Source organism: Argopecten irradians, chromosome 11 (genome assembly GCF_041381155.1).
Source record: "Argopecten irradians isolate NY chromosome 11, Ai_NY, whole genome shotgun sequence".
Classification (NCBI taxonomy): domain Eukaryota; kingdom Metazoa; phylum Mollusca; class Bivalvia; order Pectinida; family Pectinidae; genus Argopecten; species Argopecten irradians.
In genome coordinates, this window is record NC_091144.1 from 32,447,519 (window position 1) to 32,504,192 (window position 56,674).

General features: G+C 35.5%; 2 protein-coding genes and 1 long non-coding RNA gene across 4 annotated transcripts; 2 read left to right on the forward strand and 1 right to left on the reverse strand.

The window, feature by feature from the left end:
• Window positions 1–635: 635 nt before the first annotated feature.
• LOC138335337 (WD repeat-containing protein 11-like) lies at window positions 636–35,177 on the reverse strand. 2 transcript variants are annotated; one of them, XM_069284377.1, is made up of 29 exons: window positions 35,001–35,177; window positions 32,792–32,861; window positions 30,843–30,884; window positions 30,189–30,342; window positions 29,269–29,442; window positions 28,543–28,644; window positions 28,099–28,210; window positions 27,474–27,648; window positions 26,030–26,153; window positions 25,330–25,517; window positions 23,947–24,272; window positions 23,279–23,359; window positions 22,688–22,794; window positions 22,322–22,394; window positions 21,519–21,788; window positions 19,920–20,049; window positions 19,105–19,211; window positions 18,153–18,273; window positions 17,085–17,253; window positions 16,321–16,489; window positions 15,061–15,126; window positions 14,612–14,696; window positions 13,681–13,857; window positions 9,559–9,725; window positions 9,146–9,240; window positions 7,654–7,751; window positions 7,137–7,217; window positions 3,972–4,116; window positions 636–3,607 (listed from the first exon to the last, which is right to left on the reverse strand). In XM_069284377.1, exons 1-29 carry the CDS (start codon window positions 35,063–35,065, stop codon window positions 3,465–3,467), a joined length of 3,816 nt encoding a protein of 1,271 aa, XP_069140478.1. In that variant the 5' UTR covers window positions 35,066–35,177; the 3' UTR covers window positions 636–3,464. The 2 variants fall into 2 exon arrangements, with proteins under 2 accessions (XP_069140478.1, XP_069140477.1); XM_069284376.1 differs by having other exon boundaries at window positions 19,920–20,052.
• A 209-nt stretch (window positions 35,178–35,386) lies between these two features.
• LOC138335338 (phospholipid phosphatase 5-like) lies at window positions 35,387–45,583 on the forward strand. The gene is made up of 8 exons (XM_069284378.1): window positions 35,387–35,439; window positions 37,444–37,650; window positions 38,136–38,241; window positions 39,653–39,740; window positions 40,252–40,315; window positions 42,359–42,483; window positions 42,843–43,013; window positions 43,766–45,583. The coding sequence occupies exons 2-8, from the start codon at window positions 37,529–37,531 to the stop codon at window positions 43,945–43,947; spliced, it is 858 nt and encodes a 285-aa protein (XP_069140479.1). The 5' UTR covers window positions 35,387–35,439; window positions 37,444–37,528; the 3' UTR covers window positions 43,948–45,583.
• Window positions 45,584–48,044: 2,461 nt separating this feature from the next.
• Window positions 48,045–52,076, forward strand: LOC138335340 (uncharacterized). Its single transcript, XR_011210262.1, has 2 exons — window positions 48,045–50,035; window positions 50,630–52,076. It is a non-coding gene; the product is annotated as an uncharacterized lncRNA (long non-coding RNA).
• Window positions 52,077–56,674: the final 4,598 nt, after the last annotated feature.

A 56,674-nucleotide genomic window follows, 5' to 3' on the forward strand; every position in this document is an offset into this window, starting at 1 on the left:
ACTTAAGCACCCAGGGTAATTGAAAAAATTCTGGAGGTGCTCATACGACCAAATTCAAAATTTTCAAAATTGCACAAATAAAATGTGAACATGTATAGATTTTGACATCATGTGTTTGCAAGAGTAACACAATCCTTTCCAAAGAAAACAATATAAATTTTGCTCATAAAATAATAATCATAACCTCATAATGGAGCTCACCACAAGGGAGCTAACTCTGTAATATGTAGAGACGTAATATGAATGGGGTAATACAATACACAGTGTATGAACAAATTTTTTTGTGAAGATATAAGTAATGTCATTCCACCACACTATGAAGTATCACATCATGTTTATTCAAGAAAACATCACAATTACATCAGTATTACATAACTGTCTAAACTGGACCTCAAAACTTTTCAAATGAAATGACAAAAATGACTTCTATATATTTTCATCAATTTTGATTGTACATACATGTATCCTTAAGATGCCCCACTGCCAACAGATCATAAATAATACTCATTAATTGAACAATAATTGGTAATTAAATGTGTTTAATAGGTCTAATTAACATAAAAAATATTATGAAATAATTTATTTTGATTTTTTCCATATAGGAATCAGTTGTAGTTCCACAGATTTTTTCATGGTGGGATGCAATTAATTATTTTCAATAATTTTATCTTGAAGTTAAAATAAAAAGCTCAAACTCTCAATGGTGGTAATAGTGTTAAGTAAGTAACTTTTGAAACTGAAGAAAACTACTAATTCCTGTGTTCCTGTTTTTGATAGTGAAAAAATGCCATTTGTCAGTGGTGGAGCATCTTTAAATAATCTAAATTATTATTTTTCTTTCACATTCAGGCAATTGATCAACATTGATTCCAAAAGCTAAACAGAATTTGTGGGTTGTACAAGCACTGTAAAATACTGGAATGTGAACAGAAATACTAACAAAACGATACATACAAGTACAAATCTTGTGACAAATACAGTCATCCACTATATTACAAGGGTTACTATCATTGCTGTACTTTCCACCTCAGGGTATTGTGTTGCAACGGCAAATGAATCGGGTGGTTTGGTCCTTTGATATTAAACAAAATAATCAATTTAATGGAACACTGTTGATAACTTTGTTTGTTGTGTGTCCTGTAATGACATCAGTGTTGCTATGACACCAGGGGTGGATATTACGATAGTAATGGCAACCCTCAGAATATCAAGGATGAAATGCATTACAAAATTAAAGGAAGAACTTTTCCTTAACCTAGAATCCATCATTCGTGTTTATTAAACAAAAAATAACTACCAACAGCTCCCTCACTGGTACCTGTAATCACATTACAGGTAGACGCAACCACATCAAACATCTTATCACATTCTAACATTGATAGTGTGGATATCTTTGAATGACAGCACAGTGTTAACCAAGTAAGCACTTTTCCCTTTGGTTCAGCTAGTAAGTTTTACATCCAGTTAACAACATATATAATTTGTTTTGTTTAGGCAAGATTTAAATTCCAAAATATTTTAAAGAATTTAAACAAAACAAAACAAATCAAGAGAAGAATTGATTTAAGCTTTCAGAATGTGTATAGTTTATCCCAAATAACAAATCTGAAATATTCAATTCCTCTATGATTGTTTTGTTTTATGTCATATTAATAGTAGGGATCGTGTCTATAGTATTGCCTTGTGTAGCAATGAAAATTTATATAAGATAAGATGACAGAAATGTCAAGATAATAATCATTTAACATACATACTGTTAAAAACAACATTGATTTTTAAAATTTTCCTGTTGCATGCATGAATGAGAATATAATGAATTCAACAGGTTATTGAGAGTAATTCTGTAGTTGCACATTAAAGAGTTATCTGCCCTTGCAGGTAGGTATTGATTGTGATGTCAAGTGTTTGTGAAGGTTACGTCATACTTTTCGGAGAAAACAACATGAAATGCGCCCATAAAAATAATGATATCATAATGAATATCTACCAGCAAGGGAGCTAACTCTGTAATATGCAAATACGGAATTTATTGATCAAAACATAATATTTTAAGGAAAACAGAAATCTATTGCACAAGAACCTTACATAAGCCCTCAATGGTTGAACTCATTCACCCCTGAGATTTCATAATGGACTGGTCTAGTCTTTAAATAAGAAGATTCTAAATGTGTCTTCAGGGGTAAATGGGTTAACTTAAATAATTATGTACATACATGTATATAATAATGTAATGAAACCAAATCTATGTTATAAATATTACAATAAACCCATTAATTGGACTGCCTAGTCACATCGATAAGGCTGAAGCTTTGAGACTGCAACCTTTGTTTTAACAGAAGATATACAATATTCTCCGTAATTAGCATTCCTACCCCTGTAAGTACCCCTTCCCCTCTTCTGGAGGTACTGAAGTTAAATAAATGTCTCCTCCCATCCCATTGATTTAACAATGTTTTACAATGCTTATAACATCATTTTTACTGCAACAGATTAATGTCTCATGAGTACGGAAAGAGTCAAATATGACTGATTTTTTGGAGGTTTTGGATCCACCTTACTTACTAATAAGCATCCTCTTTGTTGTTTTTAAGTACCATGGATGCTAATTACGACAAATATGGTATATATAATATATAACATATTAGACTTATAGTCAAGATTATAAACAAACAACTACTACAGTGAGGATGATCACCAGGTATGTACATAGTACATTTAGACATGGAGAAGTAACAAACAACAATATAATATACTAATATCATGTCTGTAAACCAAATTATTTCTGACATTTTCAATGTCTTATGTCAACATAATTAAAATTGTACAAGGGCAATAACTCTGTAAACAACTACTAAATATGTAACATATCTTCATTCTATGGGAACTGAGAAACTTATTGTATTCTTAGTTGTTAAAGCTCTACTCTTATAAAGCAAATATGCAAAAATAAATGCAATCGAAAACAATTTGGTACAGAACACGGTCAGGAATATAACAAAGAAAATACCAAGGAAATTGGGTCCCTCCAACAACACCAAGATACTATATCCATCACATAGACAAACAAATTGTATTCATGTCTACCTTTCAAAATAATTCTAGCGAGCACTTAAATGCTTTGACATGTAAGTTGTGTCTCATACTTGCAATGAAATTATTGAGTCTTATATCACATAAGATGTAACTTTTGCAATAACTGAACTTAATGAGTGATGCTCCTTATATAATAAGATTTCTGACTAGCTTTACTCTAAAGGAACATTCACAATAAAGATTTCTTTCATCTTAAATATGTCTTCATTCAAGAGTTATCCCCCTTTGACTTCATTCAAGAATTATCTCCCTTTCTGACAGAAGTGTCATTTTAAAGGATGCAACTCTCATTTCTGACCACATGTCTATTTCAGCTTTAACTGTATCACAATGTCAGAAAAATATTATTGGAATTCTGCCCCCAATTTTTGTCAGGAGAAAAGAATGTCCACTTCCTTCATGAGTTGCTTCCCCTTATCACCAGCGCGGTTGCAGTAGTGTTCTGAAGCTTTCCTGTGACCCAGATTAATCAGCTGTCTAGCATACTCGAGGAAAATGGCTTCCACTAAGGACTCTGTAAATTGAAATTAATTTAATTAATTAAGTTTGAAATCTTATTAATTCAAACCTTGAAATTCAAACTGAACCATTCCTGTATTGAAACACAAATTCAAAATTCAGTCTTAGAAATATTTGTTCAATTACTTCTTAAAGGGTTACTATGTAAAGATGACAACATTTATTTAATCTAACAACAACTGTAATTTAAATCTATAAAATAATATCAATTATCACTGTGTGTCGTATATAAACTGCATTGTAATAAATTGCTTTTGATTATCAAACTAAATAATGTAATGGCTATCAAAACTGAGTACAAAAGAAATAAGAAATAAAAAAGAAGAGTGAAGGATCCGTTTTATAAAGCCATAACTTACTGTTGTCAGGTGTCATATCTAACAGACTGAACTCCATACAGGCCTCGGCAAAACACGACGCCCTGTTGAACTGTCGCATACCGTACAACATCTCAAGGACCTTGGGGAACTGACCGAGAGACAACATGACCAGCAGGGCCTTACTCTGTGGGGTAATTAATTAAAATTATCTAATTATAGTAATTAATAAGTATGAAATTAAATCAAATATAATGAGAATTTTGTAGCATATACATGTACCATAAAAACTTGTATAAAGTTTGCACCAGTGTAATTTTCACAGGTACTTTTTGGAGCTGATAATGCTGAAAAAATTACTTCTAACAGTGTAGATTTAAGCATAAAAAATTTGGGAAAAATTACAATGTTCAAGAAGTCCCAAAAGTGATTTATTTGCAAATAACACATGGATTCCTATAAGATTGTTTTTCAAAAGAAACAAAAATTTCCCTTCTTTTAAAATGCACCATGTTTTCATTTATCGGCAATATCTCGCGGTCGTGAAACGTATGTCATAAAAAGGCGAACTAAAACAAGCACAATTATTTATAAATAGATGTTGGCAACATAAAATGTTTACTATTGCAATAGATTTAGTATTACCCATAATTCTTGAGCAGTAATAAAAAAGTAAACACTTTCAATTCGACAAACAACAACCATAAACTTAATCAAAGATAATAATTTAAAGTTTTACATGAAAATAAAATGAATACCCGACAGCAAGGATATCCTACCAGGGGCAAACCTTTTCACAATTTAAAGTAAAGTAGAATCTACCTAACATGTGTAAGTCCTGAGACCCTGAGCCCCGAGCCCTGAGCCCCGAGCCAAAAGGCCCGTGAGCAGGGCTTATGGTGAATGTACTTGTACACCCGTACCGTCCCAAGACAAGTGGATTATGGCCGGTTTCGGACAAGGGTGTGCTGACATCACACTTGACCGTCGAATGAGTAAAAAATTCAGTTATCGAACATGACCTACACCAAAAAAAAAGAAAATAAAATTAGCGAAGAAGAGTGAAGGATCCCTTTCATGTAGCCATAACTTACTGTTGTCAGGTGTCATATCTAACAGACTGAACTCCATACAGGCCTCGGCAAAACACGACGCCCTGTTGAACTGTCGCATACCATACAACATCTCAAGGACCTTCGAGAACTGACCGAGGGACAACATGACCAGGAGGGCCTTACTCTGTGGGGGTTATTAATTAAAATATCTAATTATAGTAATTAATAAGTATGAAATAAATCAAGATATCATGGAGATATTGTAGCATATACATGTACCATAAAAACTTGTATTAAAGTTTTCACCAGTGTAATTTTCACAGGTACTTTTTGGAGCTAATAATGCTGAAAAAATACTTCTAACAGTGTTATTTAAGCATAAAAAATTTGGGGAAAATACCATGTTCAAGAAGTCCCAAAAGTGATTTATTTGCAAATAACACATGGATTCTATAAGATTGTTTTCAAAAAGAAACAAAAATTTCCTTTCTTTTAAAATGCACCATGTTTTCATTTATCGGCAATATCACGGTCTGAAACGTATGCGTAACAAGATAAAAAACAAGCACATTTTTTTAAATAATTTGGCAACTAAAAGTTACTATTGCATAATTTTGTTCCTATAATTCTGCATGATAAAAAAGTAAACACTTTCAATTCCAAACGACACCATAAACTACAATTATAATTTAAAGTTTACATGAAAATAAAATGAATACCATACAGCAAGATATCTACCAGGGCAAACTTTTCACAATTTAAAGTAAAGTGATCTACCTAAATGTGAAGTCTGAGACCTGAGCCCCGAGCCCTGAGCCCCGAGCCAAAAGCCCTGAGCAGGGCTTTGGAAATGTACTTGTACGCCAGTCCAGACAAGTGGATTTGGCCATCGGACAAGGGAATGCTGACATCACACTTGACCGTCGAATGAGTAAAAAATTCTGATATCGAACATGACCTACACCTTAAATATATCATTTCTCGCTAAATTTATATAGGGCCTGACTTTTTTAACAGTTTCTTAAAAAACGACGAAGCAATCATAAGCTTTCGCTTTCTGCATCATTCTTCGAAGTCCTCGACTTTCGTTTTCAATACGCATGCGCATGTACAGCATTGTACTATGAATAAATCCTGTCTCTTGATGTCATAATGAAAGGCTAAAGTTGTATCAAATAACAAGATGTCACAGCGAAATCTGTTTCAGTTTTTTGGTGACGTTCGCCTCACAATAAAGCTTACAAGAAGAAAATGGAGTTAAAAATAAAATACCTACTACATTGCAAAGTAAGTTAAAATATCGACCTTTTAGAAGATGTCTTTTTAGAACACTGCAATACAGAATTATTTTGGAATAAAATGTTTCAGTCAGTCTTCCTGTAAAACCATCTGTCATATTATCCCGGATCTGCATCAATACATTTCTGTCAATCATCCGGATACATCTAAAACAGCTATATGCTAATATATACAGTCACATATACTTATTTATCTGACAAATATTGCGGGCAAGTGAAAATGTCATTCGGACGAGTAGATTTTGATGAAGCACTTGTACGACGGACGAGTACATTTCAAAGTTTTTCTGTGGCCCTGTTGAGCCCTGAGCCCCAGCCCTGGGCCTTGAGCCCCTACACCTACATACCCCACAGATGATAAGACTGACCTAATTGTGTACACCCAGAGCCCCGAGCCCCAAGCCCCGAGCCCCAACCCCTACATCAGGTTAACTTGTGTACAGTCCGCGCCCTGAGCCCCAGCCTCATACACCTACATACCCCACTGAAGATAAGACTGACCTAATTGTGTACACCCTGAGCCCCAAACCCTCCATCGGGTAAATTGTTTACAGTCCAAGCCCTGAGCCCCAGCCCTGAGCCCATACACCTACATACCCCACAGATGATAAGACTGACCTAATTGTGTACACCCTGAGCCCCAACCCCTACATCAGGTTAACTTGTGTACAGTCCGAGCCCTGAGCCCCAGCCCACACCCCATACACCTACATACCCCACAGATGATAAGACTGACCTAATTGTGTACACCCTGAGCCCCAACCCCTACATCGGGTTAACTTGTGCACAGTCCATGCCCTGAGCCCCAGCCCCAACCCCATACACCTACATACCCCACAGATGATAAGACCTACCTTCTGGTTGACTTGTGTACTACACAGATGGTCCACCCATCTCTTCAATACCTCACAGCAGTCCGTGTAACCAAGGGTCGCCTACAACAAACGATCAATTCACTAAATGAAAATGCCTCTCCCGATATGAACAATAGCACTGAGTTAGATGTTCACTATAATGTACTGTTGCTTTTGGTACTTAGTTAAACATAATTGATATTTTTATGACAACATTTTTTTTATCATAATTCAATAACCCTGGTGAATACATGTTGCAATTGATCTCATTTAGAGAGATATTTTTAACTCAATCATTTGACCATGAGACTAGATGTGCTTGTTTTAATTTTACGGACCATCATCAGCTAATTAAGGTCCTTTAGAGCAGGCTTAAGATTAGGAAGCGAAAGGTTCCAAGTCCTCTTCATAGAGGTGGCAGAGATTTAAACTTAAACTTATCAAGCATTCTGTTGCAATAACACAAATTGTTTTTGTGATATATTTTTTTTACATTTTAAGTTATATAATATTTTACCTTGGCGAGCCACACGGCTTGGTCCCATGCTCCGTAGGTTTGTAAGTAGCGACAGGCGTCCATACCCTTGTCAATTAAACAGAGAAGCTGAACTCCCTCTGTGGAAAGAGAATATCTCAAATTATACTTGTATATTTACACTTGCTAGACCTGTTCACTACAAGCAAATACTAGCCGAGTTTGTTTACCAGCTGCATGGTAACATTGAACTTTGAACTTGCATATGAAAATGTTCTATGTAACGTATAGGGGCTACTTTTTTTTAGAAACACACAGCTTTGTTTACAATTTAACGCACATTACATGTATAGTGTTGTTTTTCACAGAATTTTGGAAAAATGTAAATAATACTGGGACACTAACAGAAGTTGTGAAGGAACAGTAGTTGTGAATTAGGAACATTTGATTGTTTGCATCCCACGAAACACATTATTTCCACATAAACAAAACAATATCGTCATAAATTACTCGTCAACAGCTCCAGACATTCAAGAATCAGGACGCACAGTAGCATACAGAATCACGACTACTGTTCCGTTATGACAACTGGTTGGGTCCCAGTATATATATATAAATGGGTCCCAGTATATATATATAAATGGGTCCCAGTATATATATAAATGGGTCCCAGTATATATATAAATGCAGACATTTTTTATATCAATAATTGTATTAAAGAAACGAGAAAAATATCCCAACGAGCTAAATTTGCTCCATATATCAATTAATCTACCATAGCACATGGCTCCCAAGGATGTAATATTGTCAAGTCAGACGACAATCTCAAACACAAGTCAGACGACAATCTCAAACACAAGTCAGACGACAATCTCAAACACATTGAGCTAGTTTGACAACTTCGGCAATTTCCATTGTGTCAGCTTCATCTCGCTGCACAATAACAGTCACTGAGTTCACACAATAAGCCAAGTACAAATACTTAATGTAATTAAGCTTTATATATACTTTTACTAACAAAAATACATATTTAAATATCTGATCTGACTAAATAAAATTATCACTGAAAGTTATTTTGTTTGTCATGTTTATTTTACACTAAAATATTTTTTGTCGTCGCGGATGAATAATGCTACCTTATGTGAAGAGTCATTGGCTGTTCAATTGAGTAAGCTCCTCCCACTTATGACCGACTTTTATTGAATGATTACATCACTTTCAAATGACGGTATTATTGCATAGTAATTCCTCTAAGAATTTATTCAGTATGGGGCGCTAACGCGCCCAATAGAATATATTCTTAGAAAAATTGCTCCATACAAGCATGGTTAACATAAATTTGAAATCCAATCCCTATATGAAAACTACTGCTTTTAACTCATTCACCCCTCAAATTTCATTATGGACTGGTCTAATCTTTGATTTAGAAGGGCCTAAATATGTCTTCAAGGGTGATCTCTAACTCAGTCACCACTGAAACTTCATAATGGACTGGTCTAAATGATTTGGAGTCAGTATGACTGGGTAAACCTACCTGTAAGTTTGCCGTTAGCTATGAGGTTGGTAGCCACTAGTTTGATCGTACTCTGTGATGCGCCAGAAGACCTGATACTAGCAACAAGACAGGCCCTGTAGGTAAAATGAAATCAAGAATAAATTGTACAGAAATCTGATATACTGTAAAATTTTGGATTGCTACATTTCAGGATTTCTTTAGGGGAGTGTCAATGAGAAATAGAAAGCAGTGATAAAAGAAAAGAAACATTTGTGTGAAGTGGTAACATGGAATTTATGACTAAATTATGGTACTTGAATACTGAGATGATTTAATGTTTTAATATAGTGCAACTAACTTTGAAGATTTAAATTTACATGATAATACTTTTATGTATTCAAATATCACTTATTATGAATATGTTTTGTTGATGAACTAGTTATGATCTTTACCTCAGACAGTCTGTATAGTACTGGTCACTCTCAGGCTCCGTCTCTAACAGTAACTGGACAGCCCGGTCAGTCTGACCCAGCATCACATAATTCTCAGCACACTTCTTTGTGTGGTCGTAAGTCGCTCTCTTACTATCATGTAAGGCCACACGATCTAACTGGTACTTCTGTTAAGGAAATATTGTTTAAAAGGTTTCACTTTGTAAAATCATAACTACCATATTTGACCCAATAAGTGCCCCCTATCTCTAAAAACTTTCCCTTTGTAAAATTGCAATAATCCACTAAATTATCTTCAAATTAAAAGCTTTTTTTTCTCTTCCCCATCCCCTTTTTTTGTTGCATTTTTTCATTTACATTTTTTTGCGGGTTTTATCATTTTACAATGATTATTATAGCTACGAAAATATAAAAATATAAACTTGATTTATTTTACATCGATTACAAAGCAAGTTATGAACTAATTAATGCAAATCACTCTCGATGGCCCGGATGTAAGCGCGCGAGGGATCTTAGTGTGGGAGGAAACAGGAGTGCCCAGGGAAAACCCACATGATCGGGCAGGTGACCCCTAACCTTTTCACGTCCGTTCCGGGGATCAAACCCCGGACGGCTAGGTGAAAGGCGAGTGGCTTAACCAATACACCACCCAACAAGAGGCCCAGAGGGCCTGTATCGCTCACCTGGTTTGTAATGCCAAGTAATATTCTGGATACAGGTTCATTGTTTATTTTCTGAAGAAATTTGAATATTTACCTCTAATTCCCCTATTGGGCCCCACCATTCCTGTCCCCTGGGGGTCAGAGCCAAAATTTATACAAGCTCTGTTCCCCTTCCCCAAGGATGTTTGTGGCCAAATTTGGTTATAATCCATGCAGAACTCTATGACTAGTAGCGATTTATAGGATTTACCTTTATTTCCCCTATTGGGCCCCGCCCCTCCTGCCCCCAAGGGGTCAGAGCCAAAATTTATACAAGTTCTGTTCCCCTTCTCCCAAGGATGTTTGTGGCCAAATTTGGTCACAATCCATGCAGAACTCTAGGACAAGTAGCGATTTATAGGATATACCTTTATTTCCCCTATTGGGCCCCGCCCCTTCTGCCCCTGGGAAGTCAGAGCCAAAATTTATACAAGTTCTGTTCCCCTTCCCCAAAGAATGTTTGTGGCTAAATTTGGTTACAATCCATGCAGAATTCTATGACTAGTAGCGATTTATAGGATTTACCTTTATTTCCCCTATTGGGCCCCGCCCCTCCTGCCCCCGGGGGGTCAGAGCCAAAATTTATACAAGTTCCGTTCCCCTTCTCCAAAAGATGTTTGTGGCCAAATTTGGTCACAATCCATGCAGAACTCTAGGACAAGTAGCGATTCATAGGATTTACCTTTATTTCCCATATTGAGCCCCGCCCCTCCTGCCCCCGGGGGGTCAGAGTCAAAATTTATACAGATTCTGTTCCCCTTCCCCAAAGAATGTTTGTGGTCAAATTTGGTTACAATCCATGCAGAACTCTATGACTAGTAGTGATTTATAGGATTTACCTTTATTTCCCCTATTGAGCTCCGCCCCTCCTGCCCCCAGGGGCTCAGAGCTAAAATTTATACAAGTTCTGTTCACCTTCTCCTAAGGATGTTTGTGGCCAAATTTGGTCACAATCCATGCAGAACTCTAGGACAAGTAGTGATTTATAGGATTTACCTTTATTTCCCCTATTGGGCCCCGCCCCTCCTGCCCCCGGGGGCTCAGAGCCAAAATTTATACAAGTTCTGTTTCCCTTCCCCAAGGATGCTTGTGGCCAAATTTGGTTACAATCCATGCAGAACTCTATGACTAGTAGCGATTTATAGGATTTACCTTTATTTCCCCTATTGGGCCCCGCCCCTCCTGCCCCCGGGGGGTCAGAGCCAAATTTTATACAAGTTCTGTTCCCCTTCCCCAAAGAATGTTTGTGGCCAAATTTGGTTACAATCCATGAAGAACTCTATGACTAGTAGCGATTTATAGGATTTACCTTTATTTCCTATATTGGGCCCCGCCCCTCCTGCCCCCAGGGGGTCAGAGCCAAAATTTATACAAGTTCTGTTCCCCTTCTCCTAAGGATGTTTGTGGCCAAATTTGGTCACAATCCATGCAGAACTCTAGGACAAGTAGCGATTTATAGGATTTACCTTTATTTCCCCTATTGGGCCCCGCCCCTCCTGCCCCCGGGGGCTCAGAGCCAAAATTTATACAAGTTCTGTTCCCCTTCCCCCAAGGATGCTTGTGGCCAAATTTGGTTACAATCCATGCAGAACTCTATGACTAGTAGCGATTTATAGGATTTACCTTTATTTCCCCTATTGGGCCCCGCCCCTCCTGCCCCCAGGGGCTCAGAGCCAAAATTTATACAAGTTCTGTTCCCCTTCCCCCAAGGATGTTTGTGGCCAAATTTGGTCACAATCCATGCAGAACTCTATGACTAGTAGCGATTTAAAGGAAATGTTGACGGACAGACAGACGGACGGACGGACGGACGGACGACGGACGACGGACGCCGCGCCATGGCATAAGCTCACCGGCCCTTCGGGCCAGGTGAGCTAAAAAAATAGAAAAAATTAAAAAAAAATAGTTTCAGTCACTGATACAACAAAATTTCTACATGGACACTTGTCCTAAATGTCCTGATGTACGATGATGATATATGAAATAAAATTGCTGAAAATAGTCATTCTTATATATTTTGTATTTGCATATTACAGAGTTATCTACCCTTGTGATTAGGTAGTGATTGTGACGTGTGATGTTGTTATCGATTGTGACATCATTATTTTGTGAGTATTAATTCATGTCCTTTTATCTGAACAAGAATTCCACGGAAGTGGATGTGTCGCCTGCACAGCATCACAAAAAATAGTTATTTACAGTTGAAAATATTGTTAATAATTTAGGTGAAGAAATCAAGTTCCATAACTCTTGCAAATATTGATGGATTTTGAAAAGTATCGAACCCATCTAAGATCTCATTGATATAAAGCAATATACCAAATTTGGTTGGAATCGGACAATAAATACTAATGTTTTCAAGCGGAAGCCATGTTAGACTATTTTAAGGTCCCGTAACTCTTGCAAATATTGACAGATTTTGACCATTATTGAAGAAATCCAAGATCGCATTGATATAAAACAATTTATGAAATTTGGTTGAAATTGGACGATAAATATTTAAGTTATCGAGCGAAAACCATGGATTTTTCTGTTTTGACAATTTTAAAGTCCCGTAACTCTTGCAAATATTGACGGATTTTGACCATTATTAAACTCATTCGAGATCTCATGATATAAAACAATTTATGAAATTTGGTTGAAATTGGACGATAAATATTTAAGTTATCGAGCGAAAACCATGGATTTTTCTGTTTTGACAATTTTAAAGTCCCGTAACTCTTGCAAATATTGACGGATTTTGACCATTATTAAACTCATTCGAGATCTCATTAATATAAAGCTATATACCAAATTTAGTTAAAATCAGACAATAAATACTTCAGTTATCGCACAGAAACCGTTTCCCGGACGCCAACGCCGACATAGCTAGTGATACCTAAGTGTCGCCCTTGCGTTGCAAGCCATACAAAAAGTAGAATCGGTACGTTAGCTCGAAAACACATCACAATGGCAGATAACTCTCTAATATGCAAAATACAGCATATATTAATAAGATGAAAACTCAAGGAAAGGTTATTTTTAAGCCATTACAGAATCTATGAAGGAAACTATTATTATTTAAAGACGTTTTGGTGTCCAGGGCTCTTACAATAATGGACAAGGTACTAAGATTTTACCTGGAATGAAGGGGAGGGTCTTAGAACAGCATACCTGGAATGAAGGGAGGGTACAAGAACAGCTTACCGGGAATGAAGGGAGGGTACTAGAACAGCTTACCTGGAATGAAGGGGAGGGTACTAGAACAGCATACCTGGAATGAAGTGTTACTACAGATGGTATCGAAATATCTCTCCAGGGGAGGATCATTGAACAGCATACCTGGAATGAAGGGAGGGTACTAGAACAGCTTACCGGGAATGAAGGGAGGGTACTAGAACAGCTTACCTGGAATGAAGGGGAGGGTACTAGAACAGCATACCTGGAATGAAGTGTTACTACAGATGGTATCGAAATATCTCTCCAGGGGAGGATCATTGAACAGCTGCTCTACTATCTGTCTCTTAGCAACATCCTCCGGGTTGTCAAGGACGACCAGATCGCTAGTTTCCTTGGTTGGAGGAACGAACCGATCCCGTTCTCGGCTACCATTATTACCCTGTTTAAAAAACACAAGCTTCAATTTTATACTATTAAACAATAAACATACAGTCAAACCTATGTAATAAGACACACAACGGATAGACAAAAGTATTGTTTCTGACAGATCAACTTCAGCAGTAAAATACAAGACATTCATGAAAGTGACACCACCACGCAAGGTGGAAAATATAGCCCATGACTCCTAGTTCACATGACGTATTTTACAGCAGAACTCTCTCTCACTTTTGTGTGAATGGGGCTTGGGCCTTCAGAATTGTGAAAGTAATTACGGTATTGACCAAAATTGTGAAAATTAAAAAATAACACCTGAAAACTTGATTTATTTCCCTTTTAATTTTCTTTTTTCCGAGAGCCCTGTACTGTTGAGTCGTAGATTGTTGTATTGTTTGTAAATTTTGGCAAAATATGCAAAACAAAATGGTACATTTTAGTTTTGCATGTCCACAGGGTTCGGCACTACATATTCCAATCAACAAAAAAACATGCCATTGTGTTTACTAGTGTCTGAAGTATGTACAGGGAACGCTTCTCTGACCAGATTCAGCTTTACAAAAATATACACATTGAGTCTGATTTCACCTTGTCATGCAAATAGTGGTCGTAAATTATATCTGGTAACTTTTGTAAGTTGGCATCAATATTTCAGATCTCTTTATGAAATCAGAATGAGGGATAGACAACAAGAAACTGAATGTGTAATTGTAAGAACAAATGAAGTAGCCTTCATTGGCCCAGCTTTGATAACATACTTTACTACTTGGTTGCAGTTTCTCCAATTTTAGATAATGCAGCGCCACCGTCCAGAAAAGTAGGTCGGACTCGTCACCAAACAACCTGTATAATCACACAGTAAAATATCAGGCTTTTGTTTATATAGTCATGCATACTAGCAGTGTCCCAACTTAAGAATTTTCAAGCATTAAACTTTAAATAAACAGTACAAATTTAATGTCTCTTCTTTTACGAATTATCAGCCTCTTGGTCATCTTCAGGTACATGAAAACAAAAACCAGATAGGTGAAATCCATTTTAGGCATCATATCAAGAAATTCAATATGAGACATTTGTATCATTTCTCCTTCTAGAGGTTGATTGTTTGGAAAATTTATTCATTATATGATTTTATATATATATGATTCCATTATAGGAATGTGATGTAGAGAATAATTTTACCAGATTTTTATGTACATGTACTTACCTCGCCACCAGCAGACAGCGCTCAGCAGTCCCAAACCGACTGTTACCAATGTACTTAGAGACATCACTAGGAATAAGAATTTTTTAAAATAAAAGTAAGTAAACAAAAGAACCAAAAACAACACTATTTTCGCACCAAAAGTCACATCATAACAAGAAACATTCAGAATCTGGTACAACCAGAAACTTGGAGCACAGTATAATGTACGGTACATGTATGTCATCTGAACCTGTTTAAGGCATCAAAACTGATTACATTACAACCAATGTGTCCACATTGCATGGACCTAAAGGCTTTTAGCCTTCGTCCATTATTTTTCCGTTAAATTCCATTAAATTAGTCTTTTCATATAACAAAGTTATCTCCCTTGTAGAAAGGTATTGATTGTGACATCATGACTTTAAGAACATAGATTACGTTTTATTCTCTGAAAATATAATGTTACATGACAAACAATCAGTACCTACCTGCAAGAGCAAGTAACTCTGCTATTTGCAAAAATATCACATACAGTATAAACCCTCTAACTCAAACCTGGATTCCTCGAATACCCCCTATTCGTCAAACTGGTCGTACGGTCCTGAATGTGTCCCTATATAATCTATGTAACAAAACCCCGGATAGCTCGAACAGCTATTCATCGAATACCCCTTATTCCTCGAACAGAAATATATCCCCGTTTCATCACATACATAATATTTACTTATGTATTCTTTGAACAAGTGTTCGGCCCTTGAGATTTTTTTTACCGGTGTTACACCTGACTGTACCGACCGACATGGATAATAGCACACGGTACAAGGTAGACATAGGTATCGTTGTTTGTCCGTAACTATGCTGGTTGGTAACTAATAAAAAAAATTTTCAACTTTATATTGCTATCAAAAAACACTTTCATAAAAGAATCCAAAAGCTGAAAGTTACGGCAATTAAAATGTCATTGACATGCAATGTTTGTTATAAGGAAACCTGACATTTTGAATGTCAATGATTGGTCATGACCAACCTCGGATAAGTCGAATATCCTGTATTCCTCGAACTATTGATCTGTTCCCCTGCTGTTCGAGTTATAGGGGTTTTACTGTAGTGGAACATGCTTACAACTAAATCCTAGTTATAACATAGAAACATCCATTCCCTATCAAGGTTCCTATATAATGTCAGTATTGTATGAACTATGCTTATTTGTTGGTTCCCAGAAGTTCATTATAACCATGTTTTACTGTTTTACTGTTTAACTTTCCAGGATAAAAAACGTACCCATCCAGGAGATTCAGTTGGTTATTTATAGCTGTCTGTACGTCAACGTCGTCGTCCATCATGCCCTCGAGTTTGAGAGAGTACTCAGTGTTCCAGGGCTGATGTTGGAGGAGATATTTCAGTAACAGGGAGGCTTTGTTTGTCAACATGTAGGGACACCAGAGTTGACCTGTAAAATACGACAAAATTATATACATTTTACAGTAACAGGATACCACTTCCTCGAGTAAATAACTCCCTCTATCCACCTGAAAACAGGTCAATATTTGTATATTAGTTAGCACCCAGGATGTCATAACTAATTAGGGTCTGATTATCAGGATAACTAGGTGAATTCTGTATGATATTAAATTAATTAGTATGACATAATTCGACAAGAAAACATTGTATTTCTAAAACATGACTTCATAATAATATCTAAATTTTCACTGCAGCTCTACTAGGTAACCTTTACCAAGCGCACTTGGTATTCATCAGTCTATGAACTGCCATCCGCTTATTATGACATGATTTTCATTGTGACATATCAATTGTTGTGCCAGCGATCACCAAAGATGGCTGTTCAATCTTTGACAATAATGAATTCTATTTTCATTTTAGTTGTAAAATCACTTGTAATTTCTTTACAAAATTGTCATCAAATGTAAGCATTGAATGTCTTTCAATTGGCATTGATAGCCAATATGAATGCCAACTGAAAGAAGTACAAATACACTAAAAGTACAGTTTAATTAACCCTGACAATAATCAGTTGCCATGGTTACCTGGTAGATCCCATTCATCGACAGGACTTGTAAGGTTTTTCAGGGTGAGATCTGTGATATAGACAGCGCCATTTGTGGTAGCTAGAGCCACACGGTCACTTCCGCACCACTCGGCATCCACGATTTTAGCTATCTCTCTGGGACTCTTCACTGAACCATTTAATTCAGGCTGCAAATACAACAGGAAGAACTATAGGCTACAAATCTTTACAATTACAAAGCGAGGCCAAAGGGCCTTAACGATCATCTGACTATTGCATTTGGCAAAATACAACCTCAAAGAATATAGTAGTGGCAAACAAGGCCATACAAAAGAACTATCTTAATTAATAGAAGAAGTTCAGGTTCTGATATATTTGATGAATTAGACCTTGAACGAAGGTCAAGGTCATTCATTTTTGATAAACATGGTGTCACTTGGTCCCCACCATGCTACAAGTCCAATATCAGGTCATTAGGTCTTAGTTATTCTCAAAAAGTAGTTTAAAGATTTTAGCCTATTTGAATCCTGTGACCTTGAATGAAGGTAAAGGTTATTCATTTGAACAAAATATGTAGCCCTTCATCCCATCATACTACACGCCAAATGTCAGTTCACTGGGCCTTTTGGTTATTGAATAGAAGTTGATTTTAGCCTTTTCGACACCTTTGGCCTTGAATGGCAGTCAAGGTCATTCATTTAAACAAAATATGTAGCCCTTCATGCGGACATGCTACTGACCCAGTATCTGGTCTCTTGGGCTCTTAGTAATTGACAAGAAGAGGTTTAAATATTTTAGCCTTTTTTGACCCCTGTGACTTGAATTAAGATCTAGGTCATTCATTTGAACAAACTTGGAAGCCCTTCATGTCAGCATGCTGCAGGCCAAATATAAGTACCCTGCAAGGCCTTTCGAATGTTATTAGAATGAAAAGTTTACACACAGCGGCTGATGTATGGCACACAATGATGGATGATGAATTATAACTATAGGTCATCCTGACATTCAGGTCAGATGAACTAAAAATTTAAAACAACATAAAAACTTTGGTCATTTAAAATTTGACCAACATTTGACCGCTGGTCACCTTAGTGTCTTTTATATCCCAGATGTCCACCCCATCATTGTACAAGGTAAGAAACTTGATGTTCCCACGCCCTGGGGCAAATCTGATCTTCTTTATCCAGCCTCGGTGTGTCGGCAGTGTCCTAAAAATAGAATCGTTGTCATTCAGGAATTTCGATATGATATACAAAATAGAACACAAACTTCATCTATCTTTCGCGGCTACTAAATTCACGATTTTCGTTTCAAAGCATTTTTGACGTTGAATTGAAATACCCTTGAATTTAATTGTCCAAGAATGAAGAAGTTATCAATTCTTTCCATACTTTCTATTTTTTCTGGATTGCGTCCTGTAAAAGGGAGGGTAAAATCCTGTCAACTATAATCGTCGATGGGGAAGAGAATAATAAAGTCTGCCATTTCTAACAATTGTTACCTGGAGGTGTGACTCTTAGTAAAGTCTGCCATTTCTTATGATTGTTACCTGGAGGTGCCACCTTTTAGTAAAGTCTGCCATTTCTTACGATTGTTACCTGGAGGTGCGGCCTTTTAGTAAAGTCTGCCATTTCTTACGATTGTTACCTGGAGGTGCGACCTTTTAGTAAAGTCTGCCATTTCTTATAAATGTTACCTGGAGGTGCGACCTTTTAGTAAAGTCTGCCATTTCTTACGATTGTTACCTGGAGGTGCGACCTTTTAGTAAAGTCTGCCATTTCTTACGATTGTTACCTGGAGGTGCGGCCTTTTAGTAAAGTCTGCCATTTCTTACGATTGTTACCTGGAGGTGCGACCTTTTAGTAAAGTCTGCCATTTCTTACGATTGTTACCTGGAGGTGCGGCCTTTTAGTAAAGTCTGCCATTTCTTACGATTGTTACCTGGAGGTGCGACCTTTTAGTAAAGTCTGCCATTTCTTACGATTGTTACCTGGAGGTGCGGCCTTTTAGTAAAGTCTGCCATTTCTTACGATTGTTACCTGGAGGTGCGGCCTTTTAGGTCCCAGATACACAACTGTCCATCACTATCCCCAAATGTGATGCTCTCCCCCTTCCACGCTATACAAGATATACTACCCAGGCCCGACTGAAACAGGAAAACATTATCAAAGTACAGATTTGTTATCAGCTCTTGTGAGGACACATTTTAAAATTAATAAATTTTTTGGAAGAAAAAAAATAATATCGTAAATTCAACAGTATTTTCTTAAATCCATACATGGGTTTTGAGATCCCAAAACAATGTGGGTAAAGTACAATTTACCGTCGATTAGTTTGACCTTCCAGTGATTGTGAGGTCACAACATTCGCGCCAAATGATGATGTAACATTGACCACAAGGTGGGACTAATTAACAGTAATTCTTTATGAACACACATTGTTTTGGGATCTAGAAACCCCCATATTAATCAAACATAACAATTTTAAAATTTGCCCACAAGACATTACTTTATAAAGAAAAGAAATATATATACCATACTCGACCTAATAAGTCCCCTTAAATAATAGGAAAAAATAAGTGTGCTTAATAGAACAATATTTAGATTATGTAACCTACAAATTATTGTACAAAGTAAGCCATAAATCAATTTGCAAAAGAAATCAAATAAAGAAACAAATTTTCAGTCTGCATTATTTCAAGGTCAGTAAAATGAGGCCCCAAAAAGGGGGAGAGGCACTTATAGGGGTGGGGTGATTATTGTTATGAATACAGTATACTTATTAATAGAATATAGATTAATATACATTGATAATACATTTTTTCCAGTTAGTAGAAGTGTTAGTTTAAGCTTACCTCAGCAGGAATCTTTGTTGCATCGATAAAGCTAGTGCCCTCTACCACAAAATGATAAACATTTCCTTCTCCGTCAGTAAACACAAAATGTTCCTTCATGGAGACCTTCTGTACCCCCATAGGGTCAGAGCTACTGGAACAAAGAAATTGGGGTCAGAGGTGAAAGGTCATTAATTAAGGGTCGAGAACCTTCTGTACCCCCATAGGGTCAGAGCTGCTTGAACAAAAAATTGGGGTCAGAGGTAAAAGGTCATTAATCAAGGGTTAGGGACCTTCTGTACATCCATGGGGTCAGAGTTGCTGGAACAAAGAAATTGGAGTCAGAGGTGAGAGGTCATAAATTAAGGTTCGGGGACCTTCTGTACCCCCATAGGGTCAAAGCTGCTCGAACAAAAAATTGGGGTTAGAGGTGAGAGGTCATTAATCAACGGTCGTAGACCTTCTGTACCCCCATAGGGTCAGAGCTGCTGGAACAAAGAAATTGAGGGTCAGAGCTCGAGGTGAGAGGTCATTAATCAAGAGTCGGAGACCCTCTGTACCCCATAGGGTCAGAGCTTCTGGAACAAAGAAATTTTGATGTACATATAGGATGTTATTATCACGTATTTTGTATGTATAAATGGTCTGTTCTAACTCTGGGGTCAGAGGTGAAAGGTCATTAGTCAAGGGTGGATGACAGGTCTATCAACATACATTATTTGAATAATTGTATACATTGTAAATATGTTTAGATATTTATTCCAACTCATAATAACTTCCGACTTTCATCTCACAAAATTGAAATTATATTGTCCTTATGATGTTCAAACATTGACTATATAGTACAATTTTATTTCATCCTAGACTATTCTGAACAATTAGGATTTACAACTTCCCATGGTGCTTTGAACTCTCTCTCAATAATAAGATCTGTTCTTGATATGCCTTATTCCTACTAATGATATTTTGTTCAATTCCATAATGCATTGGATCTTTGCATGATGTTATGAATCTTCTAGTCATGCTTTGCAATTTCCCAAATGCCATGAACTTTCCCATATTTAATGCTTTAACTATTCCCACATTGCTGTTAGCCTTCAAATGATGCTTTGAGCTTTTTCATAATCAAACGCACCTTCCCATGCTGCTATGAGCCTTCCCATAATACATTGCACCTTCTCATGATGCTTGGAACATTGCACCTTCTCATGATGCTATGTGCCTTCCCATAATACATTGCACCTTCTCATGCTGCTATGAGCCTTCCCATAATACATTGCACCTTCTTATGATGCTTAGAACATTGCACCGTCTGATGATGCTATGTGCCTTCCCATAATACATTGCATCTTCTCATGATGCTTAGAACATTCCCTTTATACATTGCACCTTCTCATGCTGCTATGAGCCTTCCCATAATACATTGCACCTTCTCATGATGCTTAGAACGTTCCCGATGATATTGTAAGACTTCCCATATTACAATGCACCATCCCATAATACTGTGAGCCTTCTCATAATCAAATGCACCTTCCCATGTTGCTATGAGCCTTTCTGTAATAAAATGCACCTTCCCACGATTCTGAGAGCCTTCCCATCATGCATTGCACCTGTGCTTACCTATCAGACATCTCCTGTCCTCCAGTAGAAGTTTTAGATGTTGTCATGGCATCCGACGAGGATTTTGACAATATCCCATCTCCTTCCTTGTCAGACTCCGCCATGGTCTGAGCCAGTAGTTTACGTTTTAATATCTTCAACGAATGTGACGGTGACCACTCGAGGGCGGTGGGGCGTGGAATGCTCTTCCCCATCTCTCGTAGCATTGTCAGACTACGGAGATCCCAAAGCTCCAGGGGCTTCTCTTTGAAACAGATGACAAAATACTGCCTGTTGGGAAACAGAAAGGAATGAACACAAGTTTCTATAGAAATCATTCTTTGATGAATTAATCAGTACAAGACTTGCTGCTAATGTTTCTTCATATCTAAATATGTCAAACTTCTAATAATATCACTAGCACAAGCTAAATTTATAACAATGCCTTGTCAAAACTTTGTTTTTTGTTTAATTCTCATTATGACATTTACTACTTATTAGACTAAATTATGACTTATATTACAGTGATCCTCCAATAATATGGACGCTGATGGTATGGAAAATTCTCACTCCCGACAGAAATGTTAGGAAATGAATTACCATAAAGTGGCAAAGTACACAAAATTTGGTAGTCTGGAAACTTTGTAATCCAAATGTTTTAGGCTGAGATTGAAGGTGTCCATATTATCAAGGGTTTACTGTATACATTTTGTTTTATTAAGGGTGTATTTGACACTCCTTTTCTTCTTCTTAGTAATGTGCTATCAAATCCACCACTGATGGATGTGCAAGAGTAAATAACTCTGTATGTGCCACAGACTTACTTGAGATAAGAGATTCTGAGGAGTTCTATTGGCGGTTCATGGTCATGGTTGTTACGTAATGTTGTTAATTTCCCTGTAAAATAAGCAAGTGTTCATATGTTATAATCAGCTAAATAGTTTGTCATTAAATGTTTAAAAAATAAAAATGTAACTTTTTGTCATTGGTAAATGTATGGAAACATTTAATGGGGCTCGGGCAATATCTAGAGAAATATTACACCTTTGGGTAAATAAACCTTCATATTACACTGCCACTGGGGCAATAAATGTATAATTATAATTTGAAACTCTTATTTCTCATAATTTTAATCTGTGCATATACAACTGATGTAAAGTAATTTTCTTTAATTTAAGTAAACGTCTTACCAGACAGGACGTCTACCATGAAGAGCTCATTCTTGACCAGTCCAGTCTGACCAGGGTTGGGATAGGAGAAGGACATGAAACTCTTCAAACTTGACCATTCAATGCCTCTGTAATGACCACAAAAAATATATACAGGTTGTGTTAGAGAATTACAAAATACAAAATTGTTTGATATCGCTTCATGAAAGCAGTAGCTCCTATAACCACGGAAATGTTTTTTTAGGTCAGACAGAAAATTAATTCATCTGCCATCAGGTCAACCTTTCCGGTGAAAATTCAGTAATCAATGTTACAACAGGACTCAGGATCCTGAAATAGACTGAAGTCCAAAACGACCTTAATTTTAAACTCAGCCAATCAAAGATGATGTTATAAACAGTTACAGTATTCATGATTGGCTATGTCAAAGAACTTTTCATGAACCCAGAGCCTGATCACTAGAACATAATATTTTGATAATTTCATCATATACATTATGTCATCTGATTAACAGCTAATTAACATCCTGAAACACGTTCAAAGCTTAAATGAACTTATTTTCTTGTCTCTGGGATATGATTATAATGCATGTTCTCATTAGGATTTTCGTACCTGACAGGTCCAGCGTGCACGCTGTATTCTCGTTCAATCTGTCCACTTGACACATGAAGTATCTGTATAGTCCCGCTGTTACTGCCTACAACACAAGGTTAAATATTGTATTACAGTCGAACCTGTCTAATTAGACACCTCTAGGGACAGTGATTAGTGATTGATTAGTGTCTAATAAGACAGGTGTCTTAATATACAAGTAATCACTAACATGAGGTATCTTTATGGTCCCGCCTACAACACAAGGTATCATACAGTCAAACCTGTCATAGTGACCACCTGCTTAATAAGACCACTTTTCTAGGGCTTCAAATGACCAATTTTAACACATTTCACACATGGGAATGAAAACAACTTTAATATCTGGATACAAAAAAAAGAATTCATGCATTCTCCCCATCCCTACCTGATCACTCAATCTGATCTGTCAGGTGACTTCATTTCAAAAAAACCTTATCCTATCTCATCTGGAAATTGAACTAATGTAAAACAACTTTCTTTCATGGCAACTAATTTTTGCAATTTCCATTTCCAGTTACTGAAGATTAACATTTGCTAGTTTAAATTTGAATGGAAATTCCTGTCAAACTACCAATGTCTGTAATACTGAAATGTCCTACCTCAGTCCAGTCGTTTACTATAATTTGCTATAACCAACCTAAATGTACTTGCCTATGGCCAGCAGAGGTTGATAGATACTCCAGTTTTTGGTAGTGAGAGGCGGACACATCCTGACTACTGTTATAGGAGTGGAGACCCCGCTCATCAGCCCTGTCATCATAAACTTCAGGGCCACACCCTTCCCCAGCTGGAACGCCTGGTTATCAGGGGTCATGACCTGTGATTGACCAATCATATCACAGAGCGAGAGTTTGGGAGGAGCGACGTCTGTGATCACTGGTAGTTTCTCGGTAGTACTGAGTTTGGAGATGTCTTCTGGTATAGAGGACCCTGGCGTATGGAGAGGTGAGTGACTGTGTCGGCCATTGTGTACCTGTTAATGTTATCAAATACACATGCACTGTAAGCTTCGAGACGCTGTTTTCCTACTTTGATTCAAGGCTATTAAATTTCAAGATTTTACATTTCAAAACAAATTTGCAAGATGCAAAGATTACTGTTTGTGGATTTAAAAATTGTATGGGGATTCATATCAATTTCTGTGATGTTGTAATCAATACGTGGAGATTAACTTTCGCTAATTTACCAAGGTACATGAATTGAAATAAAATTTATGGAAATAAATCACACACAAAAGAAAGTTGGTTTACAGTATACCAAGAAGTCATATTTATATGATCAACATATTCATTTTTTTATTGAACATAGACATTTTGGCTGCTAATACAAAGAATTAACATCCTAAGAATATACAGTAAAACCTCGTTAGACAAAATTGTTGATTGAATTTCACATATAAATCAGACTGCAGTGTATTAGATCTTTAAACTATAAACGCACAGTACATATTTTGGCGGTAAGCAAACTTTTGTTGGTTTGTTTTTTGGCGCCAGGCATTTTGCACTGAAATATGTTTATGCTATGTTGTAAGCAACAGCAATTACTACAAGTGTACAAATTCTCCTCTGCGCTAACCTGTTCAAAATCTAATTTGCGATCAAATTTTGTTTGCACCAAAATCAGTATGTTCAAAGTATTTAGTGGGTAGTCCCCTTATTGGACCAACAAAATACTTCTTATTAAGTCAAGCATTCTAGCTATATAATGAATTAAAGATAATGAGCTGTTCAACTATTCCATCTTTACAAATTACAGAGTTACCTCCCTTGCCAGTAGGCATTGATTGTGACGTCATTATTTTGCGAGGAAAACTCACATCGTTTTCACTGGAACGTATTAAGTTTTGATTGTGACGTCATTATTTTGTTAGCGAAGCTCATGCAGGTTCTCTAAAAAGTATGAATTTACCATGCAAACATATGACGTCACATTCAATACCTACCCGCAAGGGCAGATAACTCCGTAATAAATGCAAATAAATAATATTTTTACTTGATTCAAGAAATGTTTTTTCATTGAGTAATACACACCATGGGTTCCATCATCAACATTTCCCAGAAAATCACACGGCTATCTGTCATGATCAGGACAACAGATCGTTCAAACATAGGACAGCAGGCGATGCCCACAACCTTACTGTGTCTCGTCACACGTAGGCTGTCAGACTGACATCTCATGTCGTACGCGACGTCCATAGACACATGGGGAGGGGAATCATCTGTACCAACCAATGGTATAACTCTCATAAAGGTGAATTTAAAGTTATATGAGCCGTAATTTTCATATTCATGAAACCAAAAAAAGCGTTAAGTATGTTATTAGCCACCAAAAGTAACGGTTTTAATTTTACATGTACAAGTAAGAGTTCAAAATGAATTTTGGCTGTACTGCAGTGAAATGTATACATATGGTCAAACCATGAAACCAAGTTGTGGTCTACAAAATTGTAAACTGATTATGACTGAAGTGCTGAAGCAAAATGCCTGTATATTTAAATTGAACTAGTCCTACAAGTAAATTTTTGGGGTTTACTAGCCTAAGTCCAAATGGCTTTTAGTGATGTGAAATAAAAAAGATTAACTTGAATTCTTACACAGGGAAAAATATTTTAGAAAATGAGATAATTTTGATAAAATCCTTTTTTTTGGTAGGATTTAAATTTTGAAGACAATTCAACCTAAGTTCATATTAAGTTAAATACTTGAAACATAGTACAGAATGTATGACTACCAAAGGCACCGACTCCCTCCGATGCGGGTGTGGTGATAACGTTGGTCTTCCTCCTCACTCTCGTCGTAATGCTGCCGTTCTCATGTAAGCATAGCATGACGTCTCGCTGTCGTAGTGGTAGAACCTGTAGAAAACAAACATTTCTTATGTGAACTGTAAGGTCCTTATTTAAATGCGTTAAGCAGTAACAATGTAAATATAACACAGTTGACATTTCCTAAGAACATATAGATATCTAAAATGACCAGAAAATCAAAGAAAAACTGGAAATTAGTCTTCAGATCACAGGAGATTTCACATCAGTACCGGTATTACAAATGGTGACTACTTGAGTCGACTATACACATGGTAACCCTATAATCTGTATGAACTCATGTGTATGGTTAACCTATTCAAATATGGATGGTGACACTATACGAACGATGAAGCCTTTCTTGTACAAGTGGTGTGACCGCTAACATATACAAATAGTGACCCCTTACCTATACATATGGTGACCCCTTTCCTGTACAAATAGTGACCCCTTACCTGTACAAATGGTGACCCCTTACCTGTACAAATGGTGACCTCTTACCTGTACAAATAGTGACCCCTTACCTGTACAAACAGTGACCCCTTACCTGTACAAATGATGACCCCTTACCTGTACAAATGGTGACCCCTTATCTGAACAAATGGTGATCCCTTACCTGTACAAATGGTGACCTCTTACCTGTACAAATGGTGACCCCTTACCTGTACAAATGGTGACCCCTTACCTGTACAAATGGTGACCCCTTACCTGTACAAATGGTGACCCCTTACCTGTACAAATGGTGACCTCTTACCTGTACAAACGGTGACCCCTTACCTGTACAAACAGTGATCCCTTATAATTACCTGTACAAACGGTGAGCCTGTTTCTCTCCATGGTTGTAATGCAAACGGTGACCCCTTACCTGTACAAACAGTGACCAATTTCCTGTACAAATGGTGACCCCTTACCTGTACAAATGGTGACCCCTTACCTGTACAAATGGTGACCCCTTACCTGTACAAATGGTGACCCCTTACCTGTACAAATTATGACCCCTTACCTGTAAAAACAGTGACCCATTACCTGTACAAACGGTGACCCCTTACCTATACAAAGGATGACCCCTTACCTGTACAAACAGTGACCCATTACCTGTACAAATGGTGACCCCTTACCTGTACAAGCGGTGACCCCTTACCTGTACAAATGGTGACCCCTTACCTGTACAAATGGTGACCCCTTACCTGTACAAGCGGTGACCCCTTACCTGTACAAATAGTGACCCCTTAACTTTACAAATAGTGACCCCTTACCTGTACAAATGGTGACCTCTTACCTATACAAATGGTGACCCCTTACCTGTACAAACGGTGACCCCTTACCTGTACAAATGGTGACCCCTTACCTGTACAAATGATGACCCCTTACCTGTACAAACGGTGAGCCTGTTCTCTCCATGGTTATAATGCCGACTGTCTGGTTGATCTCAAGGTCGAGGAGAAGGATCTCCCGAGGGTACACTAGGATTAGATGATGACGACACGCCCGGTGAAACTCCAGCTGTAGACATTCATTCAAGGTCACTGACTCCTCTTCTCCAGACCTGTGTGTAGACACATTATGTATTTGGCAGAGTCCATAAAGATTCAAATTGTTACCGTATTCAACCCAACAATCACCCCATCCCTATAAGTGTCCCTCCACCTTTTTAGGCTTCAATTTGACTTACTTTGACTGCAAATTATGAAAACTATGTAGATCTCCTTACCGATGTCTTTTGCCAATTGATATATATATATGGCTTGCTTTGTAGAATAGTTTGATATTTCCTTCATTTTTCATGCACCCTGAGCACTTATTGGGTCGAATATGGTATGTTCTTTTCATATCATGTTCATCAATCTACAACAACTCAACAGACAAAAAAATTCACATACCAGAGTAGTTATCAAAGCCACTCACTCCCGTTCAAACTTTTCAAACAATGTGTCTGTTTTGCGGAAACAAATTCTGCAGTATCTGTTTTTTGTAAACTTAAGTAATATGATCTTACCTTTTGCTTGAAACTTCTCCAACAAGCATTTTACTCATCCGTTTGGCGAGGTTGCGGGAAGTTGACTTTTTGTCCAAACTGCTACTGGAGCCTTCAGCTTTGATGTTTGAAGCTATAAAGATAAATTCAGAATAAAATATAATATCGAAATACAGGATTTCTTATTTGACATGGTGCCACATCATTAAATGAGTTTGTCTCTTCATCAAAGTAAGGAGAAGCTGAGCAGCTAATTTTTTAAACTTGGGAAAGAGAGTTTAAAGAGATGAGGAGGTGCATTTCTTACTCTTACCTTGATTTGAGGGGCTAGAGATGTAAAACTTCTTGCCATTACTCGAAGGCGACAGGGGGTTTTGTAGGGGGTGTTGTAGGGGGTTTTGTAGGGGGTGTTGGAGGGGTTGGAGGGGTGTTCAGAGTATAAAGAGATGCAATTCTTACTCTTACCTTGACTTGAGGGGCTAGAGATGTAAAATTTCTTGCCATTACTGGATGGTGTCTTTGTGATTGAGAAGTCGTCCACAAACACAATGCAGTCTTGGCCGAGAACTAGAAAATACAAACGTTAATTCAATATATTTCCAATACTAATTTTGATTTGAAACAATAGATAATGCCTGAACAATTACAACAATACATTTGAAGTAAAACTGACATCTGCATAACACATTTACAAAAAGATAAAATCAATTTAACATACTGGTACCATATTTGCCATAATAAGCACCCTGGGGGCTTAAAAATTCATAACAAAAGGACGTTTATTAAGGAACCAAAATGTATATGTGTTATTAATTCACATGTAAGAAACCTCTAAAAAATCAGCTATATTTTAACTCTTTCTGTACTCACAGCATATTAATCTGTCACATTAAACAAGCATATGCCATATTTCCTTTAACTGATACCCATTATAATGTTGTCATCACATATGGAAGACAGGCAAGTTCATGTAATATGTGATACAATGCTGATGTTATAAGCATCACAAGTTGTATAACATTTTTAAGTCCATACGATGGGATGTGGGGGTGTGGGGCGTTTAATCATTTAGATGAATTCAACTCCTTATCCAGCAGAGGAAAGGGGCATATATAGAGGGAGAGGAGATAATTACAGTGAATATGGTAATATCTCCTATGAATATTCATCTGTGGTTCCATTAATACTTACATGCCACATTTCTAATGTTGAACGGATCAAATGAGAAAGACAAGAGAGGTTCTGTATAGGATTTCTTCCACAATTTTGTTCCGGTGTCAGCGTTCCATAATATCAGTGAATACGGGGGATGTAGTGCCACCAGGAGGTCGTGTGAAGCATCCTGATTGGACAACCATTCCAGATCTGATCCAATCAAAACAAACATTATCAGAAATATTAGTAATCAGGGGGTAGGACACTTTGATAAATGAAGACATTTAGGTATATTGTATCTCCCTGAACACTATAAGGTACTTAGATTTCATATACTAGGCTCTGATTTCTGGAAACAAAATTGCAGTCGTCTTCGGTCAAAACTTGAGTTTTTCTCCTTATGTGACTTACATGAAAATTTTGTAACATAAGTAACTTAAGTTTATTTCGAAAAATTGGCACCATCTACTACTTGCAATAAGGCTTAGGAATTTACTACATGTAACCTCAATCTCAAATTGACCAAATTTCATCAAAATAGAATTAAATTAAACTTTTCACTTTCAGGCAAGACTTCTAACCCGAAATGGATCAGAATGTCACATAAGTTTGAACAGATGTCCTGAGTTATAGTCTCAGTAAATCTTGGTTAATTTTTGGGTCAGATTATAGACCTGTTAATACAAGATTTATTAAAATATGTAAAAATACATTGTATCATATATTTGCTATCCTGTATTTGCACATGAAGAGTTATCTGCCCTTGTAAGTAGTTATTAATTGTGACTTCATGTATTTGCAGGCGTAACACAATGATTACTAAAATGGTAGGTCAAAATATGACTTTCACCCACAAAAAAATGATGTCACAATCACTTAAATGGTAGGTCAAAATACCTACCCACAAGGGAGATAACTCTGTAATATGCAAAGACGGTATAACAGTTACTTCTCACCTTGTATAGGTCTCTGGCCATCTGAGAACTCGGCTTTAGACTGACCCTGAATAACATCCCATGTGATGATGACGCCGCTAGCGTCTGCCGAAACAAGACGAAGGTTGTACGGACTGCTCGTGTCATGGTTATAGTTCTCTCGAGCCCATTTCACCTTAAATACACAATTTCATGTAAATCATCCATTATTTTCATTGAGTTTGAGGAGAAAAGTTTCATTTTCCAAATTTTGCAATCTGACTTCAAGATTACACATGAGTTTATATAATTAGCCATTCTAATCTCTGGGACTATATATATGTATGTCAATGTCCTGTGAAATCGCAAAAATATCATCATCACCAAAATAACAAGCTGTACATCATTTATTTAAGAAAGTAGAAAAATTTTAATATCATTAATGATTTGTATTCTAGAAACTGCATCCTCATTTGCAAGGGATTTCATTTTCAATTTTGTAAACAGTATAAAATATTATGGTCATACTTTAGAATTTGTTTTAGAAAAGGTTCCACCATCTATTTTGTTAAGCATTCTATTTACTGTAAATTGACTGTAAGAGAAACTACAGGTAAATAGCATTTATACTTCTTCATAAAAATTTTAAGTGAGTATTTCTTTTCAGAGAATTTCCTTTAAAAGTTATAGTCTTACCTTAACAACATTTGACTTGTGTTTGTCTAGAACTTGAATCACCTTTAATAAAAACAATAGAAACGTCAATAAAATAAATGACATATGAGTTTGACTGTTTTTGAAATCATGTCAACAAATATATAGCTGTTTTTGAAATCATGTCAACAAATATATAATGTATGTAAAAAAGTATTACTCAAGACTGAACATTAAAATTTGTACATATATCGGAAAAAAAACTAGTTCTAATGGAAATTAGATCAGTCGGTTTTACTGTGATATGCATGAAATGCCCATGATGGTGACATGTGTGTGAAATGTTCTAACTCGCTCGCTGTCCGCCATTACACATTGTGGTCAAACTTCTTGTATGCCGAACCCTGTCCCTTGCTCGTAGAGTAATGCAATTTTTGTCTAGAACTGCTCAAATCGCTCTGACGGTAGTGTGTTTACCTTGTTAGGTGAATTGTCTTGCCTAAAAATCATTTTATCACCTTCTCAGTGGTTATGTAGTTCATTTGTTTAACGTGCGTGCCTTTGACTCGGGTATGCGTACAGCGTCCATATTGTACCTGCTTAATCGTATTGATCAACGATTTGATATTTGAACGATATTAATTAAAATACTTAACAATGTCGAGGAATTTGTCAATGTTTTACGTTATATATTTCATAAGAAATGTAGAACAATACATTTATGCTATATTTGGCTTCTTGGTTATGTAAAAGAATTAGCCTGAGTGAAATGTATGTTAAAAAGTATTACTCAAGACTGAAAATAGCTTCAAAATATGATATACTGTATTCGCTGTAACTAGTGCCCAGGCTGCTTAAAAATTATAACAAAAGGTTATTATTATAGATAACAAAAATGTACATTGTGGACGAAAAACCTCTAAAAATGTCAGCCACATTTGAACAGTGATTTTTCTCCTTATATAACTGGGGTCGGTAAACGACCCCATTCCCAGTGGCAAACACCCTATTTTTTCCCCAATTACAATGAAAAATTCCCAAATTAAATCGCTGAAAAACAAATAAAATCCGGAAATCTCTCCCCTCATTGTCTAATCTAAAACAAACTACTCTGAAACTGCTTTGATGGACGTCACCTTTTGATAAATGAAACAGTTTATTGTTTTACAATATCTAATCACCTATAATACCAAGTTTAGTAATGAGTAACTTTTTCCCAAAAATGCTCTTTTTGTGATTCAAAATTCCCAATTTGTTACAAAATCTTTTTTCCCAAAATACCCTGAAAAATAACTGGAACTCTTTCTGTACTAATGGCACATTAATCTGTCTCAGTAAACATGCCTTCTTTCCTTTACCTGATTTGCATTATTACCCGGTATGTTATGATTCACATGTGAAAGACTCTCAAGTTTATGTACATACATGTTACCGATAAATATGGGATAAAATGCCATTAATATAAGCATCACACAGTTTTGAAATATTGTTAAAGCCATGAGATAGAGGGGGGGGGTGTGGTAGATAGAGGGGGGGGTGTTATATATATTATAACTTCAACTCCACCAGGAAAAGGGAGCTGGCACTTAAAGGGGGAGGGGCGTTAATTTACAGCAAATACAGTATAACATACAATATGATCTATCTAAATGAATCATTAGTCCCCATCCCTATGTGAATCTTAATAGAACTTAATTACAAGTTTTCCGACTGATGTAGGTCAAAGGTCGAAACATGGATCATAACCTCCTTGTTTTCAAATTATAAACTGATCGACTCACCTATATATAGCTAGATAAAAGTTTAAGATGTGATATATGAATCAAATATATTCCAGATAAAAATAAGTAAAGTATAGAACCTTAATTAATAAGATATAAATATTCAGACAAATGAACAGATGGATGGACAAACAAACATGAGAAGGGCTAGTTAAAGAATGGACAAATTAAGACTACAAACATGGTGTTAACAGTCATAAATATACAAACCTGGACATTTTTTGGATCAACAATAACAACAAAACTATGACAACCATAGGCCAGGAGTCCTTGCCACCCCCTGCAACAGAGAACATAAAAGTTAACTACAACATTCTGGCTTTATTACTGCCATTTGAAAATCAACCAGGGCCAATTTACAAGAAAATTCCTTAAAGTATTCATATTACTGTAATAGAAGTTAAGGAAAGTTCCCTGAGAGTTTTTTTTCAGAACTTCAGTAATGTTTTCATTAGGAGAATTTTACATAAAAAAAAACCCTTCCATATTAAGTTAAGCAATTTTTGTGAATATGGAGGAGAAAAAAGCATAACTAGACTGGGATAGAAAGGCCGGACCGTTAAATAAACACAAGTCAAGCTACGTCTACCCAGAGTTCACACCAGCTTGTGTCGCCAAAATTTTCGCCAAAGTGAAATTTCTTTCGCCAAATAAGATTTGTTGGAGCCAAATAAAAAAATGTATTGTTGAAATGCAGAATTATCTTTCTTCCTAATAAATGTTAAGTTTCGTTTAGGTAAGTATAGAAATGTATTAATAAACAAACACAAATGAAAGGTTCATTTTTCAGAGACAGGATGTATCATTTAGTAGAAATCTTTCTAAGCATTTTTTTTTCTTTAAAAAATATCAACATTAATTTATTGAATTTCACATATACATTACAGATACTCTTAAATTAATCCCCAAATAATTATATCTCTAAGAAATCAAAAGAAGTAAAACAGGTAAGTAATTATAACTTTATAAGCGAAATTTTACTACATTGTATTTTGATTTATTACATAAATCAATCTGATTTTGTCGGCTTTAAAAAACATGTGCACTTAAAAACGATTTTGTTTTGTTCTATGTGATGATTTTATTGTCAACTGAGTTTACCAAGCTGTAACCAGCTTCCAGGTGAACGATCACCGGTAGAGTAAAGGTGTTGTGTAAACACAACGACATTGGTCACTGTCTCTGGTAATTGACAGCTTACATGCTAGCCTACCAAGTCATGACACTAATTAATAAACAAACCCGGACTGTGATTTACCTGGACAAGATCAATTTCTACCTGTACAACTTAGGATATCATGGATGAACAGTCATGGCTTCAATTTTTGAATGAGCGATTTTTATGTCGCCAAAAAAATCGCCAAAGTCATAATTTTATTGCCAATGAAATATTTTTTTTCACCCACAAGCACAACACTACATAATTTGCATAATGTAGTCAAGATATGTAAAATCGAGAAGCATTCCGAGAGAAAAATGAACATGGCGGTGATTGTTAAAGTAAATGAGCTACACTATGTTTAAATGGAGATTCTACAAAGTACGGGTCATGACTCCTCCAAGGGAGGTTGTGGATTAACACAGTTATGGGTACCGTTTACCGCCACAAGCGTAGATTTTGTAATTTTGGCTTGGTTTTTGAGGTACTCATTAGAGGCGAGACGACATTTCGACCGGACAGGGAAATGTCTACCTTGCATATTTTTCGTAATTTTTCCGATTCACAAAGCCATAACTTCGTCAATACTTGGCCAATTTTGTTCATCAAGCACTCAATGGAAAGATAAATTATTTCTCTTTAAGGTAAGATATCCGTCAATGTTGTATAGACCCTAAAATAATCACGGTTTTAAAAAAATAGGTCCGTTTTTCTCGACCGCCGAGTTCATACCCTTGATACTATAAGATACATATATGTATACTGTTGGTTAAAAATGTTCTACATCTACCAAATAATCGACCTACTTCATCATATTGAAGATCATGTCGAAGAACATATTCGTGCCAGGTCCCTGTGATACTGGCCATATGGGTCTATTAAGTCTTTATTTTAGTTTATGCATAAAATAGCTGCTATTTTGTGCTCATTTTAATGAGATCCTGAAATTTAAAGTAGGACTGTAGGAATTCAATCAACATGCAGATACTTATTTGGTCGATTTGTGTTTTTTTTTTCTTTTTCTTTTTATGCTAAAATTGGAGAACTAAGAATCGTCTGACATCTCATTTAAAAATCCTGATGTCTTTTTTTTTCACCAATAACTTTGAATGGATGTAGTAAATATGTCATACAGTTGTGATAGTTAAGCTTTAGTGGTGCAATATTGAGATTGGAGGGAAATAAATTAAATCTTATGCGAGGGGGCGGGGTGGTAATGTCTGCTTCAAAATCTGTAAAAGGGGTTACCAAGAAACTTACCAGTCACATGCGCCTTTATTCTGAGAATGTAATGCTCCAGTTACTATCTTAGGGGCTAGCTTCATTATGTCACGATTATGACGGTCACAGGTGCAAAAATATGACAATAAACAAACTCCTTCATGGCTTCATTTTGCTACCTGTCGTCAAACTTTCCACACAGGAAGTAAGTACAATGTAGACGATAAATTTCAAAAAATCGTTGTCAAAAGGAAACGTTTTGAAAAAAAAATGCTAAAATGAAACACAAATTCAACATTTCCGTTTAACTATTAATTACAAGAAGGATATTAAATAGGTCTTATTACATTCATTAAAGATAAAAGTATTTTCCGATTTATCGGTTATATTTTCCAAAAACGTTCGTAATTTGTTTCTGTACGATGAGTCGAGAGAGATTCCGAATGTACATCTCCACGTTGTATACAAAACATCATAGGTAAGATCCACACAGCTGACCAGTGGTCAATTTACACCTGGACATCACACACGTGCGGCGTCTTTTTAACAACTAACCCCCGTGGCGATCAATTGTATATGACACTTAATGGTTGTTGAATTAACAGGCAATTTATTCAAGCAGATGACATTTTCAGATAACCCACTATGCTGTCTGCAGCTAAGTGCACTGGACTGGTACAGTCCTCTTAATATCTAGGCCTATAAAATTTGTGAAAATCTGATAATATTTCTTATGATACATTAGTATTGCTATACATACAAGGAAACTATTAACACAGCTAGCAGGCCTACATGTAATTTCTCGAAAGGCTTGAAAAGGTAAAAAATATATTTTCTAATTTCAATATTTATTTCAGAGATAGCTTAATTCAATTGTTATAATTGATATGAAATACAAAGTACAGAAGAAGAAAAATGATGATGTCTTTTTTTTTTAGATGTTTCTTAATATTATTTAAAGATGCTCCACCGCTGACAAATGGTAAATTTTAACTATCAAAAACAGGAGCAGACGATTTAGTATTTTTCTTCAGTTACAAAAGTTACTTACTTTACACCATTACCACCATTGAACAGTTTGTGAGCTTCTAATTTTATTTCAAGTTAAAAACATGAAATATAATTAATTGCATCCCGAAAAAAATCCGTGTTACTATATCCTATATGGAATGAAGTACTGATTGCGCATGCACCAAAGGCGAAATAAATTATTCTATATTATTGTTTGTGTTAATTAGACATATATATACACGATTAAACACCAATTATTGTACGATGGTGAATATCAAATTAAAACATTATTCGAAATTGTTTAGAAATACATACGCATATGATTTGATCAGGAAAATTAAATATCACCTCATATATCTCGATCTGTATTATTATTTTTTTTTATAAAAATGTGTAAGTAACTAAAAAAAGGCACATTATCTATTTTTGTCCCTTAAAATGTTTTTTTTTTTTTTTTTTGTGAAATACATAAATTTATATTTTGTAGACATCTTATCAATCTGATTAAGATTTCAATCATGTGATTTCTAAGTACTATAGGTTAATTTTACACATGGAAATCATTCAGCAATATAATTAAGCCATAGGCAAATTAATTCGTGATCACTAAACACTATTGTATTGTTTTATCCTCATTAAATTACCTTAACTACTTACATACTATTACTTCTATACTGAAAAAAAATCAGTAAACAAAAAGTTATCATATTCATTGTAAATGTTTTCCACATGGCTTATATATGTGCCAACCAATGCCAAACAGATACAGTGGAACTCGGTTAATACGAACTCAAATGGATCGAGATAAAACTTTGAGTTATCCGAATGTTCAAATTAAGCGAGTTATCATGTCAACTGATGTCTACTCACCTGACTATCTCTTTACTTAGTATAGATAGACTATAGTTCCATGTCGTTAAACGATGTGAACAAGAGAGATGTCAAAATCACCAATGGTAGTTGCAAAATTATAACAAGAAAACCTAGATATTTTGAAATGCCGTTCTATGGCATATTCATGGAAAAGAAATCAGCATTTTCGGCGCTTGAGGTCTCGTTGTCCAAAAAATCTCAATTCAAGTGATAAGAACATTTTATGTATGAATTTTATTTCATTCAGACTCAAAATATATATCGCATTATCCAAGTTCTTTGAGTTTTCCGAATTCGAATTACATGTATCCTAGTTCTTGAAACAAAGATGAAGAGGGAATTCGGCCGGGACAGTCAAAGTACTTTTTATGAAGCCGGGTTGTCAAATTATCCTGAGTTCGTATCAACCAAGTTCCACTGTATTACATCAAATATTGATGGAATCAGCAAAATAAAAATAAAGAGAAACAATGAAATTTTCAATTGAAATACATGTATAATGTATAGTATATGCATGTATACTGAAGATCTGCTTTTAGCCAGCTTATGAGTATAGGAAATTGATGAATGTAGCGATTATCTCTTTTTCTTTTTAAAGCCCCAAAACTTGAATACCTTCAAACCCATGAATCTCCGTAACAACGGTCTTTCCTAAATACCTGTGTTCTTGACTGCATGGTTCAATGGTAGATGAAGGTGATGACAAGGTGACAGAAAGTGTTGTAACCATGGCAACCAGCCTGAGACTTCATACATCGCTGATTGGTGAAATTTGTTTGAGGATTTTCTTCGCAATATTCTTTTAGTAAGTAACATTGAATAAGGAGATACTTTATATATATTAGACTTTCTTTTGATTCAGTTCTTTTTTATAATAACATCATATCAATATTCAATAGTTTATAGTTTTATTAAATTAGTTTAAAATCCTATACACAGCAAGAGTCATTTAAGGACGTTTCAGGTTTGTTCAAGTGAAGGAAAGCCGGAGTGCCTGAAGAAAAACCACCGACCAGTGGTCAGTACCTGGCAACTGCCCCACATGTGATTTGAACTTGTAACCCAGAGGTGGAGGGCTTCTGGTAATATGTCGGGTCATCTTAACCATGCACTCAGCCACTGTGGCCATCTTGTCAATTAAGTTTGTTGAAATGAAATGAAACGTTTGATAATTATTTAAATCTCAAATTACATGTAAACAGATATTCTGTATTCAATTGATCAAGTCAATCCAATTCCCCTACAGTAAGATGTTTGTTTATTGAAATGTTGAATTTTGTTGTTGTGCAGTATTTCCGACGATGCTGTTCCTTTTCGGAGGAAGATTCAGCCAGAGGAATTCTGGTTGTATCAGTTCCCGCGGACACCGAGTTACTATCCAGGTCGATGGCTATGGGTAAATATCACTTGTTTGCTTAGATCAAATATACATACCCAACCTACTATACATTTGGGCCGGGTATGAATTGGTACCAGTAACACTGGATGGTAGTCAAGGAGCACTGCCTCAGAAACTCACTTGGGCACAATTTTCTAGACTTTCTTGTAGGTTTCCGATTATTTAATGCATATCTATGTATTTTTATAATGTTTTTGTCCAAAACAAACATAACGACCATTTTGTTAAATATCTATGGTACCGAACACATGATGTCAAGTTCATTATTTGTAGACTTACCATATAATTTTCCTTCCAAAAGACATATATATATATATGTGAAAAGAAATCTTTGTAAAAATATTCTTGTATCACTTCAGTTTCTACATATGATGGATTTCAATTTTAAAAATTTTATTTTAAATCTGCTGTGTTTACATCAAACTATATCCTTGAAGTTTTGAAAATATCACTTATATTTACAATATCTGAAGGCTACAAAGGCCTTGTGCCATAAAGGGAATTGGTTTAAAGACACACAACTGTGTACGATGTACATTGTATTTGTTTCTATCAAGTCTAACAGTGTTTAGAAAGATTTTTGTTACTTTAGTCAATTTTACCCTAAATATTGTCCCCTCCCATATAATAGTCTTCTGGAGGTTGAGGACCATATACATTAAAAATTGGTTTTACTGAATTTCTTGGGACCAACAGAATTACTATAGTTCGTTATACACATATTCCATACCCCGTTTACACAACTTACATTTTGGTTCATTTATAAGCCCCCCTTTGTTACAATTATTTAAGCGCCCTTTAAAGGCCCACTACCTTTCCGAAACGGCTTTTAATTTTTAAAATGGGAATGTAAAACAAGATCGATAATTTTGTAGAGTCGCAAAAATTATTAACTTACCGTTAATACATCATATTCATCACCTTCTAAACGATTTGATTAAAATAAATAAAATGTTTATTTTCCTAACGCGGGTCGTATTATGTTCCCGCTGTCATCCTAAATACCGCGCGGTAGTTGACTATCACTGCGCCAGACGGCAAAACAGCGAATTTACTCTCCACTGTTTTCATATATTACGCAGGAAATCTTGCATGTGTTTGGTGTCGTAACCTTATTTTAGGTCATCGGTATGCATTTTCTGATGTTATTAATGTTTTAAGAAACCTTTATATTTTGCTCCGGAAAGGTAATGGGCCTTTAAGCAACATTTTTGGGAATGAAAATTAGTATGTTACAATAATTACCAGTAATTTGTTGTAAGTGTGTTCATTACAAACTTGTATTACTGTAATTCACAATTTTTATTGGCCTTATGCCATAGCAGGTTTGTGCAAAATTCTAGTGAATTTGCTTCAGTAGTTTTAGAGACAAAGTCAAAAATGTATATTATTTCTTTCCTGTTTTCAGAGAACAATATTTGGTGCTCCTATTATTGTGATAGGAATCGTCTACACCTGGAAAAAGGATTTAATGGACCTAAAACAAGCTTTTCTAGGTAAATATATGTTGATGGCATTCAGGAAAATAAAACTAACATACAGTCTACTTCAGTAGAGAGATTACACAGAGAGTATGTAGGTACATGATGGGGGTGATTTTGGACATCGTACGTCATACAGCATATATGGTAGGCCTAACTGTATGGTGAGACTTTTATACCAATACGATTTATACATGTACAAAAACTGAAAACAATTGTAAAAAAAAAACCTCTGCAATTTATGCACAGGTGTGACTTTTCAGCTGGAAAATATGGTACTTCACAAACAGTGGTATACAGTCAAACCTGTCTATAAAGATCACATATGAGATCAAGAAAAAGTGCTCTTATAGCCAAACTTGTAATTAATGAAAATAAGTGTAACATATAAAATTTAATTATCTTAATTTCTGATTAATGATTTCCACACCTTTGACTACTGTATACAAAAAAAAAGAGAAATATTGACTTGTATATGCTTGACACACTAATGGCTGGTAATTAATAGTAAATTAACTTATTACAGGTGTGATATTATCTATATTCCTGACTGGATCTGTAACCAACTGTATCAAATTAGGAGTGGGCAGGTAAGTACAATACTGCATTCATAGTAATTAGTACCGAGGTAAATACTTAATACCGTATTTACTGTAATAAGTGCCTGGGTAAGTACTTAACATAGATCGTCCCTTCTGTGACGTCATACGTTTGTAACGTCGCTATCCAGATCCCGCCAAACATATTTTATTTCTCCGTACCCATATATTACAACTGCTCTGAAATCGGCATTGGAGTATTTCGTCTAGAACCTTTTAGAGTGTTTACTTGAAGTGTATCAATCTAAAGGTGTGACAATTGGAAAATATAGTATAATTTTGAAGATTCATGCATGAAGTCAAATCCAAGAATCATAATAGTCGCTAAACAATCAGATGGAATACACATGGATTTACGGGGATCCAAAATGAAAAACTTCACGTAAGCAGTAACAAATGAATGCCTGTTATCATTATAATTATATACCTATCTTTTTGCAGAATTGAAATAAATTTACACAGTATATGGATGCCGAAAGAAGTTAGTGGTGCTTTGAATGGAAACATTTAAATTTCGAGGTTCAATAGGCACTATACTGAAGATATTGGTATGCTAATTTTGGTCCTGAAACAGACAAAAAAATACAGAAATAAAATCGCTCGAAAATATTTTCATTTTATTTTTTTGTTAAAATCTTTACTTATAATTTGAAAGATGCTATAACGGAAAATATTCCATTTTAATACAGTACCACACAGAGCAAATTATTTGTCTCAGAAAAAGATGATATATTTCTTGCTGAATTAGACTCATTTTGAAAGTTTGAGGTCAGGCCTACATATACATGTAGCTTGAAAACTAATGGTTTGTTATATTTTATATAACAAATAAATGAAATCATCAAGATATGTAATTATTGTGTTATCTGGTATGCTCCAATAATATAATAAATATAGAAAATTAGCTAGGGTAAATGAATAATAAAAAACGTTGAAAAGTGCTACCGATTCGCCTATTTTTATTTTACATTTTCAGGCCAAAATTTAAGGGGTATTAGGAAGGAAATTGGTCATATTTTGAAAAATAATGCAGTGAGGTACCCTTTTTATTGACTTTTCTTATTGCAAATAATCCAATCTTCATGGAAATTCTAAAAAATTGATTTTTCTTGGGACCTTCTTTTTTTCAGAAAAAAAGAAAACATGACTATTTTGATGCAATTTTTCACTAAAATTGGGTCAGGATTTAATTTTAAAATAATGATATTACGGGCATATTATCTATATGTTAAGGGATGGTACAGGGAGGAAATATTATTTATTTAAAAATCCTTAAAATCCGGAATATTAAGTCATTAGTACATATCTTTAAGCAACCCTGGAAGAAAAATTAACACGGTGACTTATGATTTTTATGCATTTTTTCTGATCAGAGTATACCTAAAATCAAAATATCAAAATATGAACGAAATCCTTGAGATGAAACCAGAAGGGACGGTATACCTTAATAACATATTCGCAATAATTATCTCCCAGGGTGCTTAAGAATTGTAACAAAGGGCGGCACTTATTAGGGAACCAAAATGTAAGCTGTGGCAGAAATCTGGCGGCGCTTATTAGGGAACCAAAATGTAAGCTGTGGCAGAAATCTGGACGATCTGAAAATGACCATATAGACCTGTGTATAAAGCAGTTCATGATCAGCTTTTGTCCTTCATTCCATATCCCCATTAATAATTATGTTTTCTGACATATTATCCAGACCCTCAGTTTCTGGGTCACAAATTCAAATACCATGTGGGACAGTTGCCAGGTAGTACTGATTATTGCTGGTCTATGGATTTTACTATTGGTACTCTGGCTTTCCTCCACCTACAATTCTGCCATGTCCTTAAATGACCCTGGCTGTTAATGGGATGTTAGACCAAGGACAAAAAACCAAATTCTTCAAGTCATTTTCTCTATAGTTTATAACCCACAGGAACATGAGAGATGAAAAGACTAGTTTCCCTCTATCAAGTCTTATTTCTTCTTTCCAATTTATTTCAAAATATGTTAATTATGCTGACATATGGTATATCATTTCATTTACAGGCCCCGTCCAGATTTCATGGCTCGCTGTTTCCCCGACGGAGATTTCAATAACGACTTTCGTTGTTCAGGAAACGAGGTGGATGTTATACAAGGGTATAAAAGTTTTCCCAGCGGCCATTCTTCTTGTAAGTATTATAATATCACTATGTAAAAATCACAAGTTTTCCCAGCGGCCATTCTTCTTGTAAGTATCTAACGTGGATCTGTCAAGTAGATACAGATATATCTTATGTGAAAGATATGGCTAGTCAGCATGAGGCTCACTGAATGCAGACCAGCCAAAACTGTCACACTCCTCTTTGAATGTTTTCTTACAACGCTTAAAAAGAACAATAATTTATCTCTCATTCTTTTTAGATAACATTCATTACAAGCATGTCTGTATGTGTCAATATTGAGGATGTTATTATTTGTGTTTTTATATTTATTTTAAAGACATATTCTACCAAGTACATGTAGTTACTGTTGAACTTCTTTTTTACAGTTGCTTTCAGTAGCCTTGGTTACCTGGCCCTGTACGTTGCGGGGAAGCTTCAATGTTTTAGTCGCCGTGGACGCGGTCAGACATGGAGGCTGTGCTGTGTTGTTTGTTTACTGCTTTGGCCAGTAATGATTGCTGTATCTCGTACTGCTGACTATCACCATCACTGGCAAGGTAGGTCATGGGGTCAGACAGGGGTCATAGGGTAAGTCGTGTGGTCACACAGGGGTCTTAGGTTAGGTCATGGGGTCACAGGATAGGTCATCAGGTCAAACAGGGGTCACAGGGTAGGTCAAACAGGGGTCACAGGGTAGGTCAAACAGGGGTCACAGGGTAGGTCAAACATGGTAGGTCGTGAGGTCACACAGGGGTCATAGAGTAGGTCATGGGGCCATAGAGTAGGTCATAAAGTCACATACTGCTCATAGTGTATGTCATGGGGTCACATAGGGGTCACATGGTAGGTCATGGCGTCTCAAAGGGGTCAAAAGGTTTAGGTCATGGGGTCACACAAGGGTCATAGAGTAGGTCATAGGGTAGGACATGAAGTCACACACGCCTAATACTGTAGGTCAAGGGGTCACACAGGGGTCATAGTGTAGGTCATGGGGTCAAACAAAGGATGCAGGGTAGATCAGTGGTCATAGAGTAGGTCATAGGTCAAACAAGGGTTGCAGGGTAGGTCATTGGGTCACACAGGAGTCACAGAATATAGGTTATCTGGTTAAGTAGGAGTCACAGGGTAAATAATGGGGTCACACAAGGGTCATGGAGTAGGAAAAGAGTTCAAAAAGGGGTTCAGGTTATAGGACATGGCTTCAAATAGGTGTCACAAGGTAGGTCATGAGGTTACAAAGGTCGATCATTTACAATACTGTAGATCACTACTATTGCACATCAATGAGTCTATGATGTTTTGTTTACAGATGTGAGTGTCGGGTCAGTCCTAGGAATGATCATTGCCTACGTATGTTACCGACAGTACTACCCAGCTATCAACAAACTAAACTCGGACATACCTTACATGTCACTGCCACAGGAAGTAGAAACACCGTCAACACCACTCTACTCTAACTCACCCAATGATGATGTCCTGAAGATGGTGTGATATTGTGTTAATTAGGAACATTGTATTTAAATTGTTGTTGTTGTTTATCTCTAAGACACTCAAATGTTGTTTGTTATATTGTTGTTAAATGTTGATATCAATCTGCATAACCAAGGATAATAATATAGTATCGTAAACCACGCTATTTTTGTGAGATACTGTATTGCGGGTTATTTTCGCAGGCGGAAATTTGAAGGTAAAATTAGAAAATGAAATTTAAGCGAATCCAAATTTTGTGATTTGGCTTGAAGTATTTATGTCATTCAAGCGCTTTTTCACGTAGAAAAATTTCATGACCAATATGATGGTTCGCAAAATCACGAAAATATCAACCTTGCGAAAATAACAGCTGGGATATACAGTTATTTTGCAAAAGAACTTTAACACAAATTCAAATGTTTTCCGAATATTGTATAAAAGGTAACATGAATGCACAGTTGTGCATAAGAGCCCTTGATTGCAAATGTTTGTATTGTGAATATTTAAAGTATTTTATATTTAAGTGGTTTACAATAATGAAGAGTGATTTGGTGAAGTCATGAATATCTGTACTTTTGTAAGGCAGTATTTCATTTCAATTTAGGTTAAGTTTGAATTACGGTTTTGGGGACAAAAACAGATATAATTACAGAGACCAAGTATGTAATTAGACCAAATGCAGATTTTAGTTTTAATTTGATTATCGCTCAGGTGTAAAAAAATATTTAATTCAGATAAAATTATGTAAATCTAAAAGAATTGTTATCTTCGTTGATATAATTATGATCTTATATTCCCAAATGTGATAAAATGCATGATTAATTATAATTATCAAATGTATACAAGGGTAAAATGGAAAGTTTATCGATTGATTGGGAGGTAAACCATATAAATAGTACAAATCATTTTTGATGGCCTGCAAGGGGTCTTAGAGTGGGAGGAAATTGGAGTGTCCAGTGAAATCTCACTTGATCGAGCAGGTGACCCCTGACACATTCATACCTGTGCCGGGGAACAAACCCCAGCTGGCGAGGTGAAAGGCAGTGGCTTAACCTCTACACCAACCTATCGCCCAAAATGTATTATTTTCAATTTAATTGGGTTTTTTTTTTTAAATCAGAATAAGACAAAACATTTAATTTGATCTTGCCATATTAATGTAGTCATCAGTCGGTACATCATTTCTCCACATCCTTCTGTTCAATGCATTTAAATCATGACAGCTTAGCAAATTAAAAGGGAAGAGTTATCTCCCATGCACAATTATCGCAAATATTTCAGAATATTGTGGATTAAAGTGAAAGTATTACATGGCAGTATTGGTAGTATTTATGTTTAGAAAGTGATTAAATTCTGTTCTCGAGCCTGTTTGTAAGTGAAGTGCGTTTGATAGTTTCTTTTTTTGTTACTTATAGCTGTGACTGTAGTTTGATAGATTATATTGACTAGTAATTTAAATCCATAAATGTATTTTGTTAATGCCAATTAAAAGCTCTCAACTGGTCTTGCTTATCTCTCATCATCATCATCAACGACATGTTATTATGACTTATTACTATCTTATTCTGTTTATGTATCTTACAGAGTTATCTGCCCTTGTAGGTAGGTATTGATTGTGATGTCATGTGTTTGCGAGCGTAATGTCATACATTTTGGAGAAAAATGTCATACTTTTTGGAGAAAAACAATGTGAATTTCGCTCACAAAATAATGACGTCGCAATGGATACTTAATCAAAAGGGAGGTAACTCTGTAATATATGCAAAGATGGAATAAACAAATGTCCTAAAATGGATGGCACACCTGTGCACAAGAGAAAATTTTTATATTACCTTGGGCGTTGTACCTCTACCTTCTGGAAAGATTTGATGTGGCAATGATATTCACTCGATGTTACATTAAAGTGTGTTTGATTTACACAAAATTGTCATAGTTGTAGAAATCTTGGTTTGTGAGTGAATGTAAGAGTTATAGTTGTAGAAATCTTGGTTTGTAAGTGAATGTAAGAGTTATAGTTGTAGAAATCTTGGTTTGTAAGTGAATGTAAGAGTTATAGTTGTAGAAATCTTGGTTTGTAAGTGAATGTAAGAGTTATAGTTGTAGAAATCTTGGTTTGTAAGTGAATGTAAGAGTTATAGTTGTAGAAATCTTGGTTTGTAAGTGAATGTAAGAGTTATAGTTGTAGAAATCTTGGTTTGTAAGTGAATGTAAGAGTTATAGTTGTAGAAATCTTGGTTTGTAAGTGAATGTAAGAGTTACAGTTGTAGAAATCTTGGTTTGTAAGTGAATGTAAGAGTTATAGTTGTAGAAATCTTGGTTTGTGAGTGAATGTAAGAGTTATAGTTGTAGAAATCTTGGTTTGTAATAAGTGAATGTAAGAGTTATAGTTGTAGAAATCTTGGTTTGTGAGTGAATGTAAGAGTTATAGTTGTAGAAATCTTGGTTTGTAAGTGAATGTAAGAGTTATAGTTGTAGAAATCTTGGTTTGTAAGTGAATGTAAGAGTTATAGTTGTAGAAATCTTGGTTTGTAAGTGAATGTAAGAGTTATAGTTGTAGAAATCTTGGTTTGTAAGTGAATGTAAGAGTTATAGTTGTAGAAATCTTGGTTTGTGAGTGAATGTAAGAGTTATAGTTGTAGAAATCTTGGTTTGTAAGTGAATGTAAGAGTTATAGTTGTAGAAATCTTGGTTTGTGAGTGAATGTAAGAGTTATAGTTGTAGAAATCTTGGTTTGTAAGTGAATGTAAGAGTTATAGTTGTAGAAATCTTGGTTTGTGAGTGAATGTAAGAGTTATAGTTGTAGAAATCTTGGTTTGTGAGTGAATGTAAGAGTTATAGTTGTAGAAATCTTGGTTTGTAAGTGAATGTAAGAGTTATAGTTGTAGAAATCTTGGTTTGTAAGTGAATGTAAGAGTTATAGTTGTAGAAATCTTGGTGTGTGAGTAAAATGTAAGAGTTATTGTTGTAGAAATCTTGGTTTGTAATAAGTGAATGTAAGAGTTATTGTTGTAGAAATCTTGGTTTGTATTAAGTGAATGTAAGAGTTATTGTTGTAGAAATCTTGGTTTGTAATAAGTGAATGTAAGAGTTATAGTTGTAGAAATCTTGGTTTGTAAGTGAATGTAAGAGTTATAGTTGTAGAAATCTTGGTTTGTAAGTGAATGTAAGAGTTATAGTTGTAGAAATCTTGGTTTGTAATAAGTGAATGTAAGAGTTATAGTTGTAAAAATCTTGGTTTGTAAGTGAATGTAAGAGTTATTGTTGTAGAAATCTTGGTTTGTAATAAGTGAATGTAAGAGTTATAGTTGTAGAAATCTTGGTTTGTGAGTGAATGTAAGAGTTATAGTTGTAGAAATCTTGGTTTGTGAGTGAATGTAAGAGTTATAGTTGTAGAAATCTTGGTTTGTAAGTGAATGTAAGAGTTATAGTTGTAGAAATCTTGGTTTGTAAGTGAATGTAGAGTTATAGTTGTAGAAATCTTGGTTTGTAAGTGAATGTAAGAGTTATAGTTGTAGAAATCTTGGTTTGTACGAGAATGTAAGTTATAGTTGTAGAAATCTTGGTTTGTGAGTGAATGTAAGAGTTATAGTTGTAGAAATCTTGGTTTGTAAGTGAATGTAAGAGTTATAGTTGTAGAAATCTTGGTTTGTGAGTGAATGTAAGAGTTATTGTTGTAGAAATCTTGGTTTGTACGAGAATGTGAGTTATAGTTGTAGAAATCTTGGTTTGTGAATGAATGTAAGAGTTATAGTTGTAGAAATCTTGGTTTTGTAAGTGAATGTAAGAGTTATAGTTGTAGAAATCTTGGTTTGTAATAAGTGAATGTAAGAGTTACAGTTGTAGAAATCTTGGTTTGTGAGTAAATGTAAGAGTTATAGTTGTAGAAATCTTGGTTTGTAAGTGAATGTAAGAGTTATAGTTGTAGAAATCTTGGTTTGTGAGTGAATGTAAGAGTTATAGTTGTAGAAATCTTGGTTTGTGAGTGAATGTAAGAGTTATAATTGTAGATATCTTGGTTTGTAAGTGAATGTAAGAGTTATAGTTGTAGAAATCTTGGTTTGTAAGTGAATGTAAGAGTTATAGTTGTAGAAATCTTGGTTTGTGAGTGAATGTAAGAGTTAGAGTTGTAGAAATCTTGGTTTGTAATAAGTGAATGTAAGAGTTATAGTTGTAGAAATCTTGGTTTGTAAGTGAATGTAAGAGTTATAGTTGTAGAAATCTTGGTTTGTAAGTGAATGTAAGAGTTATAGTCTATAGATGTAGATATCTTGGTTTGTAATAAGTGAATGTAAGAGTTATAGTTGTAGAAATCTTGGTTTGTGAGTGAATGTAAGAGTTACAGTTGTAGAAATCTTGGTTAGTAAGTGAATGTAAGAGTTATAATTGTAGAAATCTTGGTATGTGAGTGAATGTAAGAGTTATAGTTGTAGAAATCTTGGTTTGTAAGTGAATGTAAGAGTTATAGTTGTAGAAATCTTGGTTTGTATGTGAATGTAAGAGTTATTGTTGTAGAAATCTTGGTTTGTACGAGAATGTAAGTTATAGTTGTAGAAATCTTGGTTTGTATGTGATTGTAAGAGTTATAGTTGTAGAAATCTTGGTTTGTGAGTGAATGTAAGAGTTATTGTTGTAGAAATCTTGGTTTGTAAGTGGCTTTTTGAGAGAAGTATCATTATATATGGTTCTTAAACTAAAGGATTCATTGCATCCATTGGTGTTGTCGAAATATACACCTACCACATATAATTTTTGCTGTGTTTGGCACTGACAGAATATCAGATGTATTTCGGAATAATAGCATGTCGGCCAATTTGATAGACCTACTTCCGATGCAAAAGATTGTTTGAAAGACGGACATATTTGCAAAAGTATTGGCATCTTTCAGGAAATGTGTGTGTTTAGAATGAATGTTGCAGGATAAAAAGTATAAATGTAACATGTGTTTTTAATTATATGCACATTGATCTTTTAATAACAGTTTATTCACAAAATCTTTTGCTGACCATTACCAATTAATTACGTACATGACTTGGTTTTAGTATTAGTGTGCTCTTTACCCACACACCCATGAAAATTCAAAATGGACTGTACAGCTTTCACAATTTGAGTCCAAATGTGTTTTCATGGGTAAATGAGTGAAGTTATGTACATGCATGTATATGTTTTTTTACAATCAAATAGTTCCATCAGTGTGTATACATGAATGAAAGGAATATATGGAGAAGCATTAAAGTTTAATTAACGTTCAAGTCATCCTCGATACTCCAGGGGTTATTGTCACCATTGTTACGTCACTGCATTATAGTAACCACTGTAGTATTGAGGATGCATTCAAGTATTCTCAGCATATTACATGCCAACCATATTAAATGATAATGCATGAGGGATTAGATTATTCAATTCCTCTTGTTCTGTTCAGCATTTATATTATGCCATCTTGCACCATCTAGTAATACTGTATTAGTAACATGTACAGTAATCTGTATACTGTATATATACCATATTAGCATATTACAGAGTTATCTGCCCTTGTGGGTAGATATTGATTGTGATGTTATGTGTTAACGAGCGAGCACAGCGTAATATTTTTCAGAGAAAGTCTTGCCCAGGATATAATGACGCCGCAATTGATACTTATCCACAAGGGCAGATAACCCTGTAATATGCAAAGTATATAGTTTGTGTACTACATAAAATGTATGTACATGTACATTGTAAATTTTTTGTATTATGTAGACTATATAAGCTGTATAAATTTCATAAGCATAGAAACCTTAAAAAATTGCAGTATATATATAATTATACATGCACATATTATTTGATAAAATAGTGAACTGTTCCACTCTTAGAAATGAAATAAAATTCCACCCAATAAGCGCTCCCGTCCCTATAAGCACCCATCCCGTTTTTTGAAGCCTCAATTCTACTTGCCTCGAATTAAATGCAGACTGTAAATAAGAAAACTATCAGTTTCTATATTTGATTTCCCCTGAAAATTGATCGATGGCTTACTTTGTAGAAGGAAGGCTAGTTTAACTTTTGTTCAAATTAGCACCTTTTTATTTTTTTCAAAGTTTTAAGCACCATGGGTACTTATTGGGTTAAACACGTTTTGTCAGATGTCTCTTTACGGGTGAATGAGATTTTGTCAGATGTCTCTTCACGGGTGAATGAGATTTTGTCAGATGTCTCTTCACGGGTGAATGAGATTTTGTCAGATGTCTCTTCACGGGTGAATGAGATTTTGTCAGATGTCTCTTCACGGGTGAATGAGATTTTGTCAGATGTCTCTTCACGGGTGAATGAGATTTTGTCAGATGTCTCTTCACGGGTGAATGAGATTTTGTCAGATGTCTCTTCACGGGTGAATGGGATTTTGTCAGATGTCTCTTCACGGGTGAATGAGATTTTGTCAGATGTCTCTTCACGGGTGAATGAGATTTTGTCAGATGTCTCTTCACGGGTGAATGAGATTTTGTCAGATGTCTCTTCACGGGTGAATGAGATTTTGTCAGATGTCTCTTCACGGGTGAATGGGATTTTGTCAGATGTCTCTTCACGGGTGAATGAGATTTTGTCAGATGTCTCTTCACGGGTGAATGAGATTTTGTCAGATGTCTCTTCACGGGTGAATGAGATTTTGTCAGATGTCTCTTCACGGGTGAATGAGATTTTGTCAGATGTCTCTTCACGGGTGAATGAGATTTTGTCAGATGTCTCTTCACGGGTGAATGAGATTTTGTCAGATGTCTCTTCACGGGTGAATGAGATTATTTACTTGACCAATTTACATTGTAAGCCTTTAATATTTACTGATTGGAAGCCTTATTTCACACAACTTTGTAATATACCATGTAGCCGTTTATTTTCGCGGAATAAAATTTTCACGATTTGATCTAAAAACAAGAAAATCCAATTTAAGTGGTATTAAATTTTTTGCAGCATGGATTTAAGGGTATATATCGTTCAACCATTTCTCAATATTTTGCAGATCAAATTTTCGTAATCATAGCAATACCCTGCAAAATCGCAAAAAAATCCATCAGATTTTCAAACCTGTTACAACTTTGTTGAATATCAAATATCGAATACATCTTTGATATAATAGGTATGATAATTAAACATCATTACAGTTGTAGTTGCTATGGTAACCATCCTAAATATGCAAAATTATGAAAATGTTGAAATTTAGTCAATTTTCAACATTTTTGGTAGTTTTTCATCTTGAGCGCATCCTTGAACAAACTTTTTATTTCTCCTGAAGATGTATCTATTCAGATTAAATGTTAAGTTTGTTCAAGATTGCATTTTATTGATTCTTAGACTACTACTATCAAAAAATGACAAAATTTCCAATTAAAATGTATGTATATTTCAGATGGTTGCCATGGCAACTTAAAGCTGCAAAATTAGAAAACTTTTATTACAATTAAACCAGGAATGTTCTAAATATTTGAAATGCAAAAATATTGTGTCTTAATTTTTAGTTTAAAAAATCGATAGACTTTGGGGCCAAAAAGGGCTCAAACCATACATAGTTTCCGGCTATACAGTACATAATAATATGTACATATGTACATAATCACTCGTGACAAAATTTGATTTCATTATAACGAGCTGCTCTGCCATGTCATATTATTGCATTGCCTTATACAGACTGTTAAAACCTGTCTATAAAGACCACTCAAGGGACAACGAACAGCTAGTGATCTTATGGTGAAGTGGTCTTTATACAGAGGTCAAATCTCAATTAGCCATTTGGGACCACAAGAAAGTGAAATATGGGGCTATGAGCAGGTGATCATTTTACAAAGAAGCATCAACGCAGGTTCAGCTCAACAATTAAGCCCAATGACAAATTTGTTATTCTTGCGATCACAATATTTTTTTCTATTAAATAAACACAAAAACTACAATTACCTAAGGTAATTTTAGGGCGATTAGTGCCAAAATTCTGGCATAAAACCATTGAAATAAGATATTTCATGCAATGTATGCATGTATGCATGTTTATGTATTAAAAATGTAGTTATTATACATACTTAAGCTTACACTTAGGAGCTTATGTCTTTCGTTTATTTTTCCAACACTGTGTTATTTTACATAGCTATATTTTCTGTACACTGTAATAAAAATGCTGCTTGCCTGAATTAATTTTTCATTTATTTGTTGTCTAAAGACCTAAAAAAATCTATTTTTGCATACGCTTTTGATTATGTGGTTTTCTTCTTTGATCTATATAACGATGCACATGATCTATGTGAGTATGAATACTTGTCTTCTTATTGTTTCATTGATATGCATGGTAAACTATTGTTGTCTATTCTATCTTTGCATATGACAGAGTTATCTGCTCTTGCGGGTAGGGAGCGTAACGTCATTCCCTTTTCAGTGAAGACTGCAATTTCGCTCACTAAACAACCACATCACAATGGATATAGTACATGCAAGGGAGGTAACTAACAAATCTTGGAACTTTTGTTGTTTTGGCTCTTAGACAGCATTGTTGATATGGGCCTCCCACAGCTCTGTCAGTTCCAACGTCAGTTCCGCCAGCACATCCTGCTTGGACGATAAAGACCAAATAGCTCTGTCCGGCCTTTGATTGGTAACTGCTGTATCTGGAAACTTCATATAGCCATTCAGATTTGCCCTCATTTGTCTATATGCCCTGATGTACCCAGCACTTCACTGCCTTCCATACCCTTGTCTCCGGCCTTGACGAAATTAACTAATTTAAAGCCGCCTTTGTCCCTCTCTGATCTCCAGTTACACCCCAGGGTGTCTGCAAGCACAGAAAGAACGTTAACCTTGCTGTGACGCCAGGTGTGCCGTCCATCCACTAGAGCCACTGAGCAAACAGAAAGGATTTGCTACTAATTTGCAGGTCTGGAATTATAGCCTCTGAGGACCCATGCACCAAATGTCAATCTATGACAATTTCTTTTGAAGGGTGTCTTCCCAATTCGACCAACTGCACTCTAAATATTTACAAGTGACTGTTCTTCTATTGCATGAACTTCCTTCTGAACAAGATGTCTCCTCTTTTCCTGTTTTGATGTCCTCCACTCTCTACCTGTTGTTACTCCATGTCCTTGCCTATTCACAACTCCGTTCCTATCCCCATGTTGAAGTTGTGATTCTGCCTCTTCCATACTCTTCTTTGCTGATCATTTACGTCCTGTTCTGATGTTTACTCTTGCCTCTTTCACCTTGACATCCCGACTGTACCTCGGCATAAGTAACTGCCTAACCGTAGTCACCTTGATCTCTTCCATCAATGATATGAGAGGAAGTTGCAGCTTACTTCCGGAGCTGTAATTAAAGTACTATGCTGTTGGAGCTTCGTTTTACAGACAACCATCTCTAAGGTATTTACTTGCCAGCCTTTCAATTGTCTCAACAGTTGTCATCGGTACGTCATAGACTAACAACTGCCAAACAATCTTCCATGTTGGTATATCTCAAGCTGTCTTTGTGTGTGTTGCTAACGTTGCCAGTATCGCTGAGTGAGGCGTCAAAATATTTTCCAGGGCACTTAACTGGCCTCTGTTAACTGTTGAAATGGTTTCCTATTCAGTCTTGTATATTTCATTCTTGACCTTTCCCTTCTTCAGAATAAGGATTCTGGACTTGGATGGTTTTATCTTCATATGGACCCAAAAATTTGATATCTTCTATTTTCCGATGAGTCCATCTTGCTACGATGACTGTCTTTATGCTGATGGTCATATCATCCATGCATGTTCTTACTAAGGTTTTTTTTTACTTCCGTTCTCATCCATGACCCCTTAACTGATCTCCTCCATTGATTTTACGAGTGTTCTCCCCTTAAAGGATTTTTACTGCTGGTTCTAAGGACCAGCTGACCTAAAAGTTACCGGTCCTGACTGAAAATTACTGGTCCTTACAAGTTTACAATTCATCCTGCATCCTTTTAGTTTATTTAATTAAAGATATATACTAGCAAAGTATAATAGTTTTACTAAGAAAATATATCTGCTGCATATCCGGATTAGTATCGTGGGCTTTCAACAAAGTTGACTGAAAACCCAGAATATTACAAAAAAAATATTTTGTACAGTTTGATCTTCAACGTATGGTGGCATATTTCTGTCATCGAGTTGCCGACTTACGACTTAATGATGTCGACATAATTAAGGCATTATGTCGACATCATATCAGAAGATGTCGACATAAACAGTAGAATATGTCGACTTACCACATGTTCATGCCCACATAATGATTCCAAGATAATTATGTAGAAAGTCGGTAACTCGGCGATTAATCGTGTTTATGCTCGGGTGTGACACCGACTTGTCAGTTATTGATGTCGAAATCTAAACTAAACGATGTCGACATTTGGTCTTGAAAGCACAGGGACCTGGCGCGATTTTTTTTAACTCACAGTATACGAATATATATTAAAGTGTAATATATGTATGTATGCTGTTGGTTAAAAAAATTTTGTGCCAGGTCCCTGTGCTTGAAACTGGAAATCAAAGGCCACTCTTTCATGAAGCACTGTGTATATGCAGCAAGGCACCATACAGCAGAGATCGACGTTGATTTTGTTAATTCAGGTTTTTATGTATTTTAATTAAAAATAAAAAAAAATGTGATCCTGCACATCCCGGCCATGCAGCTGTAGCCTGCGTGTACGATGCTGTTAGTCCGAGCTGAGGAAGTTAGAGTGCATTTCCATCCTCTCGGTCATAATTATTTATTTATATAATATATATATAACCGTGGGTTGAAAATTCGTTTAAAAGCTGTGTGTGTATTTTAATTGTGGATTGGCATTCGTACCAAGTCCATGTGGTACATACCGTACTATACTATATTAAAAGAATTAATGAAAAATGAAAATGCAAAACAATGATTTTTTTCATGTTTTATTTTCTTGCGAATCACGAAAATTTTAAAAGCCATTAAGGGCACAGTACAGGTACACACAATGGGAAACCAACTTTACTTGTTATCTTGTCCTGTCCATATATATAAATGTACATAAATATTTACATCCCTTTACACTTATATAAAGGCATCACGATTATTTGTTATGGTCTTAATTTCCAGATTCAAGCTTTGGGCTAAAAATCCTCCCGGGACGAGGTTTTAAACTCCAAACTCAGGATACATCTGCATCTATTTTTTGTAGTAAAAACACGCGTTCTTTGTAGTCAAGTGTAGTAAAACAAGTCACATGCTTATACCTCATTCATGCCATTGGCCGGAATATGCATTTGTATTATGGGTAATTAGTGATCACGTGATTGGGTGTTTACTTCCAAATATGGTGATAGTTTGCTTGCCATTTCTTCGGAAAAATTGATTTATATCTGAAAATATTTAGATTCCAAAATGTTATTAAAATTACATGCATATAATTTTGACTTAAACATATGTGCTGTTTTACTATAAATAATGAATTGAAATGAGTTATAAAACTACAATTTTCACGTTTTTTTAAATAAATGATATAATGCGAATTGACCAATTCAATAGGTCTAGCCGTCTAATCTAGGATCAGCGAAGATCGGCTACTCCCGGCTAAATTCGTAGAATTCTAAATTTATATTAATTTATTTCGGCCAATGGCATGAATGATCGAGGTACATATGTATAAGCACGTGACCCGTGTTTTGTACCATTATAGGGAAAATCCCCCGCGGATCGTGGTTTCACTTCCACCATTTGAAATTGTTAAGCAATACTATCATATCATTGTTAATTTTCCATGTTCTTTCCAAACAAATGGTTAAACTTCCGCGTAGCCCACTTTTGGGAATCTAGTACATGTGTACACATATATATACAGTACTTAGGAAAATGATGTACATGCACGGGCTTATGTGCTTACATGGCAGCTTCGCGCCTGGTAAATTGGGACCTTGGACCTAACTCATTATGCTTCGGTAGGTTCTGAACGAAAATGCACCATTTTGTTTGTCAGAAATACTCTTTATAGAATGAAAGGTCTCAAGGTCCTCTATCAATATTGTGAATTTCATGGCCCTGGGGTCTCGGAATTTTCTCCACGGGAGAGGGTCAAATTTACCATAGTTTATGTAGGGAAAGCATTATTTACTCAATTTTCATAGGAAATGTAACAGATGTAATGGAATCAAATAGTTTTTTTATTACTGCTATATAGACTTCATTTTTAGTTTTCTCATGTTATAAAACATTTCAAAGAGGAAAGAAAAAGGTAAAAAGTTACAGAAATAGAGAAAAGATCCATCTTTATTGGCATGATTTACATTAGTCAGTAGTGGATACCAATTTCATTAAGATTTAATGTGCCACTGCAGGGGCGTAGGAAGAAAAAGGGTCCTCCTGCACATTTTTCGTACTTCATTTTAGAAAATGTTGCCGCTTTGTGGCGCATTTCCTAAAACGTTCAAGCACGTAATGTTCAAACCTTTAATAATAAAAATTCAATGCACATGAACTAGACTAAAAATGTCCATCAAGGGATTCTACTATTTCAAAAATGTCTTAGCAAAACAGTTAAATCCATTCATTATTTTTTTTTAATTAAAGATGCTCCACCGCTGACAAATGGTATTATTGCACTATAAAAAACAGGAGCAGACGATTTGGCATTTTTCTTCAGTTACAAAATTTACTTACTTTACACTATTACTACCATTGAAAAGTTTGAGATTATAATTTTACTTCAATTTAAAAATATTAAAAAATATTAATTATATTGAATGAAGTACTGATTGCGCATGCACCAAAA

Excerpts from the sequence above, each read along its gene's own strand:
- LOC138335337 (XM_069284376.1), bottom strand. The coding sequence starts at position 35,065 with ATGAAGCTAGCCCCTAAGATAGTAACTGGAGCATTACATTCTCAGAAT. Across the intron at positions 32,862-35,000 it reads AATAAAGGCGCATGTGACTG|GGGGTGGCAAGGACTCCTGG; the intron begins GTAAGTTTCTTG and ends TCTCTGTTGCAG. Across the intron at positions 20,053-21,518 it reads GGACAGGAGATGTCTGATAG|TAGCTCTGACCCTATGGGGG; the intron begins GTAAGCACAGGT and ends TCTTTGTTCCAG.
- LOC138335338 (XM_069284378.1), top strand. The coding sequence starts at position 37,529 with ATGGTAGATGAAGGTGATGACAAGGTGACAGAAAGTGTTGTAACCATG. Across the intron at positions 37,651-38,135 it reads TTCTTCGCAATATTCTTTTA|TATTTCCGACGATGCTGTTC; the intron begins GTAAGTAACATT and ends GTTGTTGTGCAG. Across the intron at positions 40,316-42,358 it reads ATCAAATTAGGAGTGGGCAG|GCCCCGTCCAGATTTCATGG; the intron begins GTAAGTACAATA and ends TTTCATTTACAG.